The sequence below is a fragment of the Dermochelys coriacea genome, chromosome 1 (genome assembly GCF_009764565.3).
Source record: "Dermochelys coriacea isolate rDerCor1 chromosome 1, rDerCor1.pri.v4, whole genome shotgun sequence".
NCBI lineage: Eukaryota > Metazoa > Chordata > Testudines > Dermochelyidae > Dermochelys > Dermochelys coriacea.
In genome coordinates, this window is record NC_050068.2 from 170652652 (window position 1) to 170724740 (window position 72089).

The following is a 72089-nucleotide window of genomic DNA, read 5'->3' on the forward strand; positions in this document are numbered from 1 at the left end:
TCATGCCTCCCAACCAGCGGAGTCTCCTTCTGCTTTCTCCCCCCAGACATATCATCTGGTCCACTCTCCGCATTGGTACCTGTGGAGAGAACATGAAAGCGGTTAGTTACCTGTGTCTGTGTTACTGGAACCCGGACATTCCGCTTACCTCTTCTGGAGGTCACATGTTGCCAAGCTTCTTCACTGGCCTCTTGGCCCCTCTGTGCAACCTGCTCTATATCTTTAGAGCTTTGTGCCCCTAGAAGGCTATCCTGAGTTTGGTCCAGAAAATCCTCAGTCTCTCGTATACAACGCAGGGTCGTTACCTGTTGCTCCAGACCTTCAATCTTTTCTTCCAATATGGAGACCAGCTTGCACTTTGTACAGACAAAGTCGCTTCTGTCCTGTGGAAGAAAGACAAACAACATGGCACATCCAGTGCAGGTCACAACAGCTGAACCCCCCCCTTCCATATCACCTACCTACTATGAGCTTCCTCAGAGACGTTGGCAAGATGTAAGCCTCACTGGGCTCACTCCAGGCGAACTCCCAGGCAAACTCCTGCTGTGAGCTGCTCTGCTGTCCCCGCTGCTCCGCTGGTTCGCTGCCGCTCAGCTGGTTCGCGAGGCTCTGGCTATTTTTAAACAGCCAGGCTTCCCTGACGCAAACATTCCCCCAACACAATGCTGTCTACACTGGGTCATTGCTTACAGACAGCCCCCCAACCTGAAGCAAATACTCACCAGCAACCACACACCACACAACAGAACCACTAACCCAGGAACCTATCCTTGCAACAAAGCCCGTTGCCAACTCTGTCCACATATCTATTCAGGGGATACCATCATAGGGCCTAATCACATCAGCCACACTATCAGAGGCTCGTTCACCTGCGCATCTACCAATGTGATATATGCCATCATGTGCCAGCAATGCCCCTCTGCCATGTACATTGGCCAAACTGGACAGTCTCTACGTAAAAGAATGAATGGACACAAATCAGACGTCAAGAATTATAACATTCAAAAACCAGTTGGAGAACACTTCAATCTCTCTGGTCACTCGATCACAGACCTAAGAGTGGCTATACTTCAACAAAAAAGCTTCAAAAACAGACTCCAACGAGAGACTGCTGAATTGGAATTAATTTGCAAACTGGACACCATTAACTTAGGCTTGAATAGAGACTGGGAATGGATGAGTCATTACACAAAGTAAAACTATTTCCCCATGGTATTTCTCCCCCCCACCCTACCCCCCACTGTTCCTCTGATATTCTTGTTAACTGCTGGAATTAGCCTACCTTGCTTGTCACCATGAAAGGTTTTCCTCCTTCCCCCCCCCCTGCTGCTGGTGATGGCTTATCTTAAGTGATCACTCTCCTTACAGTGTGTATGATAAACCCATTGTTTCATGTTCTCTGTGTGTGTGTATATAAATCTCTCCTCTGTTTTTTCCACCAAATGCATCCGATGAAGTGAGCTGTAGCTCACGAAAGCTTATGCTCTAATAAATTTGTTAGTCTCTAAGGTGCCACCGGTACTCCTTTTCTTTTTACACTGGGGGTTAGATCAGTATAATTATGTGGCTCACGGGTGAGGAAAATCCAAAGCTCTGAGCAATGCAGTTATACCAACATAATTTGGTAATGTTAGTCTTGGTAACTTAGGAGCACAATTTCTACAGATTTTCATTGAGAATTTTGCTCCTAAGTCATTTAGGCACCTCCTTCTGTTACCACTGCCAGTGCCAGGCAAGATTCAGATTCATAAAGCTTTGAAATAGTGACCGGGAAGTAATTTACTCTTAAAACATCTTTTGTAAATGTATGTAACCAAAGATTTGCAGGCTCAATCATCAACAGACACAATGAGACATAAGAACATTTTATAAAAACAGATTCTGGTAAGGTACTTGATATATAACATACAGATTAATGCATTTTCCTTCTTTTGCATTTTCCTTCTCAAGCACAGGGACAAAAGGATGTTTGTATTCTTCTGGACTCTTAAAAGTCTTGGGGCTCTGAAAAATACTATACCTGCCTCTGAAAATAGCTTGACTAGAAAATGTATTGTTGTTTTTCCCTTAAGTTTCATAACCAATCACTAAATGTAACAGTACTCTCTCCTCCAAGTAGCAATAGCCTATCAAATTAGACAGAATACAGAAATCTATTTTTGTATGTGTAGGTACTCTTGAAATCATGTTTTAATGAGAAATAGGCTTTGTAAGTTTACATTCTGGTTTTGTATTTTCATGCTTATGGAGAAGTCTGTCTGTTTTCCCACTGTACGTTTGATTTGCGTGCAATCTTAAAAGAGCCCAATGGGAGCGATATACTTCAATGACCCAAATATCAATGGGTGTTGTGAAGCCCAAGACCATAACAGGGTCCATAAAAGAACTAGATAAGTTCATGGAGAGTAGGTTCATCAATGGCAATTAGCAAGGATGGGCAGAAATAGTGTCCCTAGCTTCTGTTTGCCAGAAGCTGGGAATGAGTGACAGGGGATGGATCATTTGATTACCTGTTCTGTTAATTCCCTCTGGGGCACTGGGCACTGGCCAGTGTCAGAAGACAGGATACTGGGCTAGATGGACCCTTGGTCTGACCCAGTAAAGCCATTCTTATGTTCTTATGTGCAATGAAAAAATAGCCCCCAGAAACTCCTGATAATTGATATTTTGATGCAAGAGATAGAAGAATAGATAAAAGGATATATGGATGATATGAAAGTGTGTAATCTAGGCCCTGGAGCCACAAACACTAGCATTTCAATACCCACTTTACTACCCACTTCATGTATAATTTTGGTGAGGCATTTAAACACTCTGGGTGAAATCCTAGCCCTGCTGAAGTCTACATCAAAATTCCCATTGACTTCAACAGGGGCAAGATTTCATCCTCTGCTTTAGTTTCCCTTGCTACAAATGAGGAAAATAATGCATACACTAATGGGATTCATAATTACATCACAGAGGTGATGAGGGTTAATACTTGGACAATGTTTTTGCAATATATAGGCCTACATCATAGAGGCAATCTGCTCCTGTGTTGCTAAGGAGGCAGCGATTTACTGAAGTATTTTTGCCTCTTTTCATTAATTGATGCTTTCAGTTTATGCCTTAACCATGAGTATGGCTTTTTGGTCTAAAATCTAGATTCCAAATTATTTCATTTGAGGACAGCTATAGAAAGTGGCCCTGATCCACCAGTCTTTACACGTGTTTATCCCTTCTTCACTGTAGATCCCTGAAATCCAGAGCACAACATCTTGCAGAATTAATCTGGGCTTCCGAAAGTCAAACACTGGGATCATCTTATCTATGTTTTGGACTTGGGAAACCCAGAAAAAAATTCACCAGAGGAAGCTAGAAATGAGTTGAAATAGATTCTTTTTCTCCTAATGAACTATGACTTTGCTTTCCAACATTTTGTAGACATGTATAAATCATTGTCCTTACTCCAGTTTAGAAGTACTTTGAAGCAGTTTACTGTAATAGTCTCCCTTAAGCTTTGTGTTAATATTTCTTATTTAGGAAGCACCCTGTTACTGTGAAGCTCTTAACATGGAGGTAGGTTTATGGTGAAATTTTGGCTAGTGAGAAATCACACCAAAGACAAATGCTTCAGGTAAGAGTCTCAGAACATGCCTGCTACGGGGGGGGGGGAGGGGAAATAAACAGAAAAGACGTCAGTGTGTTTAAAATTTTTTTTTAAAGTATTTATTGACTTCTGCTCCTCTGTTGGATTGTTCAGCATGCAATAAACATTTGACTAATGAGTTAAGTATTTTCTAATCATTTTGTGTCCCTGCAACATGTTATAATACTCTTGTAATTGTTTATTAAAATTTTCCTCTATTAACAAGTTTCAATGTACCCTTATTTCAAAGTGCTATAACTTAAAATTGCAAAATGCATACATTAGGATTCATATTATGATTGACTTTATGCCTCTTAACTGCACTAATAGAAACACATTAATAATTGTCTTCTGCATGATTGAGATACATAGTTATTACCCTTGCATAAATTCAATCCTTTATTGTAAGGCATTTGTAAATAATTTGCACAGGAAGTCCAAACCAATATGTTTGTCTAGCTATTTTCTGAATATAAATGAATATTAAAATTTATTCTTAAAATTACTCTATTTTTTAATCAATCTTAATGGTCAGAATTTTATAAGGAAAGCTGATACTGACCCCTATATTCAGATTGCCTAATATTTTCAATTATGAAGGATTGTTGTGACCTTAGCTTTGAGAAGTATTAACACTCCATTGTTTGCCTTTGGTATTCAGAAGGGAGAAACTTCTCAAGCTATAAAGGTGCCTTTTCTTTTTCCCATGAAATTCCACTCAGATTTAGCTGAATTTTAAAGTGTTAAAATTACCATTTCTCATATTTTGCTTTGTTCCTCTGGAAAAACACTGAATGGTCTAAAGGGCCCACCCTTTGCCACTGCCAAAACATCTTGGAGGTGCCAGCGCACCCATAGTGTGTGTGTGTGGGGGGCGGGGGGAGAACAAAGCCGTGCTTCCCCGACAAATCCTACCTGCCTGCTAGGACTCAACACATGGTCCTAGTGACCCAGCATCCTTCAGGAACACCCTCTGGGGAAGAGGCTTCTGTTCCTCCTACAATAGAGAAGAGAGAAATCTAACATGGGCCAACTGATTGCCCTTGGATCCCGGCACATGGCACCAGAAACCCCCACCCCCCGGGATAACAACCTTCTCCCTCTGGTAAGCAATAGAGTTGGTCCTATAACTCACGTGTTAGATATTTGTACTGCAATAGTCTTGTGTCTTTAGAGGAACCTACAAACCTTATTATTTCTCTCAATTGTCCAAGAGAGGGCCGGACAGTGCAGACCACATAGTTTTGGGAAAATCTGGGACTGGGAATGTGTTGGGGTTACCTTTCTGGTTGTAACCAAGGCTGATGGAAACCAGAATGTGGCTGTAAAGAGGCTGCTGGTGTCAGAGCTGCTGACCCAGGGCTCTCTAGTACACAAACACTTCAGGGTGTGACCTGTATGCTTGTAGGCTAGTTTCATACATTCATAGATACTAAGGTCAGAAGGGACCATTCTGATCATCTAGTCTGACCTCCTGCACAACGCAGGCCACAGAATCTCACCCACCCACTCCTACAAAAAACCTTACCTATGTCTGAGCTATTGAAGTCCTCATATCGTGGTTTAAAGACTTCAAGGAGCAGAGAATCCTCCCTCAAGTGACACGTGCCCCATGCTACAGAGGAAGGTGAAAAACCTCCAGGGCCTCTTCCAATCTGCCCTGGAGGAAAATTCCTTCCCGACCCCAAACATGGCAATCAGCTAAACCCTGAGCATATGGGCAAGATTCACCAGCCAGATTCTACAGAATTTTTTTTCCTGGGTAACTCAGATCCTACCCATCTAATATCCCATCTCAGGGGATTAGGCCTATTTACCCTGCATATTTAATAGTTGTGAGCATTGCAGGCTGGAAGCTAAAGCACAGTTACAGGGAAAATGGTGACACGGGTCTGGATTGCACCCTGAACCTAGTAAAAGGGTCACTAATTATTTTCACCTGTTTGGGAGGCTGCCACCAGCCCTTTCCCTTTTCAACCTGGTCCCAGACATCCCATTGCTGCCTTCCCCTTGAATAAGAGTAAAAGGAGCTGGAAAGGAAGGGGGATTGGACCCCGCTGTACCACATGTTAGGAGCCTGTTACCCAGCTTTGTTCTAATTCCTCTTCCAATCCATTTCATCCAATCACTGTATCCATTCCATAATGAGTACCTGCACTGGGCATCTACCACAAGGAGGCTCCAGTAATTAGCTTACCTGCCTCCCTCCCACCTGCTCCGAGTTCCCATATATTTGCCAATTCCTTCCTTAATATTAGACAAAAATATATGTGCGCACCTGTCGGATAGGTGTACCCCAACCTCCCGGAATAACTTGGTTGCCCAATAATTAGTCTCTAAGGTGCTACAAGTACTCCTTTTCTTTTTGTCCAGGGGAGTAATTACCAATCCCCTGATTATTTGGTTTGAAATGTCGCAATGGAGCATATGTGGGGAGCTAGAAAAGCCTGCATAGATTGATAAGGCTTGAGGTGGCTAAATATTTATACTACCAGCACATATTGTTGTTTCCAAAACCCCAACAGTTCCCTCCTTAAAAAGAGATTCAAAAATGAATCGGTGGATTTGCATAGTGACTTAATCAAGTGGAAAAACTGCTCTGAGAATTCCTGAGTTTTGTGAAGCTGAATTTGCCTTTTTACACACTATGTTTTCAATTCATAAAGCTGTAAAAATGATTGGGAATAAGAGAGCCATTCAGCATGTTGAAGTTTATCCATTTTAATACATCATTTCCTTCTAATTGCTTCTTGATTGCATCCCTGTGTTTGCCTCAACAAGCTTGCCCATTAGGCCATTCCAAAAGAGTATTAGCCGACTGTGTTTAAAAGTGCTTCTTGACATCTGCTCTGCATTTGTTCTTTTTGTACCATGTATTTCTGTCACTCATGCTGTCTGAGATCTCTGCCAGATTTCAAACTGTGCTGTTTAGGATTTTATACATTTCTAATTTACCATCTCCATCAACCTACATTTTAAGTATATTGTAAATTAGAATTCTAAAAATGCTTTGCCAACTAGATCAGAAATTACTTTGCTTGATCTGACTTCTTGCACCTTTCATTGTTTTTCTATTTACCTCATTTAAATGTTTGGTCCTGGTCCTATTGTATTCAATGGGGCTTTGTTTTGTTTTATTATTTTGAGTGGTTTTTTTTTTTTTGCTCTGTGCAAGCCATGAGTGTGAAAACAACAAAGAGGAAAGTGTTCAGTTGGGGTCCACATACTAACTGGGATTTTTCAAAGGAGCCTAAATTCCATGGGATTGGGTTGCTTAGCTCACCTAGGATGCTTTGAAAATCTGTGATAATATAGGAAGACAAGAAAAATGAGATAGAGTGCCCTAGTGTCTAGCATACTGCACTGGGACTCAGGAGATCTAGGCTCTGCTCTAAATGATATTTGTAAATATGTGGCTATATGCATAAACTATTCTCCATCTTTAATTGTTTTATTTCCCTACCAATTCATTAGGTATACAGTTTATCCTCAGTCATCTAGAATCCAAGTTCCAAGTCCTCATTTTTTCCGCTTTTAAAAATAGCTGCTCTGAGATAGTTTCCTATTCATCCTCACCCAAAAATCCCATTGAATGCTTTTATCAGACTTGTATGTGTTTAACAATGAAAGGATTGGGCCTATACTATGCTATATTTCTCCCCGTCTGTGGAGACACCAATCATTATGCAAGGTGGAGTTCTAAAAATACCTGGAAAATTTCAAAGCAAATTTCATCTTTCTTGTTGATTTTGGAATGCATTCACATTATCTGTGAATTCCTTAACTGAACTCCGAGATTATATCACCTCACAGGATTAAGTCATGTGTCTTTTTCTTCAATAACTATTACAGCCTGAAACATCCTGTGACTTACTATCCATTTTTGGTGAAATGAAATCACGGTAGTTAAGTGCTTGGGTCTCCTCTTGCTTCTTATTTCTTGCCCCTCCACACTAAATAGAAGACCTTTACTTTCCGTGGTTATTGTCTTGCATCTCATGTACTTATAGATTCAGCAAGTACACTACATCATTTCTTTACTGATACTTTTTAGCTCAGAGCGTACATGTTTGCATCTGAGTTGGCCCCTAAAATGATGACTCACAATACAAGTGGTAAGACAACTCTGCACAATGTGGATTTTGTGCTCTCAGAGCTCTGAATGTAAGAATCTATGTATTGTATAGCTAATTCCAGATATATCCTCTTCTTAAAGGGTTTGAAAAATAACAGCCTCATTTCATTTGATAGTTCCTACCCATATTGTGACTGGCTGCATATGATCTGATGGGATTTCTGCCAGGTTTGTAAGGTTAGGTCAGTGTGTACAGTATTTGATGTGTTTTTACTGTTTCAATTTCTTCTTGATGTACACTGTTACAACCTTTTGTATACTGGTCTGAGAGGAACTTCACAATTCCATGAAATGTCTTGATACCTTATTCCATTACCTAATGTACAGTTGAGCCAGTTTCCATAACTCCTGATAAAATTTACTATATTCAGAAAACCTTTGCATTCAAAACGTAATGAAAGTGACCCTTCTGATAGAGAAAATTAGATGCTGTAGGCATGGGGATTGTAGTATTTGAATTTGATCACAGTTTATCATTTATGCCGCATTGTATTACCCAGCTATGGATAGATGATATTCTTGCTGTCTTATATTTTTAATAATTTATGTTTATGCATTCGGGATATTGGTTCTGTTTACTATCACCAATATCATTCTTCTTTGCCTCAGGTTATAATTAACATAGTGTTCCTATGTTACCACTGTTTTAACTTTTTAACATTCATAGAGTATCATTATTTTTCCTCAAAGTCTGTTGCTAAATGCAAATGCATGTGCACATAGAAAAAATATTTATTACAATAACCAGAGAGTAATCTGGGATATCATTTGATAGATTCATAGATACTAAGGTCAGAAGGGACCATTCTGATCATCTAGTCCGACCTCCTGCACAACGCAGGCCACAGAATCTCACCCACCCACTCCTACAAAAAACCTCACCTATGTCTGAGCTTTTGAAGTCCTCAAATCATGGTTTAAAGACTTCAAGGTGCAGAGAATCCTCCCTCAAGTGAGCCATGCTCCATGCTACAGAGGAAGGTGAAAAACCTCCAGGGCCTCATCCAATCTGCCCTGGAGGAAAATTCCTTCCCGACCCCAAATATGGCGATCAGCTAAACCCTGAGCATAAGGGCAAGATTCACCAGCCAGATACCCAGGAAAGAATTTTCTGTAGTAACTCAGATCCCACCACATCTAACATCCCATCACAGACCATTGGTACTATTTACCATGAATATTTAAAGATCACTTAATTACCAAAATCACATTATCCCATCATACCATCTCCTCCATAAACTTATCGAGAAGAATCTTAAAACCAGATAGATCTTTTGCCCCCACTGCTTCCCTTGGAAGGCTATTCCAAAACTTCACTCCTCTGATGGTTAAAAACCTTCGTCTGATTTCAAGTCTAAACTTCCTGGTGGCCAGTTTATACCCATTTGTTCTTGTGTCCACATTGGTGCTGAGCTTAAATAATTCCTCTCCCTCTCCTGTATTTATCCCTCTGATATATTTATAGGGAGCAATCATATCTCCCCTCAACCTTCCTTTAGTTAGGCTAAACAAGCAAAGCTCCTTAAGTCTCCTTTCATAAGACAAGTTTTCCTTTCCTCCATCCTAGTAGCCCTTCTCTGTACCTGTTCAGTTTGAATTCATCCTTTTTAAACATGGGAGACCAGAACTGCACACATTATTCCTGGTAAGGTCTCACAAGTGCCTTGTATAATGGTACTGAAACCTCCTTATCCCTACTGGAAATACCTCTCCTGATGCATCCCAAAACTGCAATAGCTTTTTTCACAGCCATATCACATTGACAGCTCATAGTCCTCTTATGATCAACCAATACTCCAAGGTCCTTCTCCTCTTCCGTTACTTCTAATTGATGCATCCCCAGCTTATAACTAAAATTCTTGTTGTTAATCCCTAAATGCATGACCTTACACTTCTCACTATTAAATTTCATCCTACTACTATTACTCCAGTTTACAATGTCATCCAGATGCTCCTGTATAATATCCCGATCCTTCTCTGAATTGGCAATACCTCCCAGCTTTGTATCATCTGCAAACTTTATTAGCACACTCCCACTTTTTGTGCCAAGGTCAGTAATAAAAAGATTAAATAAGATTGGTCCCAAAACCGATCCCTGAGGAACTCCACTAGTAACCTCCCTCCAGCCTGAGAGTTTGCCTTTCAGTAGGACCCATTGTAGTCACCCCTTTAACCAATTCCTTATCCACCTTTCAGTGTTCATATTGATCCCCATCTTTTCCAATTTAACTAATAATTCCCCATGTGGCACGGTATCAAACGCCTTACTGAAATCTAGGTAAATTAAATCCACTGCGTTTCCTTTGTCTAAAAATTCTATTACTTCCTCAAAGAAGGAGATCAGGTTGGTTTGGCACGATCTACCTTTTGTAAAACCATGTTGTATTTTGTCCCATTTACCATTGACTTCAATGTCCTTAACTATTTTCTCCTTCAAAATTTTTTCCAGGACTTTGCATACTACAGATGTCAAACTAACACGTCTGTAGTTACCCGGATCACGTTTTTTCCCTTTCTTAAAAATAGGAATTATATTAGCAATTCTCCAATCATATGGTACAACTCCTGAGTTTACAGATTGATTGATTGATTAAAAATTCTTGCTAATGGGCTTGGAATTTCAGGCGCCAATTCCTTTAATATTCTTAGATGAAGATTATCTGTGCCCTCCGATTTAGTCCCATTAAGCTGTTTGAGTTTCGCTTCTACCTCAGGTATGGTAATATCTACCTCCATATCCTCATTCCCATTTGTCATGCTACCATTATCCCTAAGATCTTCTTTAGCCTTATTAAAGACTGAGGCAAAGTATTTGTTTAGATATTGGGCCATGCCTAGATTATCCTTAACCTCCACTCCATCCTCAGTGTTAAGCGGCCACACTTCTTTCTTAGTTTTCTTCTTATTTATATGGCTATAGAACCTTTTACTATTGGTTTTAATTCCCTTTGCAAGGTCCAACTCTACTCGACTTTTAGCCTGTCTCACTTTATCCTTACATGTTCTGACCTCAATTAGGTAACTTTCCTTGCTGATCCCTCCCATCTTCCACTCCCTGTATGCTTTCTGCTTCTTCTTAATCACTTCTCTAAGATGCTTGCTCAGCCAGCTTGGTCTACAACTCCCGCCTATGAATTTTTTCCCCTTTCTTGGGATACAGGCTTCCGATAGCTTCTGCAGTTTTGATTTAAAGTAATTCCAGGCCTCCTCTACCTTTAAATCCATAAATTCTTCAGTCCAATCCACTTCCCTAACTAATTTCCTTAATTTTTCAAAGTGAGCCCTTTTGAAATCAAAAATCCTAATTGCAGATATATTTTTGTTAATCCTTCCATTCAGTTTGAACTGAATTAGCACATGATCACTTGAATCAAGATTATCCCTTACAACCATTTCTTCTATGAGGTCCTCACTACTCACCAAAACCAAATCTAAAATGGCATCCCCTCTAGTCGGTTCAGCAACTACTTGATGAAGGAATCCATCAGCTATCGCATCTAGGAAAATCTGAGCCCTATTATTAGCACTCGTTCTCCGGTCTATATCGGGGAAGTTAAAGTCTCCCATGATCACACAGTTTCCATTAGTATTTACTTTATTAAAAACATTAAAAAGGGCTCTATCCATATCCAAATTAGATCCCGGCTGTCTATAGCACACCCCAAGCACTATTGTAGGGGAGGCTCTACCAGTTTTCTTCCCCAATGTAATTTTTGCCCAGACGGACTCTGTCTTATCCACTGCATCACTTCTTATTTCTTTACATTCTACCTCATCATAGATATACAATGCTACTCCACCACCTTTACCTTTATTTCTGTCTTTGCTAAACAGCACATACCCTTCAATACCTGTAGTCCAGTCATGACTACTATTCCACCATGTTTCTGTTATCCCTATAATATCTGGTTTCACTTCCTGCACCAGTAGCTCTAGTTCCTCCATTTTGTTACCTAGGCTCCTCACATTGGTGTACAAATATCTTAATTTTTGCTGTTTGGCCTCGCTCACATTTTGTATCCTATTAGGCACAGTCATTCTACAGCCAGTATATCCTATTAGACTGGTATCCACACCGCCCTTCCTCCTTATATACATTGTCCTACCCACAGCTGTATCTTTTCTTACTTCGTCTTCTTCCCTCTCAATGCTAAAATCTGGTGTGGAGATTACCTGGACATCTCCCAACCAACTCCCCCTAATTCCTAGTTTAAAGCTCTCTATCAGTTGTGCCAGCCTTGATCCTAGAAGTCTATTTCCTTCCCTACTCAGATGAAGTCCATCCCGAGAGAACTGTCCTCTTGCGTTAATGCCTCCCAGTGTCCATACATCCCAAAGCCCTCCTTATAGCACCACTGCCTAAGCCATCTGTTGACAGTCATAATCTTGTCACACCTTTGTTGCCGTTCTCTAGGAACAGGCAGGATCCCACTATATATCACCTGAGCCTCAATGTCCTTAAGCATCTTCCCCAGCCTAGCATAGTCTCCCTTAATACTTTCCAGCGAGAATCTAGCCGTATCACTTGTTCCCACATGAAGGATTATTAGGAGATTATTTCCCGCTCCCTTTAGGATCCTTTTCAACCTCAGGTCTACATCCCGTCTGATAGAGCTGATGGAGGAAAAGATCCAAGGTCTGGAAAGTCTGGTCGAGTTTAGGAAAGGGTTTGAGCAGATGATGGAGCAAAGACATGAGATATCTGAAGGGAAAAGCTCAGACTTACAGATGGAAGTAGGGATGGGAAATTTTGAGGGGAAACTGGGTGAGGAAGTAGTTGCTGAACCGACTAGAGGGGATGCCATTTTAGATTTAATTTTGGTGAGTAGCGAGGACCTCATAGAAGAAATGGTTGTAGGGGACAATCTTGGCTCAAGTGATCATGAGCTAATTCAGTTCAAACTAAATGGAAGGATTAACAAAAATAAATTTGCAACTAGCGTTTTAGATTTCAAAAGGGCTGACTTTGAAAAATTAAGGAAATTAGTTAGGGAAGTGGATTGGACAGAAGAATTTATGGATCTAAAGGTAGAGGAGGTCTGGGATTACTTTAAATCAAAGCTACAGAAGCTATTGGAAGCCTGTATCCCAAGAAAGGGGAAAAACTTCATAGGAAGGAGTTGTAGACCAAGGTGGATGAGCAAGCATCTTAGAGAGGTGATTAAGAAGAAGAAGAAAGCATACAGGGAGTGGAAGATGGGAGGGATCAGCAAGGAAAGCTACCTAATTGAGGTCAGAACATGTAAGGATAAAGAGAGACAGGCTAAAACTCGAGTAGAGTTGGACCTTGCAAAGGGAATTAAAACCAATAGTAAAAGGTTCTATAGCCATATAAATAAGAAGAAAACTAAGAAAGAAGTGTGGCCGCTTAACACTGAGGATGGAGTGGAGGTTAAGGATAATCTAGGCATGGCCCAATATCTAAACAAATACTTTGCCTCAGTCTTTAATAAGGCTAAAGAAGATCTTAGGGATAATGGTAGCATGACAAATGGGAATGAGGATATGGAGGTAGATATTACCATACCTGAGGTAGAAGCGAAACTCAAACAGCTTAATGGGACTAAATCGGAGGGCACAGATAATCTTCATCTAAGAATATTAAAGGAATTGGCACCTGAAATTGCAAGCCCATTAGCAAGAATTTTTAATGAATCTGTAAACTCAGGAGTAGTATCGAATGTTTGGAGAATTGCTAATATAGTTCCTATTTTTAAGAAAGGGAAAAAAACGTGATCCGGGTAACTACAGGCCTGTTAGTTTGACATCTGTAGTATGCAAAGTCCTGGAAAAAATTTTGAAGGAGAAAATAGTTAAGGACATTGAAGTCAATGGTAAATGGGACAAAATACAACATGGTTTTACAAAAGGTAGATCGTGCCAAACTAACCTAATCTCCTTTTTTGAAAAAGTAACAGATTTTTTAGGTAAAGGAAACGCAGTGGATCTAATTTACCTAGATTTCACTAAGGCATTTGATACCGTACCACATGGGGAATTATTAGTTAAATTGGAGAAGATGGGGATCAATATGAACATCAAAAGATGGATAAGGAATTGGTTAAAGGGGAGACTGCAACGGGTCCTACTGAAAGGCGGACTGTCAGGTTGGAGGGAGGTTACCATTGGAGTTCCTCAGGGATCGGTTTTGGGACCAATCTTATTTAATCTTTTTATTACTGACCTTGGCACAAAAAGTGGGAGTGTGCTAATAAAGTTTGCAGATGATACAAAGCTGGGAGGTATTGCCAATTAAGAGAAGGATCGAGATATTATACTGGAGGATTTGGATGACCTTGTAAACTGGAGTAATAGTAATAGGATGAAATTTAATAGTGAGAAGTGTAAGGTTATGCATTTAGGGATTAATAAGAATTTTAGTTACAAGTTGGGGACGCATCAATTAGAAGTAACAGAAGAGGAGAAGGACCTTGGAGTATTGGTTGATCATAGGATGACTATGAGCTGCCAATGTGATATGGCGGTGAAAAAATCTAATGCAGTTTTGGGATGCATCAGGAGAGGTATTTCCAGTAGGGATAAGGAGGTTTTAGTACCATTATACAAGGCACTGGTGAGACCTTACCTAAAATATTGTGTGCAGTTCTGGTCTCCCATGTTTAAAAAGGATGAATTCAAACTGGAGCAGGTACAGAGAAGGGCTACTAGGATGATCCGAGGAATGGAAAACTTGTCTTATGAAAGGAGACTTAAGGAGCTTGGCTTGTTTAGCCTAACTAAAAGAAGGTTGAGGGGAGATATGAGTGCTCTCTATAAATATATCAGAGGGATAAATACAGGAGAGGGAGAGGAATTATTTAAGCTCAGCACCAATGTGGACACAAGAACAAATGGGTATAAACTGGCCACCAGGAAGTTTAGACTTGAAATCAGACGAAGGTTTTTAACCATCAGAGGAGTGAAGTTTTGGAATAGCCTTCCAAGGGAAGCAGTGGGGGCAAAAGATCTATTTGATAAGTTTATGGAGGAGATGGTATGATGGGATAATGGGATTTTGGTAGGTAATTGATCTTTAAATATTCAGGGTAAATAGGCCTAATCCCCTGAGATGGGATATTAGATGGATGGGATCTGAGTTATCCAGGAAAGAATTTTCTGTAGTATCTGGCTGGTGAATCTTGCCCATATGCTCAGGGTTTAGCTGATTGCCATGTTTGGGGTCGGGAAGGAATTTTCCTCCAGGGCAGTTGGAGAGGCCCTGGAGGTTTTTCGCCTTCCTCTGTAGCATGGGGCATGGTTGACTTGAGGGAGGCTTCTCTGCTCCTTTAAGTCTTTAAACCATGTTTTATGGACTTCAATAGCTCAGACATAGGTGTGGATTTTCATAGGCGTGGGTGGGTGAGATTCTGTGGCCTGCGCTGTGCAGGAGGTCGGACTAGATGATCAGAATGGTCCCTTCTGACCTTAGTATCTATGAATCCATGAATCTTTGCTGTAACTCTCCAGCTCAGACCCAGAGGTAGATCCGATGGCATCAACCTCTCCAGATGAAACACTGATTTCCTCCAAGCCTCATCTCCTGATGATCATCACTGGAAAGGTATGGTGCAGCACTCCTGTCCCTTTGGCTATCCTTACCACAGATGCCTTCCTAGCTGGATGGGGTGCACACCTAGATGGCCATGCTGTGCAAGCGATGTGGACTCCACCCGAGGCACACATGCACATCAACATCTTGGAGCTGCTTGCAGTCCACCTGGCTTGCCGCGTGTTCCTGCCTCTTCTCTGCGATCAATACACCTAGACACTCTTGGACAATCCTGCAGGAGACCAGCTGCCTCTGGAACTGGTGTCTGTGCTACAACATCATGCTCCGTACGGTGTAACTTCCAGGGATGCAGACCTTCCTGGCGGATGCACTCAGCCAGACCTGGTACCCTAATCATGAGTGGGAGTTCCACGGCCCACCTGCTACCAGGGGTTTTCAGATCCCTCAACAGTGGCAACTTAACTATTTCACTCCAGACGGTTTAAGAAATGGATCAACAGGAACACAGCAGTTTTGTCTGATAAGATTCATGCAAGTAAATGTGCTCTGTCTAAAACTGCAGTTTATTAGATTTAAGCACACACAAACATGAGCAATAGGTTTAGAACATCCCAGATATTTATCTAACATCTGGAATGGTATTGAATAATTAACAGCAAGTTTGCAGTGGCCAGTTGCTCACCCACCAGGGAGAAAAGGTGTCAGGAAAAATGTCTCTCAAGATGGCTTCAAAGGACTACTCCCAAGTACAGTCTGTTGGCAGACTCCACTGATATGATGCTCTGCTCTATCCAATGTTGATAACAGTCTACTGCGTACATGTGTTCCCTCTGTGTGCTGCCCCAGCTCTGTGCAGATAGCTGACACAACAGACCCCGAGAGAACCCCTAATGACCACAGACTCCAATAAGGTACGAAGGCACCCAGCCAGGTTTATTGCAAAACGAAACAGTCTCTAGCTCCCCAGATCAGACATCTACAGTTCTGCTAGTTCATATGTGCTCCCTGACAAGGGACACAGCTCAGTCAGTGGCGGGACACTCCACTGCCCCCTAGGCTGGACAGAGACACCACCCCAGAGATGTATTCTTATACACAGGTACAAACAAGTTACGTAACAATCCTGATGTATTGAGGTGCAACCCCTTTATGTAACAAGGTACTACCTTTCTACGCATTAAGGTGCCGCCTCTCACCTTGTACATGGTGGTTCGAACAAAACAACTCTCTCCATCATACTAGCCTTTTGCCCCTGTCCTTGTTATCTATGTGGATGGTATAAGAATGTTCTTGTACCATTTGTGTATGGCTCTGGTATCCAATACACTTTAGATATATGTTTATGTAACAGCATATATTTATGCAACATCAGCCCTTTCCTTGCCAGCTTCTGTGAGCAGGGCCTGCCTCTGGCTTGCAGCTTAACTTTGCTTTATGTTAGCAAAGTCTTGACCATTACTTTAGCTCAGGCCGTAGGTGTCATACCAGGCCTCTGATACCAAGGATTTATGTTTCAGGGCCTCATCTTACTACACACTCTATTAACTAATCTTTTAAAAGTAACTTCTACAAAACACATAGATCATAATGACCCCAACTGTATCATCACTTTTCTAACTTTCAATAAACTTTTAATATCAGAGGTGTCTAGACTCAAGATTTTCCAACCACCAAGGTTTTCAATTTCAGTTGTTTACTTGTTTGTCCCCTCCTCCCATTCTGATTAGCAGAAACTGTAGCTAGTTTTGACCTTGCTTCTAAAAGTCTGTCTCCAAATTAACCCTTAACTATGTGGTGTTATATTTCATTACATCAGGGTGGCTGAATGCAGATACTATGGTTGCAATTAGCTTGATCACATTCTGGGGTATACACCACCCCCAAAATCCAGGGCATCACCACTATCCGCTTCATCTGCTGTGCTTGGGGCACCCTTCATTGGGACCTCTTTACCAAGAACTGTAATTTCCCCCTTTACTGCTCATGGAAGGCCAAGGGTCGAGTTTCCAACAGTGATGCCTTCTCCTTTTATGGTCCAGCAGCCTCCAGTATGCCTTTCCCCCCATTCCCCTCCTCCCCCAAGTTCTGTGCAAGATCCACTGAGACTGGGCCATAATCATTCTGATAGCCCGTGCTGGGTCCCAACAGTTCTGGTTTCCCAATCTACTTAGACTGTCTGCAACCTCCTAACTCAACACAGCAGAGTTCGACACCCCAACATGGGCCCTCTTCCGCTGATGGCCTGGTTTTTGAATGGGGCTTCCATGTAGAAAATGCATGTTCGACACCCATTCACCGTATGCTTATGCACAGTCGATGGGACTACACACGGGCATGTTATGCCGTGAAGTGGAAGTACTTCACCTCCTGGGCACAATGCCATCCCCTTCCCCTTCAGGACATCTCTATGTTCATCATTCTATACTACTTCTTGGAGTTAAGAACTCAGGGCTCACACTTAGCTCATCTGTGTTCATCTCATGGCACTCAGCACCTTCCTCCCTCCACTGGATGGACAGTCAGTGTTTACCCACCCTACCACTACTCAGTTTCTGAAAGGCATGATGAACTACTTCCTGCCAGTACTTACATCTACCCCCTGGGGCCTTAATCTTATGCTTTCTGCCCTCACCAGACCTCCCTTCGAACCACTGACCACGTGCTCCCTCTCACACCTATCCATGAAGGTTCTCTTCCTCATGGCCACCACTTCTGCTCAGTGGGTTAGCAAATTGGCAGCAACAATTGCTGTACCCCCGTATGCATCTTCCATAAGGACAAAGTTTCCTTCACCCTAAGTTCCTCCCAAAAGTAATCTCCAAATTCCACCTCAACCAGTCGATCCATCTCCCGATCTTCCATCCTAAACTGGATGCCACTCCCTGGATATTCGGCCAGCACTGGCCTTCTATTTTGACAGGACTCATGCCTTCTGCGCCTCCCCACACCTCTTTGTGGCAATTGCAGAATGATCAAAGCGGTAGGCCCTCTCCTCACACAGCATATCCAGATGGCTCTCTAAATGCACTGCGGAATGCTGTGCATGGTCCAAAGCTGCACTACCCACAGGATTACAGCCCACTCCATGAGTGTGCACCTAACCACCTCTACCTACCCAGTGGATGTTCTCAGGCATGATAGTTGCCTTGCGTTGAGCTGGTGCTCCATCCACACCTTCCCAGAGCACTACGCCATTGACCAGTGGTCAGCCATGGAAACAACCATTGGATGTGCCATCCTCCAGCATGCATTACCCATCACATTCTCACACCCATCTTCAAGTTGATCACTGCTCCATACTTACTCATGTTTGGAATACACACAGGGACCATCACTCAAAGAGGAAGCTACTTACCTGTAACTGTAGGTTCTTCGAGATGCGTGGTCCCTATTTGTATTCCAATGCCTGCCCACTATCCCTTCTGCTGTGGACTGTCTATTCAGCAGTAAGAGGGTGACTGAAGGCACATAGCCCCACATGGCCTCTTATAACCTTGCCTGGAGAATGAGGCAATGTAAGGCACATGTGCAAGTCAACAGACACTGCTCATGAAAATTACCAGCTCTGGCGCATGGTGTGCATGTGCACCCACATTTGTAATACAAATAGGGACCGTATATCTCAAAGAAGCTCCAGTTACAGGTAAGTAACCGCCTCTTCATGACCCCTAATATGGCAGTCTGTTAGACCCTGAGCACGTGGGCAAGACCCACTAGGAAGACACCTGGGAAAGAATTCTTCCCATCAGAGTCCTCCCTATCTAGTGTCCCATCACCAGCCATTGGAGATATTTGCTGCTAGCAGTTGCAGATCAGCTACATGCCATTTTAGGCAGCCTTATCATACTATCCCCTCCATAAACTGATCAACTGCCAACAAGGATGCTATTTGGGGCAGTGATTTTTGCAGTATAGAACTTGCAACAGAGACACCAGGGACTGAGATTTTCAATTAGCTCTATATGACCCACTGAATAGCCTTCAGCTGATAAAGACCTTAAGTCACTGTGTGCAAGGGCTGGTCTTTAACTAGTGACTAAGAGATTGATCCTGCAAGAGAATGTAGTACTTAGTACTGAGCACTCTCTAGTCCCATTGAGCCAGAAGGTAATATTACCCTTACACTTTACAGTACCTTACACTACACATAGTCCTTTTGATTTCAGTGGGACTACTTGTGGAGAAAGGTTCTACTCAGAGATACAGCATGGCTTAGTGGTTGGTTCATTAGTCTAGGACTTGAGAGACTGGGCTTCAAGTTCCTATTCTGCTACAACCTTCTTGTGTGACGTTGGGAAATCATTTAGCCTCTCTGGTTGAATTTCCTATCTGTAAAATGGGTATAACACTTTTCCTAGCTCACTGGGGTGTTGTGAGGGTAAGTACATTAAAGATTATGAGGTATTCAGATAATAGGGTGATGGAGGCAACGCAATTACCTTACACAGTGTGCCTAAAGGTATCAAAATTTAGTCAATGGGATACAGAGGCTACTCAACAACCCTCCATTATAATTTTAACTACATGAGTTTATGGGGAAAATATTAAACTTGAGACTTCCCAAGACAGGTTTTTGCAAATTCATTTAGAGGAAAAGATTTCTGAAACTGCCAGTTTACTCCTGCTCAAGTTGGTTATATTTTCTATATCATTGTTTAACCTAACCTAACAGGCTTGAAGCAAATTGATATCGATGAACTGGCTCTTTATAATGTATCTATTAAACAACATTCTGCATTTTCAATACAAGATAAATATTGATGAAATAAATAATACTTTGTATTTTACTATGTTCAGATGTCTCTGAAATTTTAATGGTGTATGGAAGCAACAAAGTAGTCAATGGTCTCAGTGTTATTATATCTCCTAATGTCTTGAAATTATAAAGGAAAACAAATATCTTTTTTCTGATATCATTAATTTGAAGGATAAATAGGCAGGAAAAAAATTGATTTTTGTGTAGAGAGAAACTAAAACCACAATGTGAGTGCTTTCTACTCAGTCACCAGGGGAAATTTTCATATAGGACCTGATTCTCCATCCCTTACTCAGCCAAAAGGAGTTTGACAACTAATGGTTATCCAAAGAGGCAGTATTAATTCAAATTTAGATTTTTTTTTAAAACAAGCTGGTATGGAATTTAAGATCAAGAGAAATGTTTCCTTAATTTCTGTTTTAAATAAATAAATGCAGCTACTTTTAAATGGACAAGCAATTCCGCTGCAGCATAAGAAGCTCAGACATTGCAGTGCTAAGAACATGACAGTGAAAGTATCTGGGGTCCTGGTTTTCCAAACGCCTCCTCACATAAGTGGATAGCGTTTTCATGGATGTCATTGGGAATATTCATATGCTTAAAATTAAGTATGTTAGTGTTTGCAGGATCAGGGACATACTTTATTGTATTGCTCCCATTATCAATGCACAAATTGATTGTACGCAAAAGTAAAATTGATTTGATAATTTTTCATTATTCAAGCTAAGAGAAATGCAAAAGGTAAAATAGAGTTCTAAAATTTTCGGACTCAGTAATTAAAGCTTCTATTACTAACACATTAAAGACATGTTGGTTTACAAGATTATTTTTTGTATGTGATTTTTTTATGTGAATTTAGTGGTGATGAATGCTGTTTGAGATACAGTTCAGGAGGAAACTGAAATCCTGTGTAGAGCCTACCTTGCTTGTCACCATGAAAGGTTTTCCTCCTTTCCCCCCCCGCTGCTGGTGATGGCTTATCTTAAGTGATCACTCTCCTTACAGTGTGTATGATAAACCCATTGTTTCATGTTCTCTGTGTGTGTATATAAATCTCCCCTCTGTTTTTTCCACCAAATGCATCCGATGAAGTGAGCTGTAGCTCTCGAAAGCTTATGCTCTAATAAATGTGTTAGTCTCTAAGGTGCCACAAGTACTCCTTTTCTTCAAGCAAGCAGAGAAACAGTTTTCCCTGAGAGCCAGGAACTGTTTCTCACCCTGGACCTGGAGCCAATACCCCCTGAACCCTCCCAAGGCGGGCTCCTGGACCTGCCTAGTGGAGAAGGGCACTCCGGTGAGTGTACTTTTGTAAATATAATACATGGTTTAAAAGCAAGCATGTTTAATGGTTAATTTGCGCCCAGTACAACTACTGGAAGAGTCTGTTAATGTCTGGGGATGGAGCAGAAATCCTCCAGGGACATCTCCATACGCTCTCCTGGATGTACTCCCAAAGCCTTTGCAAAAGGTTTCTGGGGAGGGCAGCCTTATTCCGTCCTCCATGGTAGGACACTTTACCATGCCAGTCCAGTAGCACGTAGTCTGGAGTCATTGCATAACAAGGCATGGCTGTGTATGGTCCTAGTGTTTGCTGGCATTCAAGCAACATCTGTTCCTTATCTTTCTGTGTTATCCTCAGGAGAGTGATATCATTCATGGTCACCTGGATGAAATAGGGTAATTTTATTAAGGGGACATTCAGAGGTGGCTGTTATTGATGGGCTGTTTGCTTGTGGCTGAACAGAAATGTTCCCCGCTGTTAGCCACATGGTGGGGAGAGGGATGAAGCCATCATCCCAGAGAATTGGATGTATGTGTGGGGGAGAGGGTTTAGTTGGGTTTGTGCTGCACGTTAACCCAAAAAATGCAGCCCCTCCTTTTAAATTGCCAACTCATTTTAAATGGCCAACCCAATAGCTGTTTGGTATGGGAAATGAGGGTGCTGCTGTTTGAAATCATTCACACGTTATGAAGGTTAAAGAAGCAAAAAGACTATGGCTTACTATGGCTGCCTGTATGCCAAATTCTGTTGCCCGCCAGCCCTTCATGTGTGATCTCTCACACCAAACCGGCAGACCCTCAGAATAAGAGGCAAAATGTGACCTTGAACAGAATGCACATGTGCTATGTAATGTTAACAGCTTGGTTCACCCTGAAAGAGTCTATCCATTGTTCTCTAAAATGTGTCTTTTTAACTACTATTCTTCCTTTTTTTTTTTCCCTCCCGCACCTGCAACTGTTTCAACGCTCACACTATCATTTCCTTCGCAGAGGCTAGCGAAGATTAGAAGGCAAAAAAAAAACCACACTCGCGATGAAATGTTCTCTGAGCACATGCAGTCCTCCCACACTGAAAGAGCCCAGCAGAATGCATGGAGGCAGACAATGTTGGAGTCCAGGAAAGCAAAATATGAACCCGAGGACAGGTGGTGGGCTGAAGATAATAAGTGGCGGGTTGAAGATGATAGGTGGCATCAGCTTGCTGACAAAAGGCAGGAGTCAATGCTGAGGCTACTGAAGGATCAAACTGATATGCTCTGGTGTTTGGCTGAGGTGCAGGAAAGGCAGCATGAGCACAGACTGCTGCTACAGTCCCTGTGTAACCAACTGCCCGTCTTCCCAAGTTCTATAGCATCTTCACCCAGATGCTGAAGAACGCGGTGGGGGGCCTCCATGCACCCAACCACTCCATCCCAGAGGACTGCCCAATCAACAGAAATCTGGCATTCAATAAGTTTTGAAGTGCAGTGTGGCCTTGTCCTTCCCTCGTCCCCCACCCCTACCAGGCTACCTTGGTAGTTATCCCCCTATTTGTGTGATGAATAAATAAAGAATGCCTGAATTTGAAGCAACAATGACTTTATTGCCTCTGCAAGCGGTGATCGAAGGGGGAAGGGGCGGGTGGTTAGCTTACAGGGAAGTAGAGTGAACCAAGGGGTGGGGGTTTTCATCAAGGAGAAACAAACAGAACTTTCACACCGTCATGAAACTGGTTTTCAACGCTTTTCTGATGCGCACTGCAGCCTCCTGTACTCTTCTAACTGCACTGGGGTCTGGCTGCGCATAATCAACGGTCAGGAGATTTGGCTCAACCTCCCACCCCGCCATAAACATCTCCCCCTTACTCTCACAGATATTGTGGAGCACACAGCAAGCAGTAATAACAATGGGAATATTGGTTTTGCTGTGGTCTAACTGAATCAGTAAACTGTGCCAGCGCGCTTTTAAACGTCCGAATGCACATTCTACCACCATTCTGCACTTGCTCAGCCTATAGTTGAACTGCTCCTGACTACTGTCCAGGCTGCCTGTGTATGGCTTCATGAGCCATGGCATTAAGGGATAGGCTGGGTCCCCAAGGACAACTATAGGCATTTCAACATCTCCAATGGTTATTTTCTGGTCTGGGAAGAAAGTCCCTTGCTGCAGCTGTTGAAACAGACCAAAGTTCCTGACGATGTGAGCATCATGTACCTTTTCCGGCCATCCCATGTTGATGTTGGTGAAATGTCCCTTGTGATCCACCAGTGCTTGCAGGACCATTGAAAAGTACCCCTTTCGGTTTATGAACACTCTGCCTTGGTGCTCCAGTGCCAAGAATGGGATATGCATTCCATCTATCGCCCCACCACAGTTAGGGAATCCCATTGCAGCAAAGCCATCCACTATAACCTGCACATTTCCCAGAGTCACTACCCTTAGTAGCAGCAGCTCAATGATTGTGTTGGCTATTTGGATCACAGCAGCCCCACAGTAGATTTGCCCATTCCAAATTGATTCCCGACTGACTGGTAGCTGTCTGGCATTGTAAGCTTCCACAGGGCTATCGCCACTCACTTGTGAACTGTGAGGGCTGCTCTCATCTTGGTATTCTTGTGCTTCAGGGCAGGGGAAAGCAAGTCACAAAGTTCCATGAAAGTGCCCTTATGCATGCAAAAGTTTTGCAGCCATTGGGAATCGTCCCAGACCTGCAACGCTATGTGGTCCCACCAGTCTGTGCTTGTTTCCTGGACCCAGAATTGGCGTTCCACAGCATGAACCTGCCCCATTACCACCATGATGTCCACATTGCCGGGACCCGTACTTTGAGAGAAGTTTGTGTCCATGTCCTCATCACTCTCCTCACCATGCTGCCGTTGCCTACCCACCTGCTTTTGCAGGTTCTGCATATACAGCTGGATAATATGCATGTTGTTTAGAACAGTCATAACTACCATGGTGATTTGAACAGGCTAAATGCTTGCCATGGTATGGCGTCTGCACGGGTAACCCAGGTAACCTATCCTGAAGGACGACCTATCACTCTCACAGATCTTGGGAGACAGGCCAGTTCTTGCTTACAGACAGCCCCCCAACCTGAAGCAAATTCTCACCAGCAACCACACAACAGAACCACTAACCCAGGAACCTATCCTTCAAACAAAGCCCGTTGCCAACTGTGTCCACATATCTATTCAGGGGACACCATCATAGGGCCTAATCACATCAGCCACACTATCAGAGGCTTGTTCTCCTGCACATCTACCAATGTGATATATGCCATCATGTGCCAGCAATGCCCCTCTGTCATGTACATTGGTCAAACTGGACAGTCTCTACATAAAAGAATAAATGGACACAAATCAGATATCAAGAATTATGACATTCAAAAACCAGTCAGAGAACACTTCAATTTCTTTGGTCACTCGATTACAGACCTAAAAGTTGCAATTCTTCAACAAAAAAACTTCAAAAACAGATTCCAATGAGAGACTGCTGAATTGGAATTCATTTGCAAACTGGATACAATTAAGTTAGGCTTGAATAAACACTGGGAGTGGATGGGTCATTACACAAAGTAAAACTATTTCCCCATGTTTATTCCCCCCACAAACCCCCACCATTCCTCAGATGTTCTTGTCAACTGCTGGAAATGGCCCACCTTGATTATCACCACAAAAGGTCCCCCCCCACTCTCCTGCTGGTAATAGCTCACCTTAAGTGATCACTCTCTTTACAGTGTGTAACACCCATTGTTTCATGTTCTCTATGTATATATATCTCCCCACTGTATTTTCCACTGAATGCATCCGATGAAGTGAGCTGTAGCTCACGAAAGCTTATGCTCAAATAAATTTGTTAGTTTCTAAGGTGCCACAAGTACTCCTTTTCTTTTTGCGAATACAGACTAACACGGTTGCTACTCTGAAACCAGGAAAAAATGTGTTGCTTTCACAGAGGGAAGGAGGGAAGGAAGGATGGGAACCTGACAAGATGTACCCAGAACCACCCGCAGCAATGTTTTTTGCCCCATCAGGCATTGAGATCTCAACCCAGAATTCCAATGGGCAGAGGAGTCTGCGGGAACTGTGGGATAGCTACGCACAGTGCAATGCTCTGGAAGTCGACGCTAGCCTTGGCACTGTAGACACACTCTGCCGACTTAATGGTCTTAAGCTGGGACACACACAATCAACTGTATAAAATCGATTTCTAAAAAATCGACGTCTATAAATTCGACCTAATTTCATACTGTAGAGATGGCCTGAGTCTCACTTTAGCATATTTTGACCTTGACCGTGAAATAGAATCCACACTTCACTGAAGTTAAGGGGTCTACATCAGGTCAGTAGTGGTCTGCTGTGGACTGAGGCATGGTTATTTTTAGGGCTGCCCATGCCTGTGTCAGGGATTGAGCTGGCACAAACTACCTCTCTTTTGTCCCTGTACTAGTGCAGCGGGCCCATTGTATTTCCTTTCACTGTATTCTCAGTCATTCCCACTGGAGATGAATCTGTCCCTTTTAACATAGTAGCTGCTTCTAAGTTTTCATACAGTGAATTCTTGGTTTCCAGTATTGAAGCATTCATGGCACCTTTTGTATTTATATCTACTGTTGTTATTCAGATGCTTTTCCATATAGCTATGACATTTTTGCTGACCCTTCTTTTCTTTCTTCTCTCTCACGCTGAGTTGTTGAAATAATAGTAAAAGCAGTAAATGGCAAGTTTTTAAAATATGTCTGCTGTACTTGGTTTTTCTTCAGCTACATAATTAGCAATCACTCCATTCTCCAGTCTCTTTCGGCACGTTTTAAGGTCATCTTTGTTTTCTTCAGACTCTGTAATTCTGCCTATATGGAACATTTTGTTGTTCTTTTTTTTCAGCATCAATGTAGAAGATTGCTGCCTTAGATATTACTACTACAACTCGTTGATACAAATTCACCCTGCGTTATACACATACAAACTGATTCCGCAGTGTGCTACTCTTGGTTTCAATAGAAATCAATATAATCACAGTGTATAAAACATGAATGAGGTAGTGAAACAGGTCCTTTACTTACCTAAAGTAAGACTGGGTCTACATAAGAACATTGTACTGATTTAAGTCAATTTGGAATCCCAGGCCCCTATCCTATAATTACATACAGCTCAGTCTTACTACCATCAGTAGCTTCATTTATTTCAGTAGAGCTCCCTACTGAAATGCATGGATGTAAGTATTTGCAGAATTGGAGCCTAATTTAATTAAACCAGTGCAACCCCTTCAAGTGGAAACTCTTAAATCAAGTTAAAACCACCTTGCATCTATTTGAGCTTAACTCAGTGCCTTTTTGGCTTAAGCTAAATGTGTATATAGAAATATATAAAACTGATTTAAAAGTGTCCACTCAAGAGTCTGCACTGATTTCATGCCATCAGTTTCTGTACCAATGTAGTTAAAAACAGTACAATATTAGTGTGTAGACAAAATCCCAGAGACTTTGATTCTGAATCTCCACTGTCTTGGACCTTATATAGTTATTTACATCTGTGCAAAGTGTATGTAATATGCCACCATTATGACTTTGGTAGAATTTTACACCTACTTGACACTCACTTTGAACATGTATAAATGACTACATAAGGTGCAAGGTAATGGAGAATCAGGCCCCTTGATTTTGCTGCTAACAAGCCACATATTTTCAAACACATATACCAGCTTCTTTTTAGGAATTCTGGGTAGTGTGGTCCAACAGTTAATATCAATACTAAACACTACTGTATGCTATATTTAAACTACCTCACTTATGTTACTCTTTATAAGCACACATGTTTAAGTGAAAGCACACTCAAGCCCTATATGTGCACTTACTAATAAATGATGTAATATGACCCCTAATCCTGGGCTGTGTCCAAACAGTGCTGAGATAAATTTGTGGGGTAGGGTGCAGGTAAAAAAATGGCTTTACAACACATTGACATGACCTCCATCCTGGGGCAAGCTGGGGACTGCAGCTAAGTTCCAGTACAAATTAGAGCAGGACTTCTTCTAACCTACACTAGGTTGTTTATATGGACAAAAGTCCATTCTCACAACAAGGCATTATGGAGACCAGAGATGTCCACTTTCCCAAGACAGATTTCATGGGTTAGGATGAGGGCAGACTAGTTGCTGCTATAGTAGTTTCCACACTACCTAAGGAGTCTTCCTATGATGGGGAAAATACTCACCAGCTATTTAGACCAATAACTTTTTTGAGTGGTAGAGCAGATCTGGCTCTCTATGTTGAGTGGTCTACTCACCCTTCATGAACTGAATTTATTTATATATGTGGTGCACTGCTGTAGCTTACTAACAATGGATTTATTTATACTATCGCAAGCCCCTAGATTCCAAGTTTGCCTTTTAAGACTTGTTATGACATCGCTGTATAATACACAATTTTTAATAAATACAAATTAAATAGAAATATACATTGTCTGATTATAGAGAAGCAAAAATACAAAAACAAATTTGAGGAAAAGTACAAAACTCTAGCCAATAACTAATCTTAGCTGATTTATTCCACTGTACTGAAGTGGTAAATAATTATAATTAAGGAAGTTCCCTTCAAACATAAGTTTCCATAATAACATATTTTTTAAAATCCTAGCAACATTCATAACTGATGTTTATCAACCTATTCTCATAGTCACTACATACTTTCTTTCTTGGATATGGAATCTGCATCAAATGGAGCCTTTTTTATTGTATTGTATTTTATTGTATTTTATTTTATTTTATTTTGCTACATATGTAAGATTTGCATTGGAATGTTTAGCACCTAATGAACTATGGACTTGAACATCAAAGTGTTGAGGACGTCAGTTCCATTTTCCAACAAAACACTTAAGTGTAAACTTAAATGTAATCATGTGATCAGTCTCATCGAAGCCAGTGGGATTACTCACAGAAAGAAGCACTATACCCAGAATTAAGTTCAGCAGGGTACCCAAAGCCAGCACTGTATGACCTCAACAAAAGGCTCTGACACAAATCTACTAAACGCAGGAGATTCATAGTTACCAAACTAGCCACAAGCCCAGATTCAGTAAGGTGCACGTTTGTTGGGGAGTTAATTCTTCACTTTAAGATTCTTTGATTTGGTGGAGATCATCTCATAACTTCAACACCCTTCTAAGGTAATTTGTATTCTGCAGATTTCCTTAGTGATTTTTTATATATTAGAAAAGTCCCTTTTTGTGCATTTTCATAATTCATGAAATTATCTATAATTGTGTAATTAGTGTAAATACATGCAATCACATTTATACCATATAATTACAAAGTTTAATGGCATAATTGTGATGGGTAATGTCATAAAGAAAAATCTATTAAATTTTATGAAAAGATAGTCTGTGCATATACAGGTGCCTATATGCAAAGCTGAATACTTGTAATGTCTATTAAGTTGTTTATAAAATTTTCCCCAAAATAACACCAAAAATAGTTACTCCCCATTCAGAAACTGTTTTTTTTTAATTATGAGTTATAGAAGCAAAATTATTTGTACCTGAATTGGTTCTGAAATATTTTGTTAAAGCGATACTTTCATTTAACTCTTAAACAGGTGTTAATTTACAGACTGCCAGCCAAATAGGTGTTTAGAAGCACATACAGTCAGTGAGTAATTCTTTCTGTCCCTACCCTTCTGGAAGTTCATTTTATCTCTGAAATCTTTACTTTCTCTAAAACTAGAATGAACTTTTTAGGTGTGCCGACTATAGGAGTATAAGACAGCTTTTGAATCATAGAAATGTAGGGTTGAAAGGAACCTTGAGAAGTCATGAAGTCCAGCCCCCTGTACTGAGGTAGGGCTAAGTAAAACTAGACCATCCCTCCTAGGTGCTCATCTAACCTGTTCTTAAATCAACAGGTTGATATATCAAGAATATGGAATAGGGTGGAATAAACACAAAAAGTATTCTTTTCTTAAATAAATTAGTCATTATACAATGCTCACAATTTCCTTCCATCCTCATACTGTATTCCTCAAAGTCAAAGACAATTTATTCTCGAATTAGTACTGCCATCCTGTATCTGATGATACTTTGAGTATCTATCAAATATATAAACAGTACAGTCTGTATCATTTGGAAAAAATCAGCTTTTAAATGTTTTAGCTATTGTTAACTTCAGTCACCTTAAAGTATTGAATTTTAAGCTTATCCTAAATACTTGAAGTGGGAAGTCTGAGTACAGCATATGGAATCGGTTTAATAAAGATGGTCAAAACAGCCTCCTCATTAATTTGTGTTAATTTTTCTATTCAAATTACATTACTTGAGTTTAAAAACTGGTCTCTGTTAGTGTCACTTTGTTTAGAAGAGAAGGCCCATGAAAAATAATTGTACAATGTTTACTTTTCAGGTTAAGTTGGACCATGGAATGTGACTATGATAAGCTTCTGGGGAAGATATTCCTCAACTTTATAGAATATCAGAGTTGGAAGGGACCTCAGGACATCATCTAGTCCAATCCCCTGCTTAAAGCAGGACCAATCCCCAATTTTTGCCCCAGATCCTTAAATAGCCCCCTTAAGGATTGAACTCACAACCCTGGATTTAGCAGGACAATGCTCAAACCACTGAGCTATCCCTCTCCCCATAACTGATGGGAATTCTTTTTCAATTATTTTTTATTTCACTCAGGTAAATTTTGTAAATAAAGTACCTAAGGCCAAATTCTGTTCACAGTGGAACAGGACGTACCAAAAAAAAAAAAGTGTGGAACACAAATAGACTCAAGTGGGAAGTCAGATATTTACCCCAAACTAAACTCCCTGATAAATGAGAGAGAATTAATGGGATTTAATAATCAGTACAAAATATTCTGAACCTTTAAAAACCTTTAAAAACCACTCAAGACCATTGTTTGACCATACTAAAAGAAGGACAGATGACACTTGATATGGATTTTCATCAGGCTGCAACTTCATTATATAGATAGCTGGGACTGCCTGCCAGATAAAGTGTACAGTGTAGGCAAATCCATGTTTATTCAAATCATTACCCAGGGTTTCCACCAACCCCCTTCATTTTCCATTCAGGTCCCCCCAGCCAACCCATGATTTGGACCTTACCATCCCCCACCCTCTCCTCATCGGAGGGTTAAGATGGGCCATAAGAATGGGGAAGGAGTGGCTCCCTGCTATACCAATCCATAGGAGTCCCCAATTCCCCTCCCCCATTCTGTTCCTTTATCTGGCATCTCCTTTTAAGCCCTTTACCAGGCCATCTATCTGATCACTGGATGCCTTCCCTATGGAATACCTGCACTGGACATCCACCCCACACTTACAAAATAAGTTGCGACATATAGCCTACCCCCTTTTCTTCTTACCAGAAAAAGGTCCTCCCTGATCCATGCTGTGGGGAAGGTGAAAAAAGCTCACTCCACCGAAGCCAATCTGGTGGTGTGGGAAAAATTCCTTCCCTGCCCCCCGTAAAAAGGAGCAACCAGCACAATGCTCACAGCAGGTCCTAACCCAACTTTATATTCGCCACCTCTAGGGGAAGAGGAGTGGTGCCTTGCCTGCCTGCTGTGTGGAAAAAGGGGCTTTAAACTCCCAGGGCTTGCACCTTTATAGCCTTCTGACCTCACATTCCCGGGGCGTGAGTCAGTGCCACAAAACTGACCACCATTCACCTTTTGTAGTAATTTGTGACCTCCTTCTCTCCCCCTGCCATAAAGCATTTCTGCCTTCCCTCAGAAAGCCAGACAGCGATCTCCCCACTTTAGGTGCAGTATGGTCAAACCAAATATTATTTTATTTCAATCCTCCTACTCCATTCCTTCCACCCCTTCTGAGTGTTCTCCATTTTTAATCCATGCTTAGGTCTCAGTCCAGCAATGAAATCTATTTGGACAGAACTTTCCACCCCAATAGAAGAAATCCAACAGCATGAACAAGTCTATAGATTGTAAGCTTTCTTTGCTATAAGGAAGGTCTAGAGGATCACATTGAAGGGAGTAGGATCTGGACAGATGGAAGGATTTTACATGCAAGTATGTCACTGAATTGTTGTCTTGACTGCTTTCCCTGATTTACTTTAGACATAATCCTAAACAGGTTTTGGCCCTTTAACTAATGAGAACTCTGAAAATGAATAGCTCTTCTCATTCTCTAATTTCTATGTTAATGACATCTAATTCAGGGAGGAAAAATAACTCACAAGTTAAATTCAAGCTGCTCTTTTAATTATTGTGTTAGATTTCTATTCCAAGCATGAACTCTCCTACATTATTCCCAGTTACAGCTATGCACCCAGACATATTAACCCTCAAATAATTCTGACAAATAAGGGAGTTACATGTCAGTCCTCATGGTTGTTATCAGCTTTTAGTTATAAGCAGGAAGAATTTGGGACAATCCGTGTTTGGAATAGAAATATAGTACAGAAACTGAAAGGGTGTTTTGAATTTAATTTGAGTATTGCTTTTCCTCTGTGTATAAGATTTATCTGGCAAAGACCTAGTAGGTCTCACAGCATGAATGCATTCTTTAAACTAATGGCAAGCATTAAAAGAAAAGACAACAGAATGAAACACATTCTTTACTCAATATATTATTTTCCCCCCATCATTCATATTTGGAAGTCAAATGACATATAACTCAGTCTGTCATAAACGGTTATTTCTTACATTGCTTTGATATGGTACTTTGAATTGTATTATGGTTTTATAGTCTTTCTCTTAAAAGCATTCTTTTACCTATCCCCTCATCTGCAGAATTAGGGAACTTTGCTCAGACAAATAAGCCCAATGCTCATTAAGAGCATTATTAAGCAAATAACTTAAGTATTTGCTTAATTTTAAGCACAAGTAGTCTTGTTGAAGCAAATGAGCCTTCTGAGTTTAAAGTTAAGCACCATGCTCAAGTATCTTGCTGAACTCATATCTGAGGGCTTGTCTTACTGCATACAAAGTCACTCTTAGTGTGCAGTACTAGTGTCACACCAAGAGTTAGTGTGGAATAGTTAGTATGCATTGGCTGTTGCAAGTTTTTTCCCCCATATAGAGAATCCATAGAAACAACAATCATGTATTGGACGAAATCCTGACTCTGCTGAAATCAATGGGAGTTTTGGCTTTAATTTCAAAGTGGCCAGGACTTCACCCACTGCATTTTCACCAACATCCAGAGTGATGGCAATAATATACAGTTTAAAGTGGTTGGGCCAGCATTGTGAATCCTCTTACAAATTGTACTTCCAAAAGTTGAAGAGAATCACGTACAAATAGGAAACTTCCACGGGAAGCCCTTCTCCTGTATTTGCTTAGTAGCACTATAATATCAAGGCAAGTCCTGTATTTGATCAGTATGTAACATTACTTTTATCATGCTTTGTTTTGTTTTTTTTAAAGTTATTTATAATCTGATTTACATTTTCCACATTAGACACTAACTTTGTATGTCACACTTGCATAAGATGACAGAGCTGAAACAAATTATATATGTATCTGACTTCTGTTTTTCTTGACACTAATAAGCAGCATTTCAATTAGATGTAGCTAAGCATCAGGGGCATATTACTCTAATAGTATTATACTGTCAGAAAAGAAGTATGATTTGCTCAGTAGTGAAAAAAAATATTAATATGTCTCCCTAGTCTTAAAATAAGCACTGAAACCACTTGACAGTTAATAATGAGTACATAATTTGTTATCTTGAAAAGTATGTGCACTGTAAAATCTTTATAAAATCAAATATGTGTGTGTGTGTGTGTGTGTGTATTCCTTCACGAGTGTGCTGGAATTGGACTCCATCTTTTGCATAAAATACTATTTCTGAGGGGATGGGAAATTATAGGCTTTCAGAATCAAAGGAGGTGTAAAGGGAAACTGACATTTCATCAGGTTCTGCTATGTGACTATGGAAACTATGGACAAAAGTCATTCCAATGTTGGGAAATGCCTTTGTCCCAGACATTCAGCAAGAAAGACAAGATGCAAGGAATAAGATAATTAGATCACAAACTTATTAACTTAGCTCACCTGGAAACTATACATCAACAACTTGTATAGTGCAAGTCATGATTCCTTCCTTAATCATTTCCATGCAGTAGAGGACTGCTGTCAATGCCTCACCCCTCCACAAATGATTCCCAATCTGTATCTATATTGGACACCTTCCACAAGGAGGCACCACCAGTTAACTTGGCTTCCTCCCCCTTCCTCCCAACTCTGAACCAGGTTCCCAGATAATTAACATTTCCCTGCCTAACTTTAGGCAAAAATATATCTGTTTTCCTGTCAGAGAGGTGTAACTGATTGTTTCTGAATAACCAAATATGTTGTTTATGATGGGTAGTTGCTGAGCTTTCTCATTCCAGATGTTTCATACATCTTCTGGTGTTGTCAACCCATGGAGGCCTCACAACTTCCTGCTTTATTCTCCACTCTAGCATTTCAGATCAGTTTACTGTCACCCCTAAGAAAAGGTACTGGGTATGTCTTACATGTCTTAAACCTCTGTGCCCTGATGATTAAATCAACAGCCTTACAAAATCACAAATAATTTTCACACAGGTATACAATAATAAGTTTCCTGCATGTCAAAAAGTCTAAGAGAGGGCATCAGCTCATCCCACAGCATACCCTCCTGCCCTGCCAACTCAGATTCACCCTGGTACTGAGGCCCAGGTGAAAGGGGATTCAGGCTAGAGGAACAGGGTTGATATACCTTTTCCCACGTGTTCATGGCTTACCTGACCCCACCAGCCTGCCCAGATCATGTGATTGTTTCCCCTGCACTCCCAACCACCCCTCAGAACTTCTGAGGGAAGAGAAGGACTAAAAAGTCACTATTTAATTTTTCCAGCAAAAGAAATACAAAATAATTAATTAAAAATAAATATTGCAAAGGAAGATACAACTATTTAGTATAGACAGTATTTATTTCTTTTCTACTCTGTTTTCAACTTGACCCCACTCCTACAATGAATGGCGGAAAGGCAGACCCTGTGCCCATGTGGATCCCCAATAACTTTTCTCAGTGCACATCAAGATCAAAGTATGATTAACATAGCAAAAAGTGACCAAAAAAAACCCCCTCAAGTGCGAATATTGTAAGAAATACAATGTGTTTTTGCACTCCACCTGTTCATTTTTCTAAATTTCTTGCATATAATTTTGACATCATGCAGCCACCTTTATCGATTTTAGATTCTCTTGTAATCCAAAGATTTGTTTTTCTTGTTTTGGGATAACTTTGTAGTCTTCCTTTTTCTGCAAAAGAGAAGTAGTCTTTAAGAGATTCAAAGCTGAGCTGTTGATATCAATGGTGTCCACTACCATTCCACTTCCAATCATGTATGCTTATTAATAACATCATTGAAAACTTGACTTTCAAGCAGCAAGTTAATAAACGATGAACCTGAATAATGTCACAAATGAAGTCACTCTAAATGCTGCAGTTCTCAGCTGTGAGTAGCTTGTTTAATTGGAGATTTAATTAGGGATTTGTTATTTCAGAGAAATGCCAATTCTGACTGAATCTTAAACAATTGTTTACAACTAAAAAACAGAGCTTAAGAGAAAAAGTTGTGAGAAGAGTATAGAAGTCAAAATGATTCTTAATGTATTTCAGAAGGATTATGAGGAAAGAAAAATTATACACACCTTTTCAATTTGAATTTAAGATATTTGTAAGTGTGTAAAGAGGTTATCTACATGGGGAATTCACAGGGAAGTTAGTGCAACATAGCTAGGTTGTGATTTTAAAGTGCCATAGCTAATCTGCACTAACTGCCCATGTGGACACTCTAATTCCATACAACATGAGATAACGCTGATGTGCTTTAATATAGTGCTATTTGAAACAGTACTATGTTAAAGTGCACTTGGGAACCTTTAGTGCACACCAGCAGGGTGTACACAGACCAATTAATGTGTGTATTCATATGCTTTAGGATTCTCACTCACACAGGGTGCATTACCCTACTGTATGGACAAGCCCTCTGTGAGATTTAACATAAATCACACAAAGACACTTTTACTGCAGAGTAAAAGTGGTAACACAAGGAGCTGGTGCAGAGTAGCTCTTCAGTAACAGATATTCTGCACTAGCTATTCTGGGCTTTTTCACCATGTAGACTTTATATATTTGAACTTTTCACATATGAGATTGTTCAGGATAAATATGATGACTAATTTTAAATTCAACATATATAAAGCATTGGAAAAGGATAGTTTTGAGTATATCAGGCAATAAACTAGGATTGCTCACAAAGCAAATCATTATTTTTTTTTCAGATGAGGTAAATCAGCATAGCTCCCTTGATTTGAGCTACTCCAATTAACACCAGCTGAGGATCTGTCCCTAAACAATAACAAGTCCTAAAATGATGACTGGGGCCTCAAATAATAAAATAAGCAAAAACACTTCATGTGAGAAGGCTCAGAAAGAGTTCTGACAGATTCATTATATTGGTAAGTTGCAGGGAAAGGGGATTGAGAGAGAGAAAATTATATAAGAAGCAGATGTTAAAGAGTGTTGATGAATTTCTAAGAGCTCACAGAAGAAAGTACTGGGGAAAAATTAAATTCCAAACTGCTGCTCAAAAAGAAGAGAAGAACAAGGTGAGCTTTGAATATGATATTGCAGCTAATGACATAGCCAACAGGTGTGTATCAAATAATGTACTTCTTATACTTATTTCATTAGATGTATCTAAAATTTTCAAAAACACCTAAAAAGAAACTTAACCTTATATATATGTGAAGATGCCATTGAAATTTATAGCTCTATATCTAGTAAGCAGCAACTAGAAATATGTATTTTAATGTTTTCAATAATGTTTGTACTCAATATTATATAATTACCATTTTAAAGGCACACAGTTGACTATGAGGAAAATATAATTGATTTCCACCAGGCAACAATGAATGTTTACAGTTAACCTTCTTAAACATTAAGATTATGCCAATATTCAAATAGATAGCATTTTATTTGTAGAGTACATTAAGAACTAATACAAAAAGGATGATGGTGATTATTTAGCAGACTTATAATGAATTTGAAAGAGATTACATTAACAGCAGGGTATGGAGTCATCACCAAATATATTCTGTAAATGGACTGGCCTAGGAAGAGAAAACATTGGTCGCCAATTTATCATCTTCAGCCTGGGCTTAAATTATAGAACCCTAAATTGTGACTTTTGGGGCAAAGTATATGCAAATTAGAAGGCATTATTGATGATTATTCATCTATTCCATTTGGAAGACGTTTTCCATCATTTTGCTGTACGCTTTTAAAAGCATCCTTTGACTTTTAGAACCATGCCATTTGTCTTGTATGTTTAAACTGAACTTATTAACTGCACTTATATGGAAACACATACTGCACTGGGTACTTAGTACAGCTAAAATTTTAGGCTGATTTCTTTGTCCATTGAGAAGACAATTTGTCTGTTTGACCTGGCAGGCAAAACAGATTATGTTGTCACCTCTAAAAGAGACAATCCAATTAGTTTTCTGTCTGAAAAGACTGACTAAAGAAACTTTCCACTATGCTGATCACTTCAGGAGTTTCGTCTTTCTAAAACACTACAAAAATCAGATGGATATCTTCTCATAGTCGTATTTTTCAACCCAGCCATCCAGGTCGCAGATGACTTTGTTTCCTTGTCTGGCTATACCAAAAGAAGGACAGAAGACACTTGATATGGTTTTAATCAGGCTACAACTTTATTATTAGATGTCTGGGACTACTTGGCAAATAAGTGTACAGTGTAGGTTAATTCCATAATTACCTGGGGGACTTTTGCCAGCTTTCCCTCTTTTTCCATCCAGGCCCCCCAGCCAACCCGTTGTTGGGACCTTACCATCCACCCCCCTTGTTGAAGGGCTAAGGTGGGCTATAAGAAAGGGGGTTAGATCCCTGCTGTACCAACCATAGGAGCCACAACTCTTCTTCCCTCAGTTCTGTTTGTTTAACCAACACCTCTTTTTAAAATCCTTTCCCAAGCCATTTATCTAGTCACTGTATCCCTTCACTATGGAGTACCTGCATTGGACATCCGCCCCACACTTACATAATGAGTTGCGACATCATAGCCTAACTCCCTTCATGCCACACATCAACAAAGCTCTTCCTGAACCTGCTGTGGGGACAGCAAAAAAAGCCACCACTCCACATAGGTCAATCTGGTGGTGTGGGAAAAATTCCTTCCGAGCTCTCCTAAAATGGGGCAGCTAGTGCAATGCCAACAGCAGATCTTATAACCAAACCTGGCATTTCACCTCCTAAACGGACAGAGGGTGGGTGCAGCCTCAGCCTGCTCTGTATCAAAATGGGCTTTACCACCCAAGGCTGATCCTTTTAAACCTTTCTGCCCTTCTGGTTCCCAGGGATGAGTCATGGGATGTTTCCTCCCCATTTGCAACAGCTTCTTATCTCTTTGCCCCTCAGCAGTAATAACTGTTTCCTTCATTCGGCCACCTGGACAAAATCCAACCTGCTTGAAGGTGAGGTGTGGTCATTCGAAGGTGCAGTGTGTTCATTCTAATGTATCTGCACTGACACTTTTTATATTAAAAGCTCAACATAAAGGGATGGCTGGACCAGTAGGGTGAGACATACAGTAATTCTGTTCCTTGGTGGACAAACAGGGAGATCATTAAACTTGTGTTTGTGTGTAAACAAAAGTGTAAGCTGTTGGTTTTTAAACAGAACATCCTTTATTGAGTGAGAAATATTCCTTCCCTTCTGTATTTTTATTCCAACACTTGAATTTGTACATATACCATCAGTTTGTAATTTAAACAGTAGGACACTGAAAACTAGATGGGAATATACATTTATTGAAATTCAGGTGCAAGTACCTTACTTCAATAATGTCTGAAGCCCTAGTTATGGCCAAACTAATAAATTGTGCAGAGGTGCTCCAACTTAGGAGGCGCTCCTTCAGGCAGGGTGCCTCTGGCAACCACAATGTCTCTTGGAGAGCAGAGCATGTATCTTGTGATACCTAACCCCTACTCTTTTCCCTGCCCACATGCAATGACCTCTGGTGACCAATTGTGGTTGAGACAGAGCCCTGCTTTCTTCTTACCCCCTCAGACACACTTTGAGGTCTGTTGGGAGCACTGAGAAGTATGAAAGGACTGTGAATGTATCTGGTCCCTGCCCAAGAATGCAAAAGACAGAAGACATCTGACGCCTGTTCCACTCCCAAGTCTCATGTATACAGGGGTGAAAGTAAGCCGGTACGGCGTACTGATAAAAAGTGGCTGCCGGTACCGGCCCATAGCAGCAGCCTTTAAAGCACTGCCGTGGCAGCGCTTTAAGTGGGGTCCTTTGCTGCAGCAGTGCTTTAACATCGCTGCCCCTTTTGCCACGCCCCCCATCAGTGGCCCTGCCGGGTCCCTACCACAGAGCCACCGATGGGGCGGGCGGGGCGCAAAAGGAGCAACTGCCCCAGGGCCAGAGATTTAAAAGGGCCTGGGGCTCCAGCTGCTGCTACTGCAGCAGCAGCCAGAGTCGCGGGCTATTTTAAATCACAACTGGATGCCCGGGCAGTGCGGGCCAGGCAACGTGGTTGGGCTGGCTGGGGGACGCTGACCCACATCCCCGCCCCTTCCGCCCAGGCCCCACCCCTTCCAGGTGCTGGAGTTGGCCCCTCTACCAGTAAGTCTTGAGCGTTACTTTCACCCCTGCATGCACGCCATCTCTTCACATTTGTCAGAATGTTGAGCAACTTTACAACTGATTGTACATAACATGGATGGGAATGAGTTACATAAGTCCACTGCAAATGAATAACCAAAAACAGTATGCTAACATATATGATCCAGGGAAGGTAGTTTTGAAGAAACCACTTAAAGTGAATGTAGAACTCCATTAACAACAGGATTTCCCTCCACACTCCTCCCAACCCCTTTGCCTTGGAGAATTGATGTAGCCTAAACTATACTGTGAAGGCAAAAGAGAGTGTTTCTGCAAAGTTTCAAAAGGATTTTGTTACATGTATAAATTTAAATTACTAATGAAAACATAAAAAGTAATCTGGGTCAGAGGTAATGTCGCTGCGATGAAACATATATGTTTTTTTTTAATATTTGGTAAGAGTAATAAATGAGGATCTCAGCTATTCTAAATTTATATCAGTTGAGGATCTGGTCTGTTATATTTGTTCATTTATGTGGGCAATGTAAGATTTATTTTGTATCCTTTAAAGTGCCCGAGTTCCTTAAAATTTATGTTTGATAAGTACACTGTAATCACATAGGAACCTCTGTTTGTTTTTGATTATTAACTAAGATTTTACTTTTGAAACTCCATATAGATGTTCCTTTAAAAGATTATTGAAACCTGCTGGCAGATAAATTCAGTGAAGCATGTGTTATCATTGTCTATGTTCCACCTACAGATAAATAGAGAACTCCAATCTCTAGTAAATAAGTCTGATATATTTTATGAAAACCAAATTCCTTTATGACACTGCTGCAAATGTGTCACTGAAATTCTGAAAGGCTTTGTTTAAAATAAGTTCAGCTCCCAAAATACAGTGCAGATAGAGTTTCTACAGAGTTCAGAAGGATAGTAACAGTTTCCAATTGCATTACCTCATTTTAAAGACCAGGAATCTCTCAATCCCACAGTGTCTTTGAAAATGGGAGACACTTTCTAAGTGAGAACATGGTATATATTTTCTGATTTTTTTTCTTTCCATGGGGCTTCAACAAGTGCAAAGAGGTGGATGTTATAAAGGAGAGAGACCAAATAAATTCAGGAATTATTATTATTTATTTGTATTGTGGTAGCATCTAGGAGCCCAAGTCACAGAGCAAGACCATACTGTTCTAGGCACTGTACTTCCTTACATTTAATTTTACATACTACAGTGTAAAAGCTTGACAAAAAAGATCTCCAGCATATAAAAGCAACAGAGGACATTATTTTAGAAAAAAAAGAGAAAAAAATCCATATGAATCAACCTCTAGCATAGAGAGATATCTGAGATACATTACACAAGTACATAGAACAGAAAATAATGTTGATATCTCAGATACCAATGTGAAGTAATTGTTGGTGAAGATTGAGTTTTTCATGGTGATCGCTGTAAGTATTTTGACCAAGATAGACTTGCTTCACATTTGTATTCCTCTAAGAATACATGGCCCACATTTGTATCCCTGAGACTTATAGATGACTGCATATGTTTGGCCTGACACACCACTTCTGTTGAACTCTAAATGCAGAGTCTTTGATCCCCAACTAAATTCCCATTATTCATGGCCTTCAAACTACCTTAACATATTTAATAAAGATACTAACACTTTATCAAGCATATTTCAAACACAGCTGTTCTGTGTATCTATGTGTAAGCAAGTAGATGATAATCTATGTTGCAGGAAATATTTTAAGATAATTCCAGGTCCCATTTTGAGGTAGTTCTTTTTTCTCTCTCCTTTTCAGGGTTCTGTAGCTAAACAAATATTAAATTAGTACTAAAGTTGGATTTTTTTCATATTTTTTTAAATATCCCTCTTCTTTAGGCAAGTATCCCAATTTCTAAAAGGTATAGAAAATATGACTGATTCTAATGGAAAAAAAAATATTTTCTTAATCATATAGTTCATTCATACAAGTGAGTTTTCAGCAAGTGTTTCCTTAAACACCAGAATAACTCTTATTTATAATCCCAGAAATAGTATTAATTTTTAAAATTAATTTTAGAGTGGTAAGGCAATTTTACAATATATCCACAGTTTGATAGAAATGGACACTTCCAAGTTATCTTCATTAAAGTATGATATGGGGCACTTAGGTGTAGTTTATTATTAGAAAAGTGGCTGTATAAATAGCATGTTCTTAGTCAATAAGTCATTTCACTTTGTATATTCTGAGTTGTATCCTGTTACATTACTGATTACTTGTCAACATGATGGCAGATGAAATTTAGTGTGATAAAGTACAAGGAGATCCACATTGGAACAGAGAATTTCAATGACTCATACAAAATGATAAATTGTAAATTACCGTAATAACCCAGGGAAAAGGGACGTACATGCCTTTATAGACTGTTTAATAAAAATAAAATTACAAAAAAACCCAATCCTGTTCAATGGACATTTTATGGTAAAAAAAGCAAACAATATGCCAGGTTTTATCTAGAAAACAACAATAACAACCCAGAGAATCATACTAAAATATTATGATGTCTCAATCTAAAACCCTAAACCAAAAATGCTTTCTGGTGACTCCAAATGTCCCCTCTAGAAAGTTTCTAGTGCATAGAAACTTGATCTGTTAATATTGCTATTGAAAACAAATAGCCCTTCTTTCTTGTCATTGTTGTTCTGAAATGGTGAAACATAGTAAACCACTAAGCAAAGTTATTGCCACCCATTTCTACAGAGAACATGTAAAAGATGGACCCTGACATTCAAAGATCTATCTCTGAAAATATTGACATCTCCTTATCCCTACCCCTTGGTGGTGGTTAAACATTTTGAATGAAGTAGCTTGTTTACAGAAACTTTGGGGAACGCTAGACAAGACGTTAATTAAAGCTATAAAGTAATGAATCAATTATCTGCATTGTTTGAACCCTGCAGTGGTATTCATGTGGTTCATGTGCAAAACTTTTTAAGGACTAATGAACCTTTGCAATGGAGAGCACATTGCTTTGGGAGCTGGTATGACTGGTGAATATTATAAGATGAATCATCCAAGAGTTTGTGACTTCAAATTTTATTCAATCCCTCCGAGTTGTTATGCATTTGAAATTTTAGTGCCTAATTCATATCTTATTTATGTCTCTGTAAATGAGTTGATTTTTACACCTGTATGCATGAGGTCAGAATTTGGCCATTTTCTTGTCTTCTTGAAAATATTTTACCTCTTAGCACTCAAAGACATACATTTTTTTACTGATTTTCACAAACTTGTTTGCGTTCAAGAGACTTCTGATATCCTGGCCTGCTCACAGCTGCTGAGAATTATCTCATTCTACCGCTGGGACAATTTGCAAGAAGGATATTGTAACAGCTTTATTGAAAGATAGACATATAGCAAATCCCACACATGCCCCTATAAGGGACAGGGAGAAGTTTCAGGCATAAAGGTGTGAATCCTTTGATAATAGAGGGTCTCAGATGTTTTTGCTACATCCTGTAATAATCTGCAAATTGTTAGATTACAGTGCATTTAAAAACTTGTTTCTATCCTATTCTTTAGTGCAAATGCAATACAACTCTCACAGTATAAACATATCTGCTGCTTCCATTGCTCCTCTATCTGTTATTGCAGGAAGCATCAGTGAACTGTGGCACCAGATTGTACTCTGATATACAGTATGGTGAGTCGGGAGTAACTCTGAGGGTAAATTGGCCCATGGACTTCAAAGCCTAATTGGGACCTTACAAGCTAACAAAATGTTAGATATTAACAATACAGTCTGGCCTCTGGTTACTATTGTAATATCAATGTGAAATGAATGGTAATGTAATTGTCATTGATGTACACCATAACATTAAGAATAATGTTCTTGGAATCTGCCCTTTAACTTTTACTTCTCCTGATTTTTGTGTCCTTGTGTATGATTATGCAATTGTACAATTGCACAATCTTAGGCCCTGGTTTTGTAATGGATTCAGTGTAGGCACAGTAATATGCTTCGAACGGGTCATTTGCAGAATCAGGACCATAATATTGCATTGACTCGATACCTTGCATTTAATAGTGCTACACCTGCTCTTTTTGACTGTTGTTTATTAAGCATTCATAAAGATACTCTTCCTAACTTTTTAATTACTATCTAACTAGTCACTTGATAGACATATAAGGGGTCTAGTAAAAAGGGAAGTATTATGAGAAAGTGGATCAAAATATAATGGAAAAATCTGAAAATTACAATCTTGCATAATACATACAGAAAGAGAGGTATCAAAGATGAATCCTTGTAAGGTCAAGTTGTAAGGTGTGTGGCAAGGAATGAGTTAAGGAACTGCAAGAAGAGAAAAGAAAGTCTAATGGCTAAGTCAACTAAATGAAGAAATGGATTCTATCCCTGCCTCTGCCACACTGTTCTCTTCGGGGTGTCATGGTCTCCAGAGGTTATCAGGGTTGTGGGGAATCTTGCTGTCATCTGCCCTTAGCCTAAGGGAACCTTGTCTGTGCCTATAAGAGTTTAGCTCTGTGACAACCCTGCTGACTCAGTCTTGCAAGGTTCAATGTAAGGGGCTATTTAATTGTGGTGTAGATATTCAGGCTCAGACTGTAGCCCAAGCTCTGGGACTGTTCCACCTTACAGAGTCCTATAGCCCAGGCTCCAGCCCGAGCCCACACTGATTCAGAGGTTTTTTCAGCTGCTCTCTGTTTGCTAAAAATGCTTTTCAGCACCAAGTGCTGTCCAGCATCAATGGTGCTGATCTGTCACCATTATCTGAAGGAGGGAGAGATCAAAATTTGGGCTTATATGCATTAGTGAAATTGGATGGTTGACAGTGAAACACAATGATGTGGTGTATATAAAGTGTCATTTATTTGGTAATTATAAGAATTTAAATAGTTAAAGAGGTCACAGTGAAGGAAAATAAAATTGTGGCTGCAAGGAATCTGAGATGTGAAAACCAAAATGGCAGCCTTAGAATAGTCCGCCAATGGTGAGCAGGCAGACTGGTGTGAAATAAAGATCACTCCAAACATCTGAAGGGAGGGGTCAGTCAGGTAGAGCACAAATCTTCAAACATGTCCAGCTCTAAAGGTGCAGGTTTTCAGTTAAGTCCACATTCAAAGCTGATTGATGGATGCAAATCGTATGATATAAGACAACCAATCAGAATAAGTGCATATAAGGAGGAGAGCTGACAGGCTTTACTCAGTCCATCACCGTGAGTGGAAGGAACCAGTGTACATGGAAGAAGCAGCAGAAGAGAAGATCAAGACTGAGGAAAATCACAAGAAGATCAGAAGAAGGCAGAGTAGTGAGGATGAAGGAGCAACATCAAGACAGAGCAGAAGGACCATAACAGAAGGAGTGAAGACATCAGAGAAATTAAGGATGATGATTTTCCAATTGAAATGTGTTTTTATTGAGTTAATAAAGCTGTATGTCTGTGTATTCATGTGTTTTTCTTGATCTCTCACTTTGGAGGTTCATGTCCCACATACATGTGGGTACCCAATACCCATGAAGGGTGACAAGTGGTACTTATGTAGCAATCAAGAAAGCTTTCTTCTCCCTGCAGTGGTTAAAAATCTCAGATGCTGGAACCCAGCTCCCTGCCAGTTTCGCTCCACACCCTGCACAGAGTAAGCAAAGGAGGTTATGCTGAAGGGCTGGGGTTAGGTGGGGAGCAGAAATACAGATTTTTGTGTTTGTTTTTTTCCCCACTTTCTTTCCCTTTTCTAATCTTCCCTCCTCCAATTCCCCTTTCACAGTCGAAGAAAATGGATGGGTTGGGCAAGAAATTCCCCCAAATCTTCAAAAACAAAACAATATTTGTGTATGTTTTCAAAATTGCAAATGAAATGATAAATTCAATTATAACCAAAACAAATTTTAATTTCAAAAATATGGAGGGGACATTTTCTCAAGTGTTGGGTTTTTTTACATTAACCCCACCCCCACACACCTTTTTCAGTATGAAAATTCAAGCAGCTCTGTTATTTAGCATCTCCTAATTCATATGGAGTGTATGGGAACTTTATAAACTATTTCTATGGCAATTTTTTTCATCCTCTTTTTTCCAGTAGTACTTTGCAGAATCAAGTTTAAATCACACACAGTGCAGTGCGGTGAAACTTTAATGGTAAGTATGCATAAAAATGCATCTGTCAGATTCAATGCACTATTGAATTATTTTATGGAAAAATCCTCTAAATTAAGAACAGATTATCATATTTTATGATTGCAAACATTATCTTTTTTCATTTAAGAATTCTTATGTTTTCTTTTTAAAAATCAAAAAATGTATAGAGAGGATATGTATAAACTTAGTCAAACTGCTTGCCTGCTGAACTCCCTCAGTCCCAGGGGAGAAAGGACTAAGGTCATGAGACCTGGTCTCCAAGGGGTTATCTACATTGCAACTAAAAACCTGCGGCTGTCCCATGCTAGCTGACTCAGGTTCACCAGGTTCAGTCAAGCTGCAAACATAATGTGGGCAGATTACAAGTATCTGGGTTGTTTTGGGTTTTGTTTTTTTTTTGTTTATGTTTTGTATAGCTATATGGGATATTTCCTGTATTATAATTGTGATTAATGATTATTTTCCAGTCAGTAACACAGATTTTTTTTAAATTCCTTCACCATATAGGTAGCTGAGACGGTTACTGCATGGAAATTACCTATTTGTAAACATTGCATTTAAGACCCATTGTAGGTCATGACTTTCAATAAATATTTACACTACATACAGCCAAAAATTTTTTCATCATCTAAGGAAAATATAAAGTGTCTTGGATAATCAGACAGTTAAGAATAAATTACATTTAGTCAAACTGTATCAGGAAATAAATCACATTGGGTAAGCTAAAAGCAAAATCTTTTGCTAATATTTTTAAAGTTCAAATTTAGCAACAAATTTTGCCTGAAGACCCCTGGGGCACCTACTTTTGGTGCCGATTTCGATTTGTCAGTGTTTCCCCTTTTTCAATATATTCCTTTTTTTCTTAAATTTAATTTAGGAAAGCTGTGCTTGGTTAGGAAGTTCTCTAGTTCTTCCATTAGAATCAGTCATGATTTTTGATAAAAGCTCATTCTTTTTCTTTTTTTAGTTTCCTCCCCACTATAAACGTATCTCCATTTTGGGTTTTAACATTTAGAGTGAATTTTCTCTACTGATGTGCTTCAAATTCTCCAGACAAATAATCTATCCACCTTGTTCATGATCATAAACCACACACCTCTTAGATTATATCTGCAAATGAATTTTGTATGTACTAAGAATAATATTGATAATAAAGGGATTAAAATGAAGTTCCAACAGAGGATCTTAAAACACTCAACAAATCTAAATAAATCCCTTTAGGCTAGAAAAACAAGATGAAATTAGACAATGCCAATTAGAGAAAAATAGTCTGTAGAAAGAATACTTTTAAAGAGGAAGGATTTCAAAGGCACAAAGGCTAGTTGAAGGACTAATTCCCAATTGGTACTTCACTCTCATTTCTGCCTTTGAAAATTTTCTGCAAAAGACTGAAGTATAGACCTCTGGTACTGCTAGGCAACTCCCACTATTTCATCCCTATCCCTTCCACCACATATATTAGTGCTTATCAGAAATGACAAAATATTTGGAAAATGGGTCTATATCCTCTTTCAAAAAGAGAAAGTTGAACAGAAGCTAACTGTCATGTCAAAATATCAAATTCACAAAGTTAGCTCATTCTCTAAACATTCTGATCATATATGTGGCATTGTTCATTCTAAAATACACAGGAAAAATACAAATATTCTCTTTTTGACTTGCAATAAATTTTTAGAAATTACCTCAAGGATAGCATGGCCATCAGTTTCTGGAAATCTGGCCTCTTTAAGGAGGCTCACACATTAAGCATTCAAAAAATTAAGGTAACCAAAATCACTAGTCATCTTTGAAAATCTTGGTCAAAGCTGTTAAAGGACTCCTGAGATCCTTATATCAATAACTATGGCTTTATACTTAATGTCAAAACCAACCTGCCAACCAAAAATAAATTAAAAAAAAACCTATCAAAGATGCAAGTATTGGCACATAACTATTAGTGCACATCTATACAATTAGCCTGATACCCAAGAGAAAGTGACAAATCTTTTTAATCTTACTAACAGTACATTATATAGTACTTTGTATTTCAAAGATTGTGAAGCATTCCTACAACTCTGAGCTAGAAAATTAATGGAGTCAGAACCTGGAAGAATAGTAAAGACCAACTTGCCTAACTTTGTCACCTGAGAGAAGAAAGACATTTCCCTTTATAGCTGAAGAATTTTTTCTATTGGAAGATTTCAAACTATTTATGGACAATGTAAACGCCTTGAAAACTTTACTGGTATCAAGTGGGAATTCTGACATATATTTTGGCAAGTTAGTCTCTGTTACCATTCTATTCCTGAGAGGTGCTAAGATTTTTCAGGTTATATAATAATAATAATAATAATAATAATATAATATTAATCTTCCCTTCTTTAGAATTATTCTTTATTCAGAAAATTGAGTATTTTTTGTTACAATTAAAGGTCTTGTCATGTCATCTTTAGTCTTTTGTCAGAGACCATAATTGGCTCTATGTATGTAATGTTACAATATCATGTAATATGTTTAGTTTACTTGTATCCTGTATTTAGCAGATTCACCTAAGAGTGATTCAGCCAGAGAGAAACTCAGGTAGTGATCCGAGTTTATTGTTGATATGCCCAAATTTAAAGAGAATTATATTACAAATAACAATAAGCATTTCTCTAAGATATAACTGTTCAAATAGAAATTATAAGACAGTTACACTTCCATCTGGTGGCTCCCAAAATAATATGAGTATAAATATATAGTATTAAAACCTTCATGGTCTGTTGCTTAAACCCACCCCTGTGTCTGACTTTAATTTATCTGTGTGTCCTGATCAATGATCTGTCAGTCTATTTATACACTAAGTAGGAACAGCATGTGAAAGTCTAAGCTAGAGCTGGTCAAGAATTTTCCACTGGAATAATTTTCTGATGGAAAATGCAGTCTCCACAAATTCAAAATTTTCTACAGGAATCTTCAATTTTGCCAACATTTTTTATTGTTCCATCAGGAAAATTAAAAAACCTTTTGTATTGGATTATCATGGCAAATCCCAAAGGAATGAAGCTTCCCTGCAGATTGAGCATCACCTGAAATGATCTCTAGCTAGGTTTTTAAGGTGGTCTGGCTTGGATGTTCAGTTTATGTCCATTATAAGAGTTCATGACCTTCCCTCCCTGTCAATCTAATAGGGAGGCCATGCCCCTAAATATAATGTGCAATGGTCAATAGGGGAATTAGTAGTTCAAGGGGCTGTGGCCCTCTGGGCAAGGCAGAGCAACCAGCAGTTTAGAGGCCCTGACCCTTGGGCAGGGCAGAAACTAGTGAATGTAATTCAGCCAGCCTAAGGTAGGGAGTCTGCCACCCCGGAGGTGGGGCTGGCAGCAGGCAGCAGAGGGACCTGGGCCCACCCTACTTCACCAGGTCCCAGCCCAGGGCCCTTACAGTGGTGCAGGGTTCTACCACTGGGTCAACAGAGATCCCACCAAATCACACTGAGCTAGACTCTGGCAACACAACCAGACTAATATCTGCAATCCCTTCTGAGTATATCTCCATCTCCTCCGATTCCTCTCAATCCTCAGTGTACATGGCCAGTGTCAATTCCAGTAGCTCCTCTGGATACTGGTCAGTCAGCCGTCCCGACACTTATTCTGGGTCCTTAGAACTGTAGAGCTTTATCTGGGGCACAGGACAAGAGACACCTGATTCCTTCCCCAACTCTCACAACAGAGCTGCAGGGCCCACATTTTAAATTTCCTGTCCTCCCCCTGTGCTTCCAGCAGGGAAGTGTGGAGTGTGGTTTGTCTAGCTTCACCACCACAGGGTTGAGAGTGGTTTCTTCCCATCAGTCTTGGAGGGCAACCACACCCCCTCACTACATCCATCACTATCAATCTTATCATGCAATGCAAGCTTCTAGTGACTACGTGATAGCTGTCCATGTCACAGGATTCTTTGGTAACACGCTTTGTAACTCATTCATATTACATTCTAATAGCATGTCCATAACAAGAATGCCACAGAAATCAAACCAGTGCTGATAGAGGGAGTTGGTGGGTTCAGCTACACATATCTTAATTTCTGTTTTGTCCTGCCACTTAAAATGGAGCAACTGACATAGAAGATGAGAATCAGAAATGCCAATCTGCTGCTCTTCAGCCTTCCTCAGCCCCCATGTTTCACTGCCATACAACAGAGTTGTTATAACTGTAATTCTATAGAGCTACAACTTTGTAGAAAGCCTGATGCAATGACATCCCAACCAAAGCCTCTGAAGGATCTCAAATTTGGCAGCGGGGATGCTGTATGAGTGTTCACATCTTTTGAGTATCCTCCAGAACTTTGACTCTTCCCAAGTATTTAACTGTTATAATCTGGAGCTGGAGGCTGCTTGATATTAATGGCCAGGAATGGAGTTTTATCTGGATTCATAACCAGGCCAATGTGTGCTGCTTCTTTCCCAACCAGATTGGCCATCAGTTGCAGAGATCAGGAAAGTGAGCTAAAAAAACCCAATGTCATTAATGTATTCAAGATTTCAAAGCAGAATGGTGTTCAGCTGAATGTCACCAACAGTTTTTCCTCAAGTTTATCCAGAAACCAATCAATGCCAGTACTGAACAGAATGCAGCCTTGCCAGACTCCTGTGAAACTAAGAAACCATGTTGTATATCTGCCATTGTCTCAAGCATAGCTTTTGGTTTCATTATAAACCTTTTCTTTCTTGTTTTTGGTTGGTATGACCCAAATCAGAATATTTTGTTTTACTGAATTGACTTGAAACATTCGGTTTTGAATTAATTTAAAAAAATAAACTGCATTCTCCTAACTTATTGCTTAATGGTACTTGTAGTTCAGAGCCCTGTTGTCGTCTATGGACTGGGCTATGTGGAGGACTACAGCTTCCACAATGCACTATAGACCCAGATAACTGAGCTGTGTGGTGCATCAAGGAAGACACAGTGCAGCCAGGAATCCATTGTCACCTGTGGGCCAGGCTCCCCAGTTGGGGTGCAGTGTCACAGTGACTAAAACATTGATTTGTGAAGTTATTAATCTCTTGAAGAGAGGACTCTTTCAATATAGTTTTGCAACTTTGTAAGGAAAGGTAGCATAAATTCTGACGTGAGTATCTTTGCATAGCTGGATTACTGGCTACTTAGATCTGCAGGACCTCAACTGAAATGCTTTTGTAGCAACTGACTAGAGAGATCAGTTGGTTATATTTCTTCTTCTACTTGCCATTGAGAGCAGTAGTATATACTGCAATAACTATTGCTGTAACTATGGTCTATTTCTAAATGGTTGTTTCATATTATGTAGAAGAAAACAAATAAAGCTACTCTCTTTAAAGAGTTCTTTTTGTCTGTGAAAAATGGTTCTTTTCAAGTTAGGCATCTACTTGTTATATTTTGAGATAAGTATATATGCATGAAAGAGTGTGTTATGTCAGGTTTTCGGGGGGGAGGGGAGGGAGAGGTGGTAACGTAAGACACAGCTTTAGCAGTCATATGTGATGCACCCATACATATTTACATTTTTAAGGTAAAGTCATATTGGTCTTAATTAAAATGTGCTAATGCTGTATTGTAAATACTAGTCCTCAGGAAGCATTACTTTTTAAACATTTAATTTGAAGACAGCTGATCCTAGAGGTGAATGGCATGAATCTGTACGAATTCTATTATAGCAATGTTTGGACAGTGTAAATAACTATTTAGTTTAGAAATTGTGTTTTCAAAAAGAATTAATTTCTTTGCTAACTATAAAATAATCCTTTAAGAGAAACTTGAGGCTGAAATTATATACTTGTCTATGTGTACATGGGGAGGCCTAATCCTGCAAACACTAAGAACAATGCACAGTGCTTTCTGCCAGACGACAGTGATATCTTCAAGATAATGGCTCAGATTATTACTGCAGTTGGGATGATTTTGTCTGGTCCTTTCCTATGAGTCGTCCTCCCAGGGTGACTGCTAGAATATTCGGGGTCCTATTGAAGTCAATGATAAAATTCCCATTTGCTTCTCAGGGCCCAGGATTTCACCCTGACTTTTTCCAGTGATCAGGTGGAAACATGCTCTGTAAACTTTTTATCACTGTTGCAGAAAGTTTACCTGAAGTACTTGCAAGAGATCTTTTGGAATAATGCATATGTTTTAGTCTTTTACACTGTCAGAAAGAGGACTAGATTCCTCTTAGAAAATAAGGAATCTGCCTTTTACTTTCCTTACTCTAATGAGAGCTATTACAACTATGAAAGTAAGCTTAATGCATGTTACTTATTTTGCCTGAAATACTGCATTTCAAGACCGTATGGATTTTCTGTTAATCAGAATAAAAGCTTCAACAGTCTGATGTGATATTATTATAGGGCACAAGCAGAATTCTAGGGGGTAAATCCTCTGCTGGTGTAAATGGCTGGTGTTTATTGGACTAGAATGGAGCAGCACCCATTAACAACAGCAGAGAACCTTGATTCCAGAACAGGAAACTGTTACCATGTGGAACTGGATGTCTCTGACAGGATCACAGGATAACATGCAAAAAAAAAAAAGAGAAGTAGATTCTTTGAGCTTTTAAGGAGCTTATGTATTCTCCCCTCCCCACCCCAACCCTGGGAGGAGGACAGTGTGTTTGTATTAAGCAGGATGACCAGTGTTCCCATTATTGTATGCGGTGTTGTTGTAGACATTAGTCAGTTATGTGTAACAGTCCCCAGATAATTTTATTATAACAACGATTTTTCCCCACACCAAATTCCAGTGTTCCCTTTGGTGTACAGTGCAGCTGTGTGAGTATCCTGGCTGGTCACTTACGGTCACCAGGAGGATACTCCTTACTCACTTTCTACATTGCCTCTCTTCTCAATAGAAATAGAAGTGAAAAATTTAGTACTGATGCTTAGAACCGTTATTCACAGATGGTTGAGGTTAGGATGGCACTGGCGACTCAGCTGAGAATAGTTATTGTAAACACAGTGTATGATTTGTACTGACACAAATCTGAACCTATTAACTTTCAGTCCTATGACTATTGTAGTAACCAGCCTTTATCATCTTATTGCTTCATTGCAAATCATATATAACTAAATAAACACATATATTGTTTAGATGTCATCAGTAAGTGAGTGAATACATCAAAGGAAATATTAGTTCAGATTACAAGAAATAAAGATGATAGATATAAAGGTGATCTCTAAATACAAGTGGATCCTGAAACTGGAGTTCTACCAACTTTTCATAACTAAACCTATAATAAGGTAAAACTTGACTAGCTCTACTTCTGCCTAGAAACTTTCATTCTCTATGTTGAAGATTCACAGGTTTGCCTGTCCTGTCTCTCTCCAGGTCCTGTCTCTCTCCAGGTCTGCCTGTCTGTAAGGCAGCTCCTTCTAGATGTTCTGCCTTCATCTTAATCTTAACATAGCCAAAAATAACCCCCTGAAGTATCCTCCCAAACTCTCTTCACTTAAAACACCACATTTCTAAAAGTATGTGTTTTCATTGGAAAGAAATTAGGGATATCAACGGGAGTTAGGCACATAAATACCTTTGAGTATCTGGTCCTAACTCTAAAAATGGAGTTACTTCACCAAGTATTTGTAGAATGTGTTGGACTGAATGGATAGTCAGCTTCTTGATAATCACATTGGTAGTCATGATTTTTTTCCACAGAAGAAAAGAAATTGATTAAACTATTTTTTGTTTGTTTTTATAGAAATTTTTTCTACAATTTTTGGTCAAAAAAACTGAAAACCCAAAAATTTCTAGAACCAAAAATTTTAAACTAGGTAGGGAAAACATGTCCAGTTTTATCCAAAAAATTTGCTCAACTGCACCCCCCTCACCACACACACACACTTTTCAGTTTTAGGTTCCCATCACCAAAACATTTTTTTTTTCAGTTTTAAGTAGTTTTGTTTTTTGGTCACACTCACCCCTCAGCCCCCAAAATCAAAATTGGAGATTCCCCATGGAAATTTTCATTGTGATGAAGTAATTTTTAATCTAATTGAAAAAATTGCAACCAGCTGTAATTTAAATATGTTTGTGTCATTGAACATTATGAGTGGTCCACATTGTAATCCTGACATGAAAAACGTGATTGAACTGACTAGTTGAAGGTGCACCATCAAAAGTCTGTTCAACAATGTAATATATATGTGATATATAAATATGATAGCTAAAGGGTTTTTTATGTTATGGGTTCTTTTTAGGATTGGTCAATACTTTATTATTGAGTATAATTTGGGTCCCAGAATGAGGGAATTTAAATCCATGTTCTCTGCGTCCCTCAACAATTTGAATTCCTACCTTAATGCAAACTTGGTGCATGACTATTAAGATGTTTTTCCTATGTCCTTCATCTTTCTTTGCTGATAGCAGGGAACATATATTCCCTCTGTAAGTTCCAAAACATAACCTATCCTTCATATTACTTTGTGTCTGCACCAGATTGATATGTGTTATATCTGAATTCTGCCTTGTTTTTGTGGAGTGTTGAAAACAAGAAATCAGAATCCAGTGCCAGAGGAAAAAAGATGTTTTCCAACTTCCAAATCCTCTACCTTCCTCATTCTCCCCCCTTTCCCCAACCCTCCAAACACATCATGTCAAAAAAATTAGAAGTGTCAGTTTTTGAGGTGGTATGAGAATGTGGAAGCAAAGTTATCAAGTGTGAAAATGAAATCATATATTCCCTGTTGTAGTTTATGATGGTGGCCTTGCCAGAGTGCTTTAATGGAGCTAGTGTCTCTGGTCAACCTTCTTGTATAATGCAGAGAAGGCTGAAATAGGGAGGGAAGAAGAGGAACTATTTTTCACCGTGTAGGAACGGGAAGGCTTCAACTTCAGAATTATTTTGGATTTCTTCCCTGCAAAGGAACATCCTGTTCTCATTGTTCTGAGTTCTGAAGAGGTCAGTGCAATCAGTATCTCAGTCTGAAAGAGGAAATTATGTGATCTATTGGTTTACTGGACTTGTTAAAGGTGTGAAGAGGCCAAACTGAATATTACAAAAAGGAATTGTGTGGTGATGATGTGTATATAGTTCAATTATTTTATTTCTGTGTATGTGCATGAAATTATCAACTGTAATGTATTGGTAGAAAAACTAGCTTTTTCAAAAAGAAAACAAAAACATAAGAATAAGTGTTTTGTTTGGAGAAAGAGGAAATGCAGGCAGTAATAATGTGTTTAAACTGAATCCTTGCATACCAGCTCAAGGGGAGGAACATCCTTTCTTGTAGCTGAAAAGCATAAATTTTCTACCTCTGCTAAATTCAGCTTACACCAGGGCTAGCAATGTTCAGAGCCTGACTGTACACAGCTCTCTGAATCTGTTGGCAGTTGGCAGCACCATTTTGATTAGATATTCTAAAATCGACATGATGCTGAAAATGCTGGAACTAGAGAGGCCCAGTCCAGCAAAGTACTTAAGCAGGTGCCTAAAATTAAGCACATGCTTTGCTGAAGAAAGGCCGAAGGGTTCCAACATTACTAGGGTGATCATACAGCAAGTGTGAAAAATCGGGACAGGGGGTTGGGGGTTGGGAGTAATAAGCGCCTATATAAGACAAAGCCCCAAATATCAGGACTGTCCCTATAAAATCAGGACATCTGGTCACCTAAACATCACTAACAGTGGTGTGGCTGAACTAGCGTTAGCCACAGTGGGAATATTGTGGTATTTCAGATAATGTAGATGAGGCTTAGGTTTGAGTCTACACTTGCATTTCCTGGGAAACCTCTCACTGTCTCACTTCCACCTAGATTTTTTACCATTGTGCATATAACCTCCTGCTCAGAGCAGGCTTAGGGTATGTCAACACTGCAATTAAACACCCACTGCTGACCCATGCCAGCTCACTAGGATGTGCAGGGCTCAGGTTGCAGAGCTGTTTGATTGAAGTATAGATGTTCGGGCACTAGGTGCCCTGGCTCTAGGACCCTGCAAGGTTGGAGGGTCCCAGAGCTCAGACTGCAACCCTATACATCAATCTACACTTCAATTAATCCTCCCCTTAGCCCAAGCCTCCGGATCCTGAGTCAGCCAGCACAGTCCAGCCTTGGGAGCCTAGCAGTGTAGACATAGCTTTAGGTGACTCGATAGTAAAAATACCTGAGCCCTGTCTACATTAGTGCTCCCTCTGTTACTACTAGAGCTGCACTAATTTTAGTACAATAGTGGGAGATTTCCTGAAAGATTCTAGTGTACACAATGTTTTAGTCTCCACTAGGAACTGCTTTATGAAACTACATATATTATCTTGCTTTTCTAGTCTTGTTTCCTGACTATTACTATATTTATTTGTATTATGGTTGTAATCTATCTAGCTCCATTTTGCTAGATACTGTACAGATACATAGCAAGAAGGTTTGTGGATATTTTGCAGAATCTACCTGAACTGCAATACTATTGTCTTGTACTTCTTTATCCATAGACACATCTTCATTAGGTTTAATTGTTACACAGCATTTCTCTTTTAGAGTATTATTTTATTACTTTTAAACTATATACTTCTTATTGCTTGCCTGATTAACCCATTATGTTGAAGTTTAGAGAGGTTATTATCTAATTCCAGGGGGCTGACAGCTACTGTGTTTTTAACAGATGGTAGACAATAGGATATAGAAAACAAATATAGACACACTACATGATAGTCTCTTTATCACTTTTTAAATCTGGGTGCTCCTGCTTCAAAGGACAAATTGGAATTAAAAGCTAGTCTTCCCATGGTGAACACTTAATGAAGCACTCTTGAGATGAAATGAAGCAGCACTTTTAGCACGATATTTCCTTTTCAATTTGAAAGAAAAGTCTTCATTTTAATCAAAATATTCAGTGCAATTGTAACACTAATTATAATTTGTCTAAAGAAAAGGAATACTTGTGGCACCTTAGAGACTAACAAATTTATCTGAGCATAAGCTTTCGTGAGCTACAGCTCACTTCATCAGATGCATCCGATGAAGTGAGCTGTAGCTCACGAAAGCTTATGCTCAAATAAATTTGTTAGTCTCTAAGGTGCCACAAGTACTCCTTTTCTTTTTGTGAATACAGACTAACACGGCTGTTACTCTGAAATCTATCATTTGTCTGTTTTCTTTATTCTTTGGAGAAAAATAAACCAAAGTCAGTTTTTCACCACCCCTTCATACTTTGACAATTTTCTTCCAGAGTAGCAATCAGGGTCTGATCTCAGTGAAACCTGTGTAAACATGGAGTGGATATCATTGGGTTTACTCCAAATCTAGACATGTATCTGAGATCAGAATCTGGTCCTACGTGTTTTCAGTGATTGGAGAAAATAGGGTAAATCTATAAACCCAAATATTGTCATAGTTTGTGCAGATTAAAAATAACAATTACAGTATCTATGTGTCAGTGAATACTCACCAACTCAGTCTTGTCCATGCAGAGATCTGCATCAAATGCACCAATATTCATAAACAGCCTTATGTAAAGTTGGGAAGAGAGCCTATTGACAGACAGAAATCAAATCTTTACATGCTATACAGGGCAAAGCTTGTCAGATATCAATATCAGAATAGCTTAAAGCTCTACATTTGCATATTGTACATAAAAATAGATTAGGCATCTAACAACCTAATTTTTAAGACCAAATGCCCATTCTCACACAAATATGAATGCTTATAAAATTTTGAGGGTACATTCTTGGAACCCATTTTGAAATTTTAGTTCTTTGTCTCTAGCAGCCTTAAGGCTCTACAGCATTTTTGGGTTTTGTTTTGTTTTTTTGCCTCTGATTTCTACCTAACAGACATTTCTTCCACTTGGCAAATCTGGCAAGGTGTCCTTTCAAATATGTTAGTGTGGCCACATCCTGGATTTTCCTAATGGAGCCCCTCTCTGACCATACCCAACCAATCAATAATTAGTAACAGGAAAAAAATATTTTTTGTTCACAATGTTAAATTTATAAGGAAAGGTTCATACTACATTGAATGCTGTACATCAATCTAATTACTATGTATCATGGGGATTTTCTGTTATTTTTGAATAATTAAGATTCATTTTAAGAACTAATCTCTGCATTGTTTAGGAATTTATTTTTGAAATCATAGTGCTTCATCTGAATAATTGTTAATGTCCTTTTACCATGAACAGTTCTAGTATTAATGCATTAAAATTGGTCTTTTTTCTGTATAATTTGTCTGAAAAGCTTTTAGTTTTTGGTTTTGCCTCTTCTGGAAAATATGTTGAATGTTTTTTACGAAACATTAGAGAATTTAAAGTTTCCAAATTAACAGGCTAAATGAAAATTATGAAGGAAGAATGTGTTAACCATGGTGAACTAAATCATCCCTCATGATTCTCATTTAATCCGCATTGTTTCATTATTTAAATGTCTAAACTGGTTTAAAATTAATGTACAGAAAAAGTCAAATCCATTTAGTCTAAATCCCTGCACTGTGTGATCTGAATTCTAAGAAGCAGCAAAGAGGAATGAGACCAGATATTCAAATTCAAGGTCTGGATGCTGATTTTACAGTTATGTCTGAGTTAACAAAACAATGAACACAACATACGTTAAGTTAAATCACAATAGTGTACCTAATTATTACATTAGAAGTAAATGTGTGAAAGTTTTCATTGCAGCATGAGGTAATCTCTCCAATGTGAGCAGAAAACAAATATGTGTTTAAAATATTAACTTGGCTACATTTTGGAACACATGAATCATCATCCCAAAGTGTTTAAAATGTGACATATGCTAGAAAGTAATACAATTGTATCAGCCTGAAATTATTAAAGGACTTAATGCAATTGTTAATAGTTGATAAAGTTAGGTTAGCCAGGTAAAATATAATTGACCTTCAAGTTTTGCCTTGTTTAACTTTTGACTCATACTTAGCGCTGCAAAATTTTGGAATAAAGTTGATTATGCTCTTAATAATAGTAATAATTAATAGATACCAATTTTAAACATTTAGAAACTTTCACTTAAATTACTTATTTTCATTTCAGATATGTCTATTGATACCCAGTCTGATGTTGCTTCAAATGGAATCCCAGCATGCTTTTCCAAAATTTTAAGAGTTTTCTTTTCTAATGATGTGTTCAAACAATAAAGGGAGTAGGCCCAGGAAAGCGGCATTTTCTCTGCTTTTTCTGCTCAGAATATCCACCATGTTTGACTTTGATTTATGTAGTTAAAGTTATCATTCTAGGCCGTGAAATGGATCTATTCCCATGTGTAAAATTAAGCACATGCAGGATTGGGATCTTATTTTGCCTTCTTCCCTGCTTGTTGCAAAATTGAATTCCTTCCTCTCTGGGCTCAGTTCAGAGAAGAGGAGAAAGAAAGACATACACAGCTGGCTGCCACCCTAGACACTCACTTCAAAAGCTGTTTCATCTCCTACCTCTTCTTCTCAGTCAAGTGCTGCTCTTTCATATAGATTTCAGTTGACTGCTCAAGAGCAATGTACTCATTGATGAATGACAACAGCAGCAGTAAGAGTTTGTGCTAGGTATGAGTTTAATAGATGCCAGGTTGAGTCCCCTTTGAAATTGTGGCCTTTTATTTCCTAGAGAATGCAGAGAAAATGATGCAGAATTCTACAGGATGATTAACATTTAAAATACTCTATAGTAAGGATTTCATTCTTTATTAAATTAGATAACTTTTTAGACTAATTCTATATAATTTTTTAATGTCTACATAACCCTATTAGTTTCATCCTTATTCATTTCTACAGGACATTTTCATAAGACCTTCTGATTTTTTTTTCCAAACACCAAAAGGAAAGTATTTTCTTTATTTCTCATCCATTTATTATTTTTTCACTTGGGCTTCTCTAGTGCATCCCTGTACTTTTCTGTCTCACTTGATTCACAGTCTCTTTTGTTAAGGCAAGAATTGATAGCAAAATTCAAGAGAGGATAATATTTTATTTTTTTCAAGGATGGTTTCTTGTTTTACTTTCTGTTGACAGGACTCCACAATGTCTCAGTGACAGACTGTTTTTTACATATACCTCACTTGATCGTGTAAAAACTGTCAAAAGGAAGTAGTTCAATAACTTAGTAATGAATTTTGAGCAATTTGTGATTTGATTTCCCATAAACCATCTGGCCATAAAGTTTCCAGTTGTATCCTGTATAGACAAACATGCATATGGCCAGCTTTACGCAAGCAAGTAACCCCAATGAAGTAAAAAAGACTACTCATATAAGTGAAGTTTCTTATGTGTGCAATTGTTTAATTGATCAGATCCAGATATACAGTTGCATTCTATGAATATTGTTTTTTAATTAGTCAGTGAATATTAGATGTTGCACTTTATCTTTTTCAGATGCATTTTTTAAAATTCTATTTATGAAACATCTGGCAATACGCTATCAATTGTACTAGTAAGATAACCACATTTTACTATGTCTGCTTTTAGTGTTTGGCTGCAGGTCTGCAACACTCCTGTTCCTACTTTACTAGTAGACTTTACCAGTGGCCTAATCCTCACTCCTCAGACGGAGTTTGGTGACTATCTCTGACCGGGACTTAGACACCTATGTTGTCTAGGATTCACAGCTGTGAGCCGTCTCCTGGAGTTAGGTGTCTATGCCCTTTTTAGCAAAAAATTGTGATAGTGGTTCCACCATTAACCCATAAACCTTTAGTCCAGTGGCTAGTGAATTTACCCATAAGGTAGGAGACCTGGGTGCAAATCCCTCTTCTGCTTGAGGTGGATCAGGGATTTGAACACACATTTCATTCTCTAAGGCAGTAGTACTCAGACTAAGGCTCATAAGCAGCAAGGGGCTCTTTGATGTGTCTCCTGCCGCTCTTGGCAGCCCATGATATTAAAATACTGTGTGATTTGATTATTAATTAACCAATTGGATGTTTTTACTATGTTATTAACCAACTGTAGAGTAGTTGTTAATTGTTGGTTAGACATTTTTTAATTATACATATGTGCATACCCCACCCTGGACATGAGAGGGTTAACCCCACACTATGATGGTTGAAGTCATTCTGGGCATGGTCCAACTGCTGCCTCAGTATAAAAGGGAGCAACCCAGCTCATTCTAAGTTGACCTCCAGAGGGGAAGGACCTTTGTTGGAGGCTCCAGCCAAAGAGCCTTTTCTTGAGGGAGTTGGAGACCCTGAGAGCTGGCCTGGAGGTCTGAAGGGGATCTCAGGCATCTCAGGGAATCACCCGTGCTGAGGAGCCCAGAGATCCCAATGCATCATGAACAGCAGCTCCTGGAGGATGGTAGGAAATGACCCAGGGAGGGTGTGTGGGTGGTTCCTACCACCCAAATGAGGTCAGTGTGTTTTGGTGGTATTCCGTGTTGACCCAGTGGTGGACCACTCTGCTGCTGTTAGGGCCCAGGGTCAGGGCCCAGTGGAGGTGGGTGGGCCTGGATCCCCTACCCAGGCCACCACCCCCCTGGCAGTGGCCCCTTCCTCCCTCCCTGCACCAAGAAACTGGCCATTCAGCTGCACTGCTCTGTGTTTAGGGGCTGCTATATGGACTCTAGCCATTGGGTTACACTGTCCCTGTACCCTGGGGCCATAATACTGATTCTGGCCATTAGGCCACACTGACCTTCCCTTAAGGGTGGTTATACCGACCCTGGCCAGTAGGCTATACTACCTTGCACCTGAGAACAGTTATACCAACTCTTTCCACTAGATCATACTGCCCTGTACCTGAGGGCAGTTATAACTGGCCACAAGGCCATGATACCTTGGACAGAAGGGCCACTGTAACTGCACTCTACCCTGAATGCAAAGGTCACTATACTTGACTCTAGCCATTGGGCTGCATCACCCTGACCTCAAGGGCCATTATACCATCTTCGGCCTTTGGACCATACCACTTTCAGCTAAAGACTGTCAAGGAGACTGTAACTGTGGTGGTATCACAATCCTGGCCATCCCCCAAATGGGGTCAAGGTGTGCATACCCTGTGACAACATATAAATAAAAACTACATGTTTCCCCTGTCATTCTGTTTAAATATGAATAGAACTATAGTAAATGAACAGATAATGGATTCACACTACTGTGGCTCTTTTGGGTAATGCTGATTGCTAATTTGGCTCCTGAACCACTGTGGTCTGTGTATCACTGCTCTAAGGAGAGTGCCCTTCCCATAAGGCCTTCCAGGATTGATCTTTGTCAGTCTCTTCTGTTGAAGCTGCTCCACTTAAATAAATATTCATTGGAACAGGTATTTGAACTTGGGTCTCCCAACCTCCAGGTGAGTGCCCTAACTACAGGACAGTAGGATCATTTTCACTTTTTTGACCCAATTAATTATTATTTATACAAAGTGGAACAGCTTCAAAAGGATATATGTGAGAGCTCTGCCCCACAGTTTTCCAGTGGTTTGGGCACTATCCTGAGCAGTGGGAGATATGATTTAAAATCCCTGCTCCACATCATGCAGAAGATGGGATTTGAACCCACATGTGAATGAGTGCTCTAGCCACTGGGTTAAAGAGTATTCAGCAGGAAAAAAACACTCTGTGCAAAGTTAAGGTTGCTTGATGCTAAGTTGTCCCCTTGCAGAACACAGAGTTGTCCATACAACCTAAACTATGCTCTTTTTCAGCAATGCCCAATATATCCTGTTAACATATAGTTGCTGAAATGTAGAAGCTCTTCAACTCCTTGTACAATCCATTACCTCTCACCCACAGAGCAATGGGGATGCACTGGTAATTGGGGGCTGCAGAGTTGGTTGGGGTACTTGCAGAGGTGGAATGCAGTGGGGTTGGGGTCTATTGGCAAAACTGAAGGTTCATGGGGGTTGGGGTGCAGGGTTGGGGTGCACTAGCAGAGCTGGGAGTGCAGGGGACTGTGATGCAAGAAGGTTTGGGTGCACAGGCAGAGACATGAGTACAAGGGGGTTTTGAGGTGCACAGGCAGTGTGTGTGTGTGGGGGGGGTTGTCATGCATTGCTCATCTGATCTCCCAGCCTCTTGCCTTCCTTACCATCCATCCCATGTCTCCACCTCCCCTTGCTGCAGCCACAGACCTTTTTCCCCTACTACTCTACCCCAAGCACCCTCCCCCTTCCAGCAAGCATTCACATGTCTATTTCCCCCCAAAGACTTTGAATACATTCCCCCAAAAATAAAATTGCCACCCATGACTCACAAATTGTAGCAACTTCCTGACAGTCAGTCAGAAGGTTGTGAGAGGGTTGTAATTAACATCTTTAGTTAATTGAAAGATGAGTTCACAGTCCTCAACAGGTCTATGATTCATCCAGTCATTAGTACCTCTGAGTTTAACAATACAATCCAGCAAAATAAATCATTTGGGGGAAGGGGGGATGTAGTTTGGGATCCCCTTGGTCAGATTAATCTAAATTTGTATCACTAATGCTATCCCATGCCCTATAAGGCAGACCAGATTTCAAAGCAATCTGATTACCATTTTGAATTTTAGAACACTTGCAAAAATAAACTTTAAAACATGACAAGAATGGAAAACTTTTAGATATTTTTCTGTACTGGCACATGCCAAGTGTTAAAATGTACATTTTCTTAAATACTATTATCAATAGATTTAGTGGATGACAAATACTACTATGGGAAAAACTTAACTGATTTTTAATAAATCTGTAAACTCAGATGTCTTACCACATGACTAGAGGATTGCTAATGTAGTAACTATTTTTAAGAAAGGGGGAAAACATAATACGGGAAAGAACAGGCCTGTTAGTTTAACCTCAATTGTATTCAAAGTTTTGGAACAAATTCTGAAAGAAAAAGTAATTAAGGACATAGAGGTAAATGTTAATTGGGATAAATACAACATGGTTTTACAAAAGGTAGATTGTGCCAGACCAACCTGTTCTCTTTCTTTGAGAAGATAACGTGTGTGTGTGTGTGTGTGTGTGTGTGTTTGACAAAGGAGCAATTGATTTAATCTACTGATTTCAGTAAGGCATTTGATACAGTTCTACAAGGGTTTATTATTGGTCACATTAGAGAAAATTGGGATTAATATGAGAATTGAAAGGTGGATAAGGAACTGGTTAAAGGGGAGACTACAAGGGGCCATATAGAAAGGTGAACTCTCAGGCTGGAGGGAGGTTACTAATGGATCAGTTTTGGGACCAATCTTATTTAACATTTCTATTAATGACGTTGGCACAAAAAGTGGGCGTGTGCTAATAAAATTTGCAGAGACAAAGTTGTCAGGTATAGCCAATATGGAGGAGGACCAGAAGATCTTGATCTGGAACTTTAAAACTGGAGTAATAGAAATGGGATGAAATTTAATAGTTCAAAGGGCAAGGTCATGCAATTAAGGGCTAACAACAAAAAAATTTGCTAAAAACTGGGGACTTAACAGCTGGAAGCGACAAAGGAGGAGAAAGACATTGGAATATCAGTTGCTCACAGGATGACTATGAGCTGCCAAAGTGAAAAGCTAATGCAGTCCTAGGATACCTCAGGCGAGCTACTTTCAGTAGAGATGTGTTAGTACCATTAAACAAGGCACTGGTGAGACCTCATCTGGAATACTGTGTGCAATTCTGGTTTCCCATGTTTAAGAAAGATAAATTTAAATTGGAACAGGTGCAGAGAAGGGATACTAGGATGATCAAGAAATGGAAAACCTACCTTATAAAAAGAGACTCAAAGAGCTTGGCTTGTTTAGCCTAACCAAATGAAGGCTGAGGGGAGATATGATTGCTCTCCATAAATACATCAGAGGGATAAATACCAGGGAGGGAGAGGAGTTATTTAACTTAAATCTCCAGTGTTGACACAGGAACAAATGGAAATAAACTGGCCATCAATAAGTTTAGGCTTGAAATTAGATGAAAGTTCACGGAGGAGTAAAGTTCAGGAACAACTTTCCAGGGGGAGCAATGGGAACAAAAAACTTCACTGGCTTCAAGACTGAGCTTTTTAAGTTTATGGCAGGTATGATATAATAAGACTGCATACAATGGAACATAGCCAATCTGTGACTGCTAGTAGCAAATATCCCCAATGGCCAGTGATGGGACACTAGATGAGGACTGCTCCAAATTACTACAAAGAATTATTTCAGGGTCCAACTGACCACTATATTTGGGGGTGGGAAGGAATTTTACCCTGGGCAAGATAGGCAAAAAAACCACAGGGTTTCTGTCATTCTCAGCAGCATGGGGCATGGATCACTTGCAGGTTTAAACTAGTGTAAATGCTGAAATCTCTAACTTGAAGTCTTTAAATCATGATTTGAAGACTTCAGTAAGTCAGCCAGAGGTTAGGGGTCTATTACAGGAGTGGGTGGGTGAGGTTCTGTGGCCTGCAATGTGCAGGAGATCAGACAAGGTCATGATGGTCCCTTCTGGCCTTAGAGTCTGAGTCTATGAGACTATTTTGATCTGCAACACATGAATAGCTTGATCTCTAGCTGGTGGGGGGGGGGACGACAGGACACAACAAATCAAACCTAGAAACTTCTTTTTAAATGTCTATTTTGGTGTGGGGGGCTTATGTCTCTGGAACTCCACACTCAAAAGATTCCAAATTTGGGTCACTATCCCCAACCTGCAACTGCTTGAGACATACCATGTCTCAAAGAAATCTGATCAAGTGTGTTGATTTTAGAGAACTGAATGTGATGGCTCAGCTCTCAAACTCAGGCCTGGGAGTCCCTAAGCAGCTGTCATATCCTAGCCTTCACCCAATGGCTATTGAAACAAAGGGGGCTGAGAAGTATTAGGGCTATAGCCCCAGCCAAGGTACCACCCATGGGAGCTCTGATTGGAGGATCACCCAGTTCAATTGATTGGTCTAACTACACTATTTAAGCCAAGAGGCGGAACAGGAAACTTGTCCTACCAATAAGGTGGTTTCCTGTTGTATCTCCATTGGACCCATCTTGTGTCTACCTCAGGGATCGGCAACCTTTGGCATGTGGCCCACCAGGGTAAGCCCCCTGGTGGGCCAGTCTGGTTTGTTTACCTGCCGTGTCTGCAGGTTCAGCCAATCGCAGCTCCCACTGGCTGCAGTTAGCCGCTCCAGGCCAATAAGGGCTGCAGGAAGTGGCATGGGCCAAGGGATGTGCTGGCTTCCACTTCCTGCAGCCCCCATTGTCCTGGAATGGTGAACCAACCCGGCCTGCCAAGGGCTTACCCTGGTGGGCTGCGGGCCAAAGGTTCTGATCCCTGGTCTACCTCCTTCAACCAACTCTGTTCCTGCTCTGATCCTGGCTCCTACCTTATCCTCACATTTGCTCCTGTTCCCACTGTGCTTCTTCCTTGCATCTCCTCCTGCCCTTACACCTCACCTCCAATTCTTAGTGACCAGTCCTGATCTCTGACTCTGGCTTGACCCTTGGCTGTGGAATTTGGCATCTAGCCTTGGCTCTGACTCCTCAGCTTCAATTCGTGGTTCTGCCAGTGATCAGTTGACTCTGGTGCTCATCCTTGGCTTCATTCCCCAACCTGTACACCCGCTCTCCCCAATAGATCTGACTGCCTACATCCAGCTCCATAACACTGAGAAAGTTTGATCTTTAAACAAATGTTGTAATGCAACCTTAACTATAGTAGCACTACAACACTATAACAAATGGGTACCACCTTCTCCTCTGGCTATGTTTTGTATGGGTCTTGATCTGTTATGCCACCTCTGAGATCAGGTCCTGCAGGTGGGGGCGAGGGGCGGGGGCGGAGGGATGCCAGTCTGAGGATCCTGTTGGGACATAGGCAGCTGTGTGTATGTTTACTGCCAGATTTTTAGGCACTTAGGAGAGTTTATCAATGGAAATTTGGGCATCTAGGGAATTTAGGCACCTATAAGGTTGGACAGCAGCTAAGTGAGTGTTTGAGGATCTACATTTTTTACTTAAGTGTTTAAAATGGCAGTTAGGTGCTTACATCATTTTGTGGATTTAGCCCATTCTCTCAGATAAAAGGAGGTGGGAGTGGCTCTCTGGGATGAACAGTACCAAGGAAGAAATCCTAGTAACAGTAAATTCTGTGAAGAAGGCTTGGGCTGGAATTGGTCACACTATTAGTTTCTTTGTAAATTAAAACAAACCTCAGTATGGGGATGGATTTTGACTCCATACAACATAAATGGACTATCTTTTGGAGTAAGTTAGTGTGAGGAGGTGACTTTCCTATTTTCAGTGAGCTTGGTCAATATCAAAGATCCTAGTTCAGCAGTAGCTGCAGCAGAAAATATTAAGTGCTATAACCTCACACAGCACTGCAGGGATTTTACTAGTTCAATAAATAAATAAATAAATAACCCACAAGCAGGGAGGGATGGGGAGAATAATAATGAGGCTACAAGGGTTCCAAGAGATCTGGAGAGGTCTGGGCTGAAAGCAACACTTACACTTAATTTGCTGTGGGAAAGACAATTAGTACTGCCACCTAGTCTCCCTGCAGTGACAGCATTAACAGCTTGAGTACAAGAGAGGAAAAGATGCCTAATCAACAAGTGTAAACTTTTAAAAATGCGTTTTAATTAGCACTGTTTTATAGACATACTTTCCCAATGACACTTTATGGAGTAGTGCAGTTATCTGATTCGTAAAGAGGCATGAAGTTTCAATGTATGCACTGAGATGTATTGTGGCTTTGGGGAAAAAAAACCCTCTTTAACAAATCAAATTGCTGTTTTTATTCAAGCCCTTCAGGTCTGCTCATTGTGTATTTAATGCTGCCGTTGATGCTGGTCTCTTTTGGCTCTTATAACTTTTACCTTCCATAAATTCTATTAAATGTTCATAGTTTAGTACTTGCTTAAACTCATTCCAGTTGCCAGATTCCTAGGGAGGGATCTAGTTTGCTCACATGTACTTGGCATTTGCAAACTGAGTCATAATTCATTGTTTCTGACTAAGTTTTAAATGTCATGTTTTGTGCTGCTGTGGTAGAAAGAAAAATGTACAGTTTTCTTCTCCCTCATCCTGGCTGTTGTCTCACTTATTAAGTGTGACAAAAAAATCAATCAGATTGTTGTATAAGGCCCATTAAAGTTGGTCTCACCTTCTACAGAATATGGCTAGTTCACAGAAGAGGTATGTGTGAAGTGGGCTGGGATATTTGGGTAATGGAGAAGAAGGCCTTTATCCTCATTAAGATCTTAGGCATTTCTGAAAATTTGGAGCTAAGTGGCTTAGGCATCTAAAATCTCCCTTAAAAGTAAGTAGGATTTAGGCTTTCAAGTCACTTACATGTTTTTTTTTTAATTTTACTCACTTTTCAAAGCTTATTTTTTTAATCTTGGTGGGGAGGCAGGGGAGGATATGAAAACACTTGAAATGTTATATAATACCTAATAATTTTCCCCCTCTAAAAATTGCTAGGCAAATAAAGCTACTCACACATTGACTTTCTTGGAATGCATGTAGGCTGTTCTGTACCTTTGAGATACCTTAATCATTATCAATGTGTGGTTTTGCAGGCTGCTAAGCAAAAACGTTTCAAAACATTCAAAGTGACATTTACTGCTGTTATGACTGGGCTGCAGTAAATTACATGTGGTTTGAAACTTCTTTCACATCTAAATATTTTATTGATGAAGTACTGTCTGTAGCAAGGCAGCAATAGTTTTTTCCGACTTTCAGAACATAAACTAAGGGCACTTAAGCTGAATAACAGCCTTCATATTTTCAGACTAATTGCAAAAATTACTTTGCCCTGATAACCATATTTCAACTGTGAGAGATTTGCAGTGACACAGCCAGAAGGATGTGAATTCCTCCCCTACTTTCTCTGTGCTTTAACTCTCTCTAGGTTACATGTCACAACAACCATTCAACCAGCTAGGGAGTTCAATGAAAGGTTTCCTTCTGAATTTATCAATGCTGCAAATTTGTCAGTGTCACTGTTTAATGACCAAGGCAATCCATCTATCTCCGTCTCCATGACATAGAAACTTCTCTCACCAAAGTTTTGAATGATCTTTCTAACCAAGTCTCAAAGTTTATACTCAATTTTCATTTTCTCTACTGTCTACAATACTATCAGTTGTTCCCCCCACTCCTCTACATCCACTTTTCTTTTGGCTTTCATCACACTGTCCTTTTCTGGTTCTCTTCTCATCTCTCCACATATCGGTTCAGTGTCTCCTTAGTGAGCTTCTTTCATGTATTGGAATTCCTTGGCTGGCTCCTCTTCTCTGTCTACAAGTTCTCAGTGGGTGACTTAATTAAATCCACTTGAGCTAATTATCAGTTCTACCCCTATGACTCTCAAATTTGCTTCTTTTTTTTGTGGTTCAGTCTCATATCTCATATCATATTGTTGCAAGTTATCTTTGCTCCTGTGGCCTGCTGCTAAGGACAACATGGTCCAAAACAGACTTCCTACTCTTTCCTGTGAACCCTTCTCAATTATTTCTGTTCTCAGCTATGGTGGAAACCACCACCCATCTTCCTGTCTCTCAGAAATGAAATATAGCGGTTATTTTCTACTCCTCCCTCCTTTCCCCACCATATTGCCCCTTCCTTTTTCTCTTGAAGACCAAATATCTTATCCATGCTGTAGTCTCCCATTGGGTCACTTTGACATTAGCCTCAGCCCCCTCCAGCCCTCTAAAATATTTGCTGCCCCATCTGTATTTTTCACCCACCACTTTGACCATGTCACTCCTCTCTTCACTGTCTCCCTTATTGCTCTGCCCCTCGCATTCAATTTTTTTGTCCTCATCTTCAAGGGCTTACATCACAGCCTGCCTGCCTGCCTACATATCTGACCTGTTCTCTTTTTACATGCCCTTCCTCCACCACCCATCTATATTCCACCAGTGATGTATGCCAGCATCTTAAAGGGCTGCCAGAGAAAGTTGTTAGAAGTACACAATAAGTTCTATTGGTCCTACAAAACTGAAGAGCTATGCTACAAATTCTTGATCATTATGTACTGGCACCTTATCTATTAACTAGCCACACACACACACACACACACACGTCTCTCATAAGTTTCCATATGCTCTTTGTGTGTGTCATTCTTTCTCACACACAACACCCTTCCATCCCTTACCATTCACCTCCCTGTCCATTTTCAAAATCCTTCCTGAAATCTGACATATGCAGTCCTGCCTATGAGAAAGGGAATGAAAGGTAGTGCATATTTACACACACCCCCAGCAACAACCAGGTAACATCTTCACCTAGCTTTACTGAGTAACTATGCTATTTTATTCTTCTTACTGTATTTTTATATATTCTTACTGTAGTTTTCACTCTATGTATCTGATGAAGTGGGTTTTAGCCCATGAAAGCTTATGCCCAAATAAATGTGTTAGTCTCTAAGGTGCCACAAGGACTCCTCGTTATTTATGCTATCTTATTGTTACTCTTGTCTGTTTGACTCTTACTTGTATCATATTGCATTAGTTTGCACTTTTTGGAGCATAGGCTGTGTCTCTGCTTGTTTTGTGATGATTTGGAAATAAATCAATAAGAGTAACTTCTAAAATCATTCTCTTTACTTTTGTAATTCTGCAGAAGATTCCTGGTAAACCCAGGCATAAGGGGCACTTGGAGTGCGGCTGAATGTGCTAGATATGTTCTAATATTGCTTGGAACATTTAAAACAAATATCAGTGTAACACAATAGTGTGCCCAGCAATTGTGGAAAGACCCAGTGGAAAAGAGATTAATCTGTGGTAGCTGTGAGTTGGAGCATAAGGGAAACCATATCCCTTAATCTTATGTGTGGAAGTGCTAGATGGACAGCCTTTCTGACCTTCTTGGCTGGGGAGCCGGCTATCTTCAACACCCACAACGGATGTACATGCATGATCACTTGGCCATCAGTAGGCATAACCATCTGTTAGGATGGCATTATTCCTGCTCACAAGCTGATATGCCTGTTTAATTAAACCACAGGTGCCAATTGAGTCACTTGGCAGCCTTTGACTTCACAAGTGCCTTTTCTTCTGCAGGAAGCAATACCACATTAACCACCACCTCCCCATGGCTCGTTACCTCAGTCACACCTGTTCATGCTTGAGTGCCAAAAAATGTACAAGGAAAAGCCCACTAGTGAGCACTTGAGTAACCAATAACGAGCACATGTAGGGTGTCAAAATGAATAACATATTACATAAGACAGCTGCCTAAATGCACTTTGTGAGAGAAAACTCATGACAAAGAGGGATGCCAGAAGACCAGATTAAGTCAATGGAGTCAAGACCATGGAGTGTGAAATAGAATTTAATTTGTGCACTTACCTTGAAATCTGAGGAAACAACAGTCCTGAATGACTTGCCCTGCCATTGTACAAATATGTGGTTTAACCAACGTGTGATCAGCTTCTTATACTGATTTTTTTCCCCAAATTATGCCAGTTTTGGGGATTTTTGTCTCTGCAACCTTTTTGATATATTTTTCATTGTGATGGATGGAAGGACTTTCCTTACAGATTTTAAGAAAACAAAATACTTTCTCTTAGGAATAGAGAAATACCTAAACCCCACATCTGTAAGTACCCTGAACTTTTTGGGAAATTCACATCCCAGTCTAGGTTGCAAGACCATCTCTGCTTACATTTTCACCAGCTGAGGAAATGGCCTCTGGACTGGAACTGTGCAGCCAGTCTCGATCTTTATAATGAGTTAAATTAAAACCCCAGATCTGAGCATTTGTCCAGATGTGAAGAGCTTTGGATGGATATCCAAATGGTGTGACTTAGGCTCATTTTTTAGTTTTAAATGTTTTAGCTACAAATACATTCAGTACCAAGCCCATACTTTTGTATTTGACAAAAAAAACCCAAAAATCAAATAGGACAATTTGGTTACAGAATTTGAAAATGCAATCAAATTCTAATTGGTCCACATTAACTTAAAAGTTATGGGAAATTTGGAAGAAAGGAGATAAATAGTTAAATGCAAGAATTAAATGCAAATAACATATGGTAACAGACTGTAGTTTTATGCTTTTACATACACCAGTTCAATGCCCTTAGTACTTTAAGGTGATGACACTGTGACCTGATCCTGGGAAGTAGTTACAGCATATGAATAAGTGAATCAGGCCACAGTGCTCAGCACCTTGCAGGATCAGACCCAGTGAGTGTAGGTGCAGCAGCCCACCCCTGACTTGCTCTGCTCTGCCTCAATGGCAGCCATTTCCACTGAAGCCTGTTTTGGCTGTCCCAATGGCATACAGTTGCTTAACAAGTGCTTCTGCATATTAGTTCCATTCATATGTCCCCCTTTACAGGAAGGCTCAAGCAAGGTTGAAGCTGTACAAAATCTTTGCTTGAAGGTACATTTCATCCTTCATGAGTGCTTTAAACAATCAAGAGGAAGATGAATATAAAAGAGATCTTGAATTTGATATGTCTCATTAATGCTTTGTGGCATTTCCTTTTGTATTTGGTTGCAACAGTAAACTGAAAATGTGAATTCCATATACAATGTGTACTGTAGATATCTAGGTAACTTTATACTTAATTTCTCTATTGTATGTTCAGTCAACAGTAAAATGATCATGCGTATTGGGTTAAAATACCCCCCACATACACATACGCACATATGCATAAAGTGAAACTGCACATATAATTATTCGCAAAAAGAAAAGGAGTACTTGTGGCACCTTAGAGACGAACAAATTTATTTGAGCATAAGCTTTCGTGAGCTACAGCTCACTTCATCGGATGCATTTGGTGGAAAATACAGTGGGGAGATTTATATACACACACAGAGAACATGAAACAATGGGTTTTATCATACACACTGTAAGGAGAGTGATCACTTAAGATGAGCCATCACCAGCAGCAGAGTGGGGGAAGGAGGAAAACCTTTCATGGTGACAAGCAAGGTAGGCTATTTCCAGCAGTTAACAAGAACATCTGAGGAACAGTGGGGGGGTGGGGTGGGGGGGGAGAAATAACGTGGGGAAATAGTTTTACTTTGTGTAATGACTCATCCATTCCCAGTCTCTATTCAAGCCTAAGTTAATTGTATCCAGTTTGCAAATTAATTCCAATTCAGCAGTCTCTCATTGGAGTCTGTTTTTGAAGCTTTTTTGTTGAAGGATAGCCACCCTAAGGTCTGTAATCGAGTGACCGGAGAGATTGAAGTGTTC

At 39.9% G+C, this 72089-nt stretch overlaps 1 long non-coding RNA gene across 1 annotated transcript; it reads right to left on the bottom strand.

Moving 5' to 3' along the window:
• Nucleotides 1-5277: 5277 nt before the first annotated feature.
• Nucleotides 5278-37379, bottom strand: LOC122458977. The gene is made up of 5 exons (XR_006279361.1): nt 37263-37379; nt 26251-26257; nt 8624-8640; nt 8567-8570; nt 5278-5288 (listed from the first exon to the last, which is right to left on the bottom strand). It is a non-coding gene; the product is annotated as an uncharacterized LOC122458977 (long non-coding RNA).
• Nucleotides 37380-72089: the final 34710 nt, after the last annotated feature.